The 72,089-nt window shown below is 33.0% G+C and overlaps 2 protein-coding genes across 3 annotated transcripts; both read left to right on the top strand.

Annotated features, from left to right (window-relative positions):
* Positions 1-15,211: 15,211 nt before the first annotated feature.
* On the top strand, positions 15,212-20,292 carry LOC132750491 (transcription intermediary factor 1-beta-like). The gene is made up of 4 exons (XM_060740485.1): positions 15,212-15,451; positions 17,826-18,581; positions 19,293-19,508; positions 19,996-20,292. The coding sequence occupies exons 2-4, from the start codon at positions 17,841-17,843 to the stop codon at positions 20,290-20,292; spliced, it is 1,254 nt and encodes a 417-aa protein (XP_060596468.1). The 5' UTR covers positions 15,212-15,451; positions 17,826-17,840.
* A 23,953-nt stretch (positions 20,293-44,245) lies between these two features.
* LOC132750492 (uncharacterized) lies at positions 44,246-67,950 on the top strand. 2 transcript variants are annotated; one of them, XM_060740487.1, is made up of 3 exons: positions 44,246-44,350; positions 65,170-65,925; positions 66,661-67,950. In XM_060740487.1, exons 2-3 carry the CDS (start codon positions 65,185-65,187, stop codon positions 67,669-67,671), a joined length of 1,752 nt encoding a protein of 583 aa, XP_060596470.1. In that variant the 5' UTR covers positions 44,246-44,350; positions 65,170-65,184; the 3' UTR covers positions 67,672-67,950. The 2 variants fall into 2 exon arrangements, with proteins under 2 accessions (XP_060596470.1, XP_060596469.1); XM_060740486.1 differs by lacking the exon at positions 44,246-44,350 and adding an exon at positions 44,359-44,444.
* The last annotated feature ends 4,139 nt before the right edge of the window (positions 67,951-72,089 follow it).

Genomic DNA, 72,089 nt, shown 5'->3' with positions numbered 1-72,089 from the left:
TTTCAAAACAACCTTGGCCAAATGAACTATAGCTTAGATTAATGAGAACAGAGAAAAATTCAACCATGAAAATGGAATTTACCATACATTAAAAAAATGTAATTCAATTTAAGGGCTCATGAGGTATTTTGTCATGATGGAACTGAAATATTTTTTCCAGATAAATGTAAACCATTTGATGAAATGTTTAGATACACTAATCTTGTGTTACAGAAGACCTTATAGCATACATATTAGGGCACTTCGGTTTTTTCCCCAGATATAATTATTTCAAATTGCTAAAAAAGATACCAAATGGGAAATGGCTTAGACTTTAAATAGAAATACTATAATATATAAAAGTCAAAATGAAAATTATTTCTGATTTCCAAGACATGTCTCCCACTTGTAGAGACTAACGGCCGTTAAAGGGCCAAAATTGCTTAGCAACCGAATCCTGGTTTTCCTGATAAAAGGCCAGAACCTGTGTTAATATCAATTTTTGTAAAATCTGTCGATTTGCAGTCTAAGTATGATCGAAATGTCTTGGGTACGAAAGACTCGAGATCTCCAAATTATCGAAATTATTTACGCGAAAGTTTAGTAGTCTCCTCAGGAAACAAATTGGCATCAATATATAAAACTTAATACTTATTATTATTCATCAATTCATAACATATTTTCCTTCTACTAACTTATCCTTAGTGAGCTAACAGGCTGATAATTATGCTCGTGAAAGTAGGTCAAAAAATATACCGGAAGTTGTCTCTGGATTCATTTAAACCAAATTATCGCGCTAATTCAGGTAGACGAATAGATTATCTAACATGCCTCTGGCTATAATTCTATTTCAATATCCGACTGTTTGCAATTAAATAACACTACAAATTTTATCCGATAATATAATGTATCTTTTTTTCAAAAAATTTCTGGCGAATATAATACAAAAAAATGTGATGATAACTGCGGATGAGCTGAAGTTAAACTAATGCAAAAGCCGTCAACGCAACTATTGACCCAAATTAATTTGGGAAGTGGGCTCCCGTACAAACAAGGCCGTACGGCCCAGCCATAAAGTTCTAGCGTACGTGAGTCACGTAAGACTAGCAACGGACACACTGTAATTGGCTAGCCGTACGGCCACTTCAAAATTATATGGAATGTCGAAAATCGCCATATGTTATTTGGTGTTATTAAACAACGATTTTAAAATCAAATCTCCGCATTTGTTCTAGTTGTGTTCACTTTTAAAGATCGCTCCGCAATTCTTGCACAAAAAATGAAATACGAGTAAGCGTTGTATAATTACTTAATGTAAGAATCTTAAGTGTCAAATGTTGCCAAGTTATCAACAACGTCCCTTATTTTCATGCTTTATGATTTGTATTAGAAAGATGACATTGTTTAAACTCTGTTTAATTAAGCACATGGATCGAATAAAATAATCGATCGGAGGGAATAAATCAAATAAATAATAACACAAATATTCAATAAAATGTTAAAAGGAAAAATTATAATGCAAACTTTTCTTAAATGATGGACTGAATGACACAAACTTCTAATAAACCGTTGGTCGATTATTGCTGCGCAATTTCCCGCAGCCCAACAACAAATTATTTCGGTTTTTTTTTTCAATTTAAAAATTAAACAATGAAACAAAAGAAGGATTATTATCAAATTTTGTAAACTATTTCAATTGAGTGTTATTCAACTGCAACCAAACGCTATTTTCTCGAAGTCTTGAGATGACAAAGTAATTTCTTAACTGTAGCCAAACACGTCGATTAATCTCTAAAAAGTAAACATTCTTGACTAAAAATACTCGCTTAAAGTCATAATTAACATATGCACTTTCGCCTTCCATATATTTTTGAAAAGTGCCGTACGGCTAGCCAGTACAGTGTGTCCTGGCTAGTCGTACGTGACTCACGTACGGCTAGAACTTTTGGCTAGCCGTACGGGCCCGTACGGCTAGCCACTTCCATTAATTTACTATCCCATTCATAGAATTATGTGACCTTTCAAATTATATCCGCTACGTTTCTAATACCGTAATTCAAGCTAAATTGCACATTATTTTCAAAAAATAAATTTCTTGTCTCCTCTTCTGTTCGCAATAAATCGAAGTTTTCAGAAATTCAGAGCACTATTTTTCACTCGCGGCGGTTATGCGTCGGTCATGGTCGGGTGATCACTATGAATTCAGCTTAGCTTGATATGTTAGAATACAATATAGCATATAGAGTGGCGATGAAACGTCACAGCAGTGGGCGTTACCCTGTATGGTTGGAAATTTCGGGTTTGTAAGTGCACTAGTTGGGACTACGTCCCAACTAAAAACTATGGAAAAAGTTATTTGGACTTTGACTTGTGCACCCGCAATAAACATATGAATGAGCATTATGTCGCTTTAATATTAAAGAAATTTTTGTGAAACTGTGCATTGTAAACAAAACACTTATCTAGAGATAAATATAGTTTGTTTTTATATACTTGACATCGTAATAGAATACTAGTATATTGGTGTCAAAGCTCTTGTACATTATATAAAGAAAAAAAATGCATATATATGAGCCGCGACATGACATTTCCAACATAGAGGTCACAAGACGTAATCATAAAGTTGAAGCTAATATTTCTTAAGGATATGACGCGTGCTTTTCCAATGAGCACTGTGCAGTTTTCAGGAAATTAATTATTCGATCTTTCATTTTTCAGACACTTGTCAGAATTAGCTTTAAATGGATGTAATATGAGCCGCGTCACAACAAAACCAACATAATGGGTTTGCGACCAGCATGGATCCAGACCAGTCTGCGCATCCGCACAGTCTGATCATGATCCATGCTGTTCGCTATCAGTTTCTCGACTTGTTATAGAGTTTGTAAGCGAACAGCATGGATCCTGATCAGACTGCGAGGATGCGCAGGCTGGTCTGAATCCATGCTGGTCGCAAACGCATTACTTTGGTTTTGTCGTGACGCGGCTCATATCTGTAGGCCCCTATTTCTAGACATATCAATTGTATACTGATAATATGGTCAGTGTACAGAATATGTGAAACATAGATTGATATTTAGCATGCAGCATGTTCAAACAACAATATACATTCAAATATCTCTATAAAGAAATACAGCGCAACACGGTCAAGTACGCTTAGTTCGTTTTTGGCTCATTCAGTTTTTTGACTATTCAAGTCTGTTTGACACTCGCAGACTTGTATTTACACCATGCCAGCATATTCCATGTCTGGTGTACACACATTTTGAGTAATACTGTTAAAAATAGCTTCTACCATAAATTTGGCTATACAGCGAATGATGAACAATTGCGATGGATGATTTGATCGCAAAGTTTTGTATTCTGCTTTTAAGGTTAATCCTGTTAATTTATATTCAACGATGTGGTTATCAATATCATTATGATATTTAAAAATAATAATCAAAAAGAGAGAATTGTATGAAAGATGTTAAATGATTTAAGAATCGAACGTGCTAACTGTTTTATACAACACCAACTTACATGACAAAGCAAACGTTTCAAACAATTACTATTGTTTAATGTTTAGATATGAAGCGTATATTCTAATTTGTAGATATTTTGCGTTCTAATTTGAAATATACTCTGTCAAATCGTTGTAATAGTGTATGCTTATTAGTGAATGTCTGGGTTTTGATTGCGTGACATAAGACCTGTACGTGTCGTTTGTAGTGTTGTTAACATAGCTTTCCCGACTTTTCTTTGTGGTCTTCGTATTAATTTATGTTTCCGTAAATTTCCTTAAATATATATTGTGTATCGTGTTCTTTGAAGCATATTTTTGATCACTAGAATGATAAGAATATTCCACTTTAGATATGATGACTTTATTCCGCAGTTAAACTCATTTTAAGTAACAACTCCGATGATAAACTTGTTAAGGTAACCTTGACCGCCTGACAAAACACTCGCTCAATCGTATTTAAGTACCATAAGAAAGAGAATTTCATGGCAAATTATGAGTTGACATAATTTCATCTATTCAAATGACATTTGATTTATTGTCATTGCAACACTTAACACTTTCATAAAACAATTAAACAATAGTCACATTATTGGAGTGGTCATTAGACACAAGTGTTGAGGATGATTGCAGGCGGCATCCATTTTTGCGTATCAAATTAGGTTTATTATCTTATCTATTTCATATCTAATATTTATTTTGGGTTGTAATGTTTTCTAAGTTAATCGGAGTGTTAAACTGAATGACAGATTTTTTTCACAATTTTCCGTTTCTTAGAAAGGACGGCAACCAAGATAAGCGGCGATGTCTATACGCCGTATTTCGGACATAGGTATTAAAGACGCTAATTAATGGCCCTCGAGTCCACGATGCCTTACGGGCCTTTATTAGTCGCCTAATAACAGGTCATGCAAACTTAAAGTACATGTACTATTTATATCCTTAGAGCATCTCCGATGCTGTTGATGTTATGAATGAAATTCCTTACTGCTTTATCTATCACATACAGATGACTTGGAAAGGGATTTTTTCAGTTTACTTTTCAGCTGTTAATAAGTTTAAAGAATTGTCAATCAAAAGTAAATGTATCAATCTTGTATAGCACAAACAGTACAAATATATTTACCATATGCAAGTACATGTTGCACTTAGTTGCATTATTGAAGAAATAGTTATGCTATTGAGTAATTTAGTACATTTATGTATTTTTGTACTTATGTTTGTATTGCACAACAGTCTGTATACCTGAACCACTTGTGCGCCATTTTGAACATTGTTAAGGCATGTCCGCACTTTAAATAGGTCGCGCAATGTTCATTCAGGTCGCTCAAGTGGGTTGCGCGCCAATCTACTCCTTTAACTTCGGAACACCTCGTCGAACACCTTTTTGCTTATTTTAGCATATCCGGAAACTGACGGAAAAAGCCGATATGTTGCTATTGTTCGCAGATGCAATTGAACCAATCAGAAGTTCTTCGATCGTATGAACAAGTAAGCATATCTTCAACAGATGCAAAAAGACTTCTCGCAAGCATATTTTTAAAGAAGCAAACTTGTTTATAGTGTCAAGATGTTTTCCAAGTAGTTGTCTGTATTCATTGTTACATGTCGTATAAATTAGAATGACCACTTTAATTTAATTAGGATAGGGAAGATATATATCACATCACGTGGATATCATTGTTTAATATAATGGACACTCAATACAAGAGGGTATAATTAAGAGGAAATTGTTTTGTGTTATGGGTGTGTGTGTGTGTGTGTGTGTGTGTTCGACGCTTGAAGTTGTTGACATGGTTGAAATCGCGCTCTGTTTTATATAAAATTAAGGAAGAAATGTTACGAAATATGTTTGTCTTGTTCAATAATTGCTGTTCACTGAAAATGCCAGTTTTGGGCACAGGTGGCTCTGAGTATATGGCATCTTAAATTGTTGAAAGAAGCGGGAATCGGGTGAAAATCGGGTAAACACTGAATGAAAATTGAGTGATTCTAAATGAGCTATTTTTAATTAAAGTAGTATACGTATATGTACATGTATATATGACTGCCATAATTTCCTTGAAATAACATCATTAAACATAATGACATGACATCGTTAAAGCAGCATGTTTTAATAATTATCCAGGTTTATTTTCATAATGATTTGGAACATGGACTTAAAATTAAAATTCTGACATGAACAAAGGAAGTACATTACACGTTGCATACGGCACTTACAATCCATTTAAATCACAAAAAACAAAAACAAAAAAAAACAACACGGAAGTCAAAATGTACAAAATAGCACCTGTTGCATTAGTTCTTTTAACTTGAATGTGCTATACATTTATATGATCATACCACGACGTGATAAAACATCAACATGTTCAAGTGTGCTACATTTTATGTAAACGTTTATGATTTTTTACATTAATGACGTTCATGAGCAATAATTCTCATAAAGAAGACGAATACTACCGACGCTTGACCGAACATTCAGATTAGTGCCAGTAATATCGTAAAATAATTATTTAATTATTTATTGTATATTTATTATTTCGTGAATGCAAACTGCATGCCTCCAGATGAGCCAAAATATTTCAAGAAAATCACATTTGAGAAAAATTTACTGAGATTTTAAAGTAATGATGCTCTTGCTATGTGAAACTAATGACCGATTATGCGGTATTTTTTCAACATAGTTCTACTTCGTTAGTAACACAACAATAGTGCTGCAAATTCATAGGGTAAAATGACACCGAAGTGGTCTATGTCAGCCAACAGCAAGTTTTATATACCAAATTGTTCGTCTTGGTCTGTAGTTTCCGGAATGAATATTCATTTGGTTCAATGCCGATGCGTAGCTTAAAAATCCAAGATGGCGTCAAAGATGGCCGCCAAATCCCTAAATATTCTAGAATATTAATATTTGCTCATATTTGTTTCTGCTTTTGTATTTCAAGTGAAATTTCTGCATGGAAGATATCATTTAAAGCGTTTTGTAAGAAGAGATTTAATTTTATTTGAGAAAACAGATTGCTTTTTGCTTTTTTTATACGTAATTAAGCAAAATAGTGCTAAACTTATGGGTTTTTTGCTATGATACTCTTGTCTTATGTAAACAGAGAAATATTTATTACTTATTTTGATATTCCACCATTGTAATGTATTCATGAGAGTAATGCTTTAATGCATTCATATCATATCTTAAGAAATCTTTCTTTGTAATTATGCAGTAAGACATATAAAATGAGAGGCGGTACATTAAAATAGTTTTTCAATGTAAGGTTGTAACTGGTACTTATTTGTTCTATCAATTATTTCCCCAAATTTTGTGTTTCTGACAAATTATAGCTTCTTTAGTGCAGTCCGTGTAACTGATTAACATAATAAACCAGGAATATGACAATTTTCTTCTGGTTATTTAATGAATTATTGTTCAAATCGTACCCCACCCACTATGAATAAAAATGACCCCTCGATTATACTGATTATATGGAATGACAATATTTACGTAAGTTAATGAATATAAGGTCATTTTCAAAGTGTGATACTATTACAAGTATCCTGTCAGATCTAAAAATCTGTTCAAAAATGTGTTACCAATTTAATAAGCATGATTTTGTTGTAAGAAATTCACCTAAGGATTTGAAAAGTACAATGTATGCAAAACAACCTCTGCTCATTTATTTATATGTTACGCACCTTTTTATGTCAAATGAAATGTAATTTATTTTTTAAAGTTTCTTAAATTGACAAAATAGTCATTTAAAAATTTTGATATTTTATCTACATAGATCATTACTCTGTTGACCTTCGGTTTCATTAAACATGCATAGTAGTCGGATAAAACATAATGTCGTTCTTGGCAGTATAATTGTGTTTGTGCTATTTTAATTCCTTCTATTTGACCTTTTCGAGTTGTGTGGTTCTAGAATTTCTTTTTGAATAGCGTATAATAACCCTTTGGATATATAGTGTATAATAAGCCTTTGGATATGTTACCTGCTTTTAAAGATTATATTTTGACCTTTGATCCCGTTATATAACAAGAGGGCCATGATGGCCCTGAGGTCGCTCACCTGTATATAGCCCCCCCCCCCCCCCCCCCGGGCCAATTTTTACCCAAGGGCTTTTATTTGAACAGACTTGGTAGACACCCATAAGAAGATGTTTCATGCTAAACATCTAAGTTCTAGCTCATTGGGTTTTTTAAAAGAAGATTTTTTAAGTTTTTACTATACACATATAGTTAAAAACAATGACACCCCTGGGGCAGGGCCAGTTTTGACCCCCGGGCTTTTATTTGAACAAACTTTGTAGATATTTACTTAAAGATGTTTCATGTATAATATCTAAACTCAAGCTATTTGGGTTTTTTCAAAGAAGATTTTTAAGTTTTTGCTATACACATATAAGGAAAATCAATGACCCCCGGGGCGGGGCCAGTTTTGACCCCAGGGCTTTTATTTGAACATACTTGGTAGACACCCATTAGAACATGTTTCATGCTAAATATCTTAGCTCTAGCTCTTTGAGTTCTTTAAAAGAAGATTTTTTAAGTTTTTACTATATGCATATAGGGAAAATCTATGACCCCCTGGGGCAGGGCCAATTTTGACCTCAGGGCTTTTATTTGAACAAACTTGGTAGACACTCATTAGAAGATGTTTCATGCTAAATATCTTAGCTCTAGCTCTTTGGGTTCTTTAAAAGAAGATTTTTTAAGTTTTTACTATATGCATATAGGGAAAATCAATGACCCCCTGGGGCGGGGCCAATTTTGACCCCAGGGCTTTTATTTGAACAAACTTGGTAGACATTCACTAGAAGATGATTCATGCCAAATATCTAAGCTCTAGCTTTTACAGTTCTTTAAAAGAAGATTTTTTAAGTTTTTACTATATGCATATAGGGAAAATCAATGACCCCCCGGGCCGGGGCCAATTTTGACCCCAGGGCTTTTATTTGAACAAACTTGGTAGACACTCACTAGAAGATGTTTCATGCCAAATATCTTAGCTCTAGCTCTTTGGGTTCTTTAAAAGAAGATTTTTTAAGTTTTTACTATATGCATATAGGGAAAATCAATGCCCCCCTGGGGCGGGGCCAATTTTGACCCTAGGGCTTTTATTTGAACAAACTTGGTAGACACTCATTAGAAGATGTTTCATGCCAAATATCTAAGCTCTAGCTCTTACGGTTCTTTAAAAGAAGATATTTAAAGATTTTTCTTTCGGTTGCCATGGCAACCAGAGTTCTGCATGAAATGGAATTCTTTGAACAATCTTGATAGAGCTTCATACAAAGAGTATTCCTGCCAAGTTTCATTAACATTGGCCTTGCGGTATCATAGAAGATGTCCTTAGAATATTTAAAATGTGGACGGACGACGGACGACGGACGCCATTTGGTTGGCCATCCTAAAAGCTCACCTGCACTTTGTGCAAGGTGAGCTAAAAATCCATTTAATTTAGTTTCGCCCATTGTTCTCTTATTTCTTGTGGTATGTCGTGAAATTGCACGAATATTTTACATTGAAGATACCATGATCACTTTCGTATGAATACATCTGTGGACGTGTCTTCACTTCAGTTAATGTAAAATTGAGAATTCTGCTAAAGCCACAGTCACATTAGAGCTTACGACCAGTGAAGACCAGTTCACGATCACCAGTGACTTCTGGTCGCGGACAATCTTTAAAACGTCTTACGACGGTCATCGGTGATCTTTGACAGTCGCAGTTTATCTTATATAGGTCCAACGACCAATTTCAGTCGTAGAGAGGTTTTTGAGCTTGCACAAAAACCTCCTTGCGATCAAACAGGTCGCTAGTGATCTTAAAAGGTCTTAAGGCTGTCGCACGATGGTCGTTCGGAAGTGCGACAATCTTACGACAGTCTTTACAAATTGCCACTAGTCACTGCTAATCTTAAGTAGTCTTTAGTAATCGTGTGATGCAAGATGGTCGTACGACAAGTTGTAGGTGATCGCATGTTATGTCACGGGTAGTCGTAAGTAATCCCAGGCATTCTTGAGACCATCGTACGTTTACTTATGACCTGTCGTGCGATTGTCAATGATGACTTGTCTTACGATACTCGCAAAAGTAAATTTATCTGTGCAAAAATGGTTTTGGTCGCAGACAATCGCTGATGATCGTCAGTTTTACAAGTCACCGGTGGTCGCAAGTAATCGTAAGCTCTAGTGTGACTGGGGTTTTAAGCCAGTGCTAGAGGGTGTGGATGGTAGGTAACTTGCAATTACCACTACCGGTATGTTCCTATATGATGACAGAGTGTAAATAAAAGAAATCCACGCCAAGTAAAATTCTAACAATTGTTATGGTTACATTAGACGAAATAAATAAAATGTTCATGAACGGCACTGTCAAGTGCAAACTACAGTACACGCCCCCTAGCACCGAATTAAGCAGAATTCAACATTTAATCATGGTTATGGTGAATTTTTGGATTTAGAAACAACCGCAAACTCGCTTATAATGTGGTTATCATGGAACACGTCAGTGTCATTCCATAAAAAGCGGCGTATGGTCCCCAAGTACAAGAATGTGTGTGCCCAAAACAAGAAAACAATGAACGGAACTAAATTACATGGAACTTTGAAAGGGGATCAGAGGTTATGAAGCCTGCATGCCACAGATAAGCTGTCATCTCCACATAAATCAGGCCTGCTTATAACAAGACATAAAGGAGTTTTTAAAGTACAATTAAATCTTAACTATATCTGAATTACGACGACAGGACTTTGTAAAATATTTACGTAATTTATGATAGCGATAGCCTTGTTAAAGAATTAAAAAATTCTGGAAACAAGTGATCCCTCGGAAGCATTAATCACAACAAAATTACAAGAGAATTGCAGACTCGGTTTGATTGAGTCTGTACATGAGGGATAATGAATACGTGCAACATCCCTCACGCCCCATAGCACCGGCTTGAAAGAAGTTTGCCAGTAATAAATAAATTGCGTTCATTAGAATCATCCACACGACAGCAGGGCCAGGCAAATCTAATTAACTTAAAACTATATATACCCAATATGATGTTGCATGAAGTACATGTGAACAGTTAAACAACGTTATTTAAAAAAAACCAATTATCATAGATTTTAGTTACTATCTTATTGTTAATGATAGAAATGTTTAAATTTGAAAATATTAAGTTTGTTTTATTCATTTTACGTTCACTATGATATTTTTAAGATTTCACTTGATCAAATATGAAAAACAAGATCAACAAGGAAAGGCGGCGTTCAATGAACGCAACCCCCATATGACCCAGCAACAAGAACCAATGGCAAGGAGCCCAGGTGGACCCCAAACATAAAAAGGACAGGGCAACGACACGTTAATCATTAAATGATAAATTTGATTATTCATGTTAAGGATATCATCCAGGTAGCGGTAAGTGCTATTTAATGCAACGTATAGCTTCCGGTTGTAAAATAGTAGAGAGACTTAACATAAATCCCTCTAGTAACAATATAAATGTAAATAAAGTAAACTAACATGTCATTGACATTATGATTGTAAAAATCAGGAAAAGAGAAGAGCCTTTGAGAGCAATTAAACATGGCAAAGTTGATAATTCAGACTCAGTTTGATGGGGTCTGTTCATGAGAGACCATATCTCACGTCTCTTAGTACCGACTAAGTAGTATCCCATCCTCAACTATATATATAAGTTCTGCTTAAGCCGGTGCTAGGGGGCGTGGACGGTAACTTGCACTTTCCAGTACCGTCCATGAACAGGCTCAATCAAACCGAGCCTGCAACATTTTCAATTTTGTCGTGTTGGTGTTTCTTTAGGGATTCTCTATTTATCTATTTTGCAGTCAATGATTCCGAAAGACCAAGTCGTCCGGTTAGCTCAATAGGTAGAGCGTTGGACTGTGAATTGGGCAACCCGTGTTTGATTCCCGGACGGGGCAGGTCATTTTCGTTGTGATTGATCATGAAATAGTTTCTACGGTTATTCGCACTGTACACTGCTCTGCTATGTACAGAAGTTTCAGTTCCTTGCGAAAGTGAGGGCAACTAGAACTGGCTGGTAAACTGCTTTACAGCCTGTCCAGGAACGATTCGGTGGCTGAACTGTGCTGTGGTAAATTTAATATGGTTACTGCCGTGATCCGGATTGAAAACTACCGACACAAAACACCACCATCCCGAAGGACCTATTAATATAACACTGCTAACCTGCTGTTGCAGACTCGGTTTGATTGAGCCTGTTCATGGACGGTACTGGAAAGTGCATGTTACTCTACGCCCCTAGCACATAGTATTACTATCAAGTACCCGACAGGGAAAAGATTAGCTATTTTCGTCCAAGCGAAAGCTCTTCTTAATTCCTCCCATGAAATAGAGAAAAGCAAGAATCCCTAGAGAAAGTCCAACACAACATAATTGAAAATGCTGCAGGCTCGGTTTGATTGAGCCTGTTCATGGATGGTACTGTAAAGTGCAAACTACCTTCCACGCCCCCTAGCACCGGCTTAAGCAGAATTCAACATTTATAATGAATTGGTACAATTTTGAATTTTGAAACATCCGCAGATGTGTTCATATGGCGGTTATCATGGTACCTTCAATGTGACACGTTAGTGCCATTCCATGATAAGCGGCATATGGTCCCAAGTAAGAAAATGCGTGTGCCCTAAACGAGAAAAAAATGGGCGTAACTAAATAAAATGGAATTTTGAAAGGGGATCAGAGGTTATGAAGCCTGCGTATCACAGATAATACGTCAAAAGACAAATTTAAAAAGCAGGCCACATATCCTATGGGTGATTCAACATTATTCAAGTGAGGAATACTGGAACCACCCAACAAGAAAAAAGCCAAATAGAAATAACTAAATTACCACAAGCACAACAATTATGTTTAAGGATCGGAAATATATCATCTCTGATTAAATGTACGGGGCTACTTTTTACAGCCTCCACACGGCACAAACAACGCTGATGTGACGATAAAATAGGGAAAGTTCAACACAACATAATTGAAAAATGTTGCAGAGTTAACAACAAACTTGAAACAAAATGCTCAAAATCATACACAGGAGCTGTCAGTAGTACAGCGTGCTCGACTATTCTCAGTGCTTGATAGTAAAAAAATATAATATAATATTGTAGAAAAGCTTGATACAGTGACCTCCTCGATCTGTACACAGGTTGAAATTATGGTGGTGAACAAGTGTGCAAGGTCTTAAAGCGATATGTCGGTGGGATTTTGAAATTATCTGAGGTGGTACTGTAAATTCAAAGTTGAAAAAAGGGGCATAATTCTGTCAAAATGCTTGATAGACCTCATAAAGTGTTCAAGTGGAGGGCATGATGGTAAACAAGCGTGCAAGTTCCAATATCATATGTCAATTGACTTTGAGATGGTACGCAAACTTTAACGCCGACGCTCGGGCGACTAGGATAGTTGTCCTTAATCGTCGAAAAGCTAAAAAGAAAATTATATATATTTTCAATTCGCTCAATATATATATATATATATATATATATATATATATATATATATATATATATATATATATATTTATATTTATATTTATATAATATTTTATTCATACTTCAGATCCAGTCTAGCAGAAAAGTCTCTTACTGTAAACTGAATAACCTACCCATTTTAAATGTTCTAGCAAATTACATTTTACATTTTAATGTATATATTATATCCGTCATCAAAAATGACAAAACTCCATATGTGGTTCAATGGTAGATTATCATATGTTAAGCCAATGCCTTAAAACAAGAGCTGCATGTCAGACAGCACGCTCGATTATTTAAAATCAACAGCCTGCATAATAAAGAAATTCTTATTCATAAAGTAGTATAACTCCTTGAAATAAAAACATGATAAAGGGAAGTAACCTACAATAATGATGGTTGTGGAGATTAATCTTGTCCGAAAAATTCTGTAAGTTAATAAATAGATATTATTATTTCCTTATAAATGCTTAGCTTATGGGTCTTGAACAGTGACCTGCAAGTATAATCAAAATCACATTTGAAGACTAACAATGAATGTTTATGGCTAAGGAGAAACAACCTTGCAAACAAATCCTTAACAAAAGGCAAGCACAAGGTCAACGCAAATACCGCAGGTCAGTAAATTAGTTCCTTATTGTGTGCATAAAACAAATAAAAGAGATATATCAACATTTAGACACACATGCAGGGCATTTTCTATGAAAGGTAAGATGTCTCATCACTAACCAATTAAATAAAATTGTTAATCTTTTTAATATCACTATTATAATATAAAACTAAAAAGTATTTAATTTAAAGTTGACTCCCCGTTCGTAATACCCCACCACTTTGTATATGAATTTAAATCAAAAAAAACCACATTTGTATATGAATTTAAAGCTCAATAAAACACATTACACTTATGGCGATATAGTTCGCTTAAGTTAAAAAAATTATAAACTATTTTGTTTTTAAAAAAACTAAAAAAAATTTAAAAAAAAGCCAATTTATACTAGTTTTTTGGGGTTTTGGCGGCCTTTCTTTTGACCCCATCTTGGATATCTTAGCTTGATATAGGGGTTTTGGACAAATGAATATCCATTCCAGAAACTACAGATCCAGACGAACATTTTGGTATATGAAACTTGCTGTTGGCTGACATAGATTACTTACCCCTCTAAATAGGCTAGTAAAATAGGCTGATTTGCAGCACTAAAGGGCTATATTTGCATATTTTGACTTCTTTTTGGTTATTTACATGGGTTGCTAGTGCCGTTTGCAATATGTAAATTTTTTTTTTTTTTTGTTAATTTCACAATATTTTACTTTTTAATATATTTTCAAGATTTTCATGAAATAAGTAAACACCAGCAGGTGCGTGCTGCTGTAGGAAAATGCTGTCATAATAACACAATATTTTAATTGTATGTTTATATATGTCTTGGAAATAAGATGATTCTTAAATATGCTCAAAGGGTGATATCTCTTTTGCTATTTATTACATAAATATGGATATTTTTGTGCACATTCATTACATGAGTATGTAAAGAAAGCCTGGCGATGTTCCCCAATCTTGATTCTTTTCGCGCGGTGATATTTATGACATAATCTTGTGTACTAGTCACGAGCTGTAATATATAATTATGGTATTCAATATTTTTAGGACAATTAGTTTATTTAAACTGCCAAAGACAGTGTATATATTTCTATTTTAGATCAGAAACATTATTTGCTAAACTTAAAAAAATAGCTGCATTTTCGGAAGTATCGCACTAAGAAAAGCTGAAGTATATTATTTTATTACTCATTCGTCGTTGTAAGAGAAACTCTTTAAAGCAAGAGAGTAATTAAAGGTCTGAGAGATTTCACTTTGTATTTGAAGATCTGATGAAGTATTTTTCTGAGAAAACCAACGATACTTGAAAATCGGAGAGTATTCATGAAAACAAAATTATGCTAATGATTTTTATTATTTAACATGTATATACTGTATAAGTATTTTGAAAGTCAAAGGGTAAAGTAAGACTTACAAAGCCACAATTGTGTTAAGAGGATGGATATATGTCACGAGTAATAATAAAATGAAATTTGGTTTAGTGACCCTTGAAATTTGCTTCCTGTAAATGACAGTCTCGATTAAAGCATACTTCCCGATATATGGATTTAACAAACTAAGGTTCAACAGTATTTAACCACAATATCTTGACGACAATGAAATGTAAATTATTTCTTAAAAAATGTATTTCTATGACGTATGCAAAAATAATTGTTCTTGATAGTCAATTTACTGGAAAGAAAACAATACATATAGTTTAAAATACTTGGCCCTCGAGCTCTTACAACACGGATATTATTACAAGCGCCAATAATTGCTGCGCATTATCTGAATGATTTCATTTTGTGATTCTACTGCCGGACGACCCGGATTGTTTGTGGATATTTCAGAAACAAATTCTTTTCAAGGCTGACAAATGCGTCTTTGATAAGGTAATACCGTTTTAAAAAAGTTGTAATGTTCAAGTCAAATTTTAAAAAAAATACTTGTATTATGTCTTTAAAAATATCAAAATAATAATTTATGCATACGGTATAATTTTTTATGGGAAGAGGATATCTAAATGGATTCTTTCCTTTTGTTACCTCCATTTTACTTTTGACTGAACGCTTTAAATAATTTCTAACTGGTCACCTTTATGTCAAAGAAATCATTAAGAAAAGTATCAACGAAAAAAGAAAAAAAAATGAAAATTGAGAAAAAATTCTTACTGATCATTTTGATTTGCAGATAGTATGACAACTTTATAACTTTATCAATGAAAGGTAACACCTGATAATATTTTAGAAACAGTGATCTGTTAATCAAAAAATTTCGAACCTACCGGTAAACACTGAAACGGAAACTTATTTGTATGTTTTTTAAACGGGCAATAGCAACTTGATACCGACTTCAAAATAAACCTTCAAACATAAAGCTATTTGATTTTTAGTCCTGTTCTATAAACTTGTGGCTCCATGTCATGCCAATTATTCGTGCAAGACTTCCTACACAGTGCAATTAGATAAAAGTCAAACTATCAAAAAAGGCCATTTTACATGTGTTAATAGCAGGTGTTATCTTATATTATCAATTGAAAATGTTTTATATGTCTAATAGCTAGTGTACAGATTTCTAATCTTTAACAGCAATATGATTTGAAACAATGTCGTAATTGAGAAGACAGACTGATTGAAATAAAAAACGGAGTGGCTATTAAACTAACGTAATTTTTACAGAGAGAATGTAGTAAAAATTCATTGCAATGTATAGGGCATAATTTGATTCAGATAGCAAACATTAAATCGCCTCACATTCTCGCCAGACATAATGTTTTTCTAATCAAGTACTCAATACAGATCAAATATATTTCCAATTGTGAGACAAACACCTTTTTTTGTGCTGCACGTGATTGAAATTCGCTTTTTTGGTATTTTAGTCACGCATCGTTGGTTTTAATCAGAAAACTCAGTTTTGATATGTGGATATAATAGACGTTACTTACAAAACAATATGTAATAAAATACAGTGTTTAACTGTTTACCTATCAAAGAAACATATAATAATTTCGACTTAAATACCCCTGTCAAGCCTATAGAAATATATCTTATCGTATTATCCTACCAAACAAGGTGTTGAAATCAATTTACCCCCTTGTACATCGTCTCGTCTGTTAATTTGAAGATAATTCCAAAAACAAACTCAATAAGTCGGTTTCAACAACTCCTTATTCCATTTGAACATGGATTAATAATATCTGTCATATTTTGCGGTTCGGATCGGAATATCCGTCCCGAAATGACCCGCCCATCGGGCGGTAACGAGCCTTTATTTTATTTTGTTTAACTTGTCATAATTTTGTATAGATTTATTCATTATCATATAAAACAAAACAACACTTGTGACCAAAAGAATAGGCTGAATAATTTAGATATGACATTGACCTTTAAATGACATTGGGTATTAATGTTACATGATTGAATTTTGTTGATATTTTCTAAACTTTGTCATTTATTTATGGAAATGATTCAAACCTGGAAAAACAACAAGTGTGAGCAATTAAAATAACGAAAAATGAAACCATATTTTTTTTCTTTAATTTGTCTTTTTAAAGATTTTTTAAACTGTTTATATGTTTGCTTTTAGAAAAAGTCAAAAGCTCTTGTTTTACTTAAACTGGAACGATGTTAAGATTTTTTGCAATAATTGCTAAAAGGGATGATTTATCTATTTATTTTATTTAGTTCAAGTCTATTCTTGTTCTATTGACAACATCTCTTACAAACTCCAAAGTCTTAAGTTATCATTAATTTATATTATGCATGCTGGTATAAACAAGAAAAAAAATATATTCATGGCCGATGGACTGAAGTTTCAAGCTGTGTCCTAATTTTATTTTCATATACGGACAAAACTTTTAATTATAAGCTGTCTAGATATACCGACAACCTCCATGCATTGATTTTCCCATCATTTTTCAACGTTTTTGGAAGTAACTGCTTATTATTCGGCATTAAGGAGTATATCCTATCTGACGAATTTGCTTTACCGGAATGAATATTTGTCATAAACAAAATATATAACGCTTGCATTATTTACATCATGTTTATCAGACAGTTGCTGTGTCACATGTCATGATTGTCTGAATAATCCTTGAAAGTGCAAAGAATGATGGTCGAAACAAAAACATAATTAGATACGAACGAACATGTATTGAGAGTTTTAAATACAAGATCAAAATTAAACAATATTCTACCTTAAAATAAAACAAACTGCAACAAACTTTAAATTACAATTGTAATTACATAATGTTTTTAACTTTTAAAGGTTAAAACATTTGATATGGAGGTGCCAGGACGTAAGGAGAGCAGTGATGATAAGGTCAAGCGAAAATGCCAACCCTGCCAAGACGAAAATGTTCTTCATGAAGCTTACGGCTATTGCATAACATGTGGAAAATACTTGTGTGATGCTTGCTTCAAATATCATCGTCGACCAAAACCTTCCAAAGATCACGTTCTTGTTGAATGCAAGACCATTTTGTCAAAAGAAAGAGCCCCCACGCCTCCAGACCCAGATAAACATAAGGTTTCAGATGACCAGGATCTGCAGCAAGGTGAAAATAATGATAAATGCAAGACAAAGAAATCTCCCCCACCAGTTCCAAGCAGAAAGGGGATATTCAATACAAAATGTTCTGTTCACCCTTCAGAAGATCTTAAATATCAATGCAAAAGTCATGAAATAATTGTATGTAGCGAATGCGCTTTAAAACAGCATAGACAATGTGATGAGCTGTACAACATTCATGATATTTATGATTCTGAAAGTAAACGCATTTTTTCAAAAATCCAATATGTAGAAGATAAAGCAGCGTATATACTAAAGCAAGAAACAAATGCCAACGAAGATTCTGACGTATCCTATGAGGAGGTTTTGTCACAAATCCGTTTAGATAGAGAGCAAGTTAACAAATATTTTGACGAAACCGAAAAACGCTTAAACAATGAGGTTTATAGATTCCGAGAGGGAAGCAAGAAGAGGCAGACGGAGGTGCTCGATATATGTCAGAAACTTAAAACGGTATGATAAATATGTAATTATATATAGAATCTTTCAATTTTTGTTGTTTTCAGGTTTAAACCTAGATGTTACATGACAAACAATCTCCAATGAGCCAATGAGCGTGATACGGTCCCAATATTACTTAGATATGACTTGGGTAGTTTTGCTACGAGATCAGTGGTTGTTATGTATTCAACCAATGAATTAATAAAATGCTGACTGTGTATACATTTGTCGCACTTCATCCAAACAGGCAATTTATTCTTTAAACTTTCCGTGAATTGGTTTCATATTTATTGACTTTTGTATGGACATATTTTTGACAGATACCAAACTTTTTTTTCTATTAATAAAGGATTTATTTTCATTGAGTGGTATGAAAAATAAATTCATATGTGGCGGTATTCAATGGTAAAATATGATAAGTTTCAAACCACATTATGAAAATAAATCATGTATGTATAGAAAAACTTGAATTTTCTGTATATTATATACATTTTTTTGAAAGACTTTCCTAAATTTTTTTGCTTTGGCTGAATTTAGATGAAAGTAGTCCGGCAAGATATCCGTAAAAATACGGAAAATATGTGCAGTGGACTGTGTTAAAAAAAGAATAATGTAAAAATATGGAAATTGAATCATCAATATTTCTAAATAAGTAAGTATGTAATGAATTTGTCTATTTTTATTATGATTTTGAGTACTTACATAATATTTTTACGGTTTCAGAAAAAAGACTTAATACGTGATACCAATTTATCAGAAATTGAGAGATACATATCAATGACCGAAGGAGAGGGCGAAGTAGACAACATAAAGAGAGATCTCAAGGGAGTTTTCGGTCTGAGTTTACGTGTTTCTTATAAATCACAGTACCAAATGCTTGATTCGGAAAACTTTGTTGTCGAGAAACATCAAAGACGTAAACTTAAGCTTCAAAAAAAGGTAAATATAGCAGGTGGAAAGCAGTCGTGCTCTATAACTGATATAGCAACACCCTCAAATGAAACATTTTCCGTGATACTTGTAGATAATATAAACAAAAAAGACTGATTATTTATTTCCGTTGAATACTCACTGATGTATCACCAGCTTGAATGGTTACCTTGGGGAATCACATTTATCAGCTATGATAGGCCAAATGGTGAAATAGCAAATTTCTTGTCCATATGATGACAGGATATTATTTTTTACTATCGATGAAATTATTACTGTAAGTAAGCGTACATCTATAAAAGTGGACAGTCCCGGAGGAATCAGATATCATAAGTCTGAAAATGTGATGATAGTTGCCACAGATTATGAAAATGCTAGCATTCAGTGTTGGTCGCTTAATGGACATTTTGTGAGAACCGTTGCTTCTTTCGGTTACCGCATTGACAGAATAAACCTGACAAATGATGATCAAATCATTTTTGCTTCTCCTTCAAAGCACTGCATACAGTCGTGTGATATGTCTGGCAATATCTTAAGAGATTTTCCATATATAGATGACAAAATGCGTGGACCATTTGGTATTACCGCTGACCAATTTCAGTCAATCTATGTATGCGGATTTAACTGTTTAAGTGTGGTTTCAATTGAAGGGGAATGGAATGAACTTCTGACAAGTGATGGCGGATTTGCACCACAGTCACTCCTTGTCAGTAATAGGTCAGACAGACTTTACGTTGGACAAACAAGAAAACAATCGAGTGCTGATTTTGATTTTCTTATTTTTGAATTATGAAAACAATATGACAAACTAAGACATTGAAAAACCTATCAAAATGTAACAGCTTTCGCTTTCTAATTATAAACCTGCTGACATTTCAATATTAAAGGAGCCATAAGCAAGTGATTTTTTTTATTCTTTACGTAAGGAATGCAGAGATGTTAAGGCTATGATGATATATTTATAACATTTCGTGTTATTATCAAAAACTTGCTTAATGTAAAATATTGTAAATCAATAAAAGTATTCAGGACTTTTAATTTAAAGAAATTTTAACTGTTAACGGTTAAGTATTTAATGAAAGGGATATAGACATAGACATTTATGTTTTTATGTTATGATTGATTAATGGGAAAGAAAAAACTGGTTAGCAAATGCATGATTATGGTTTTGCATATGTGTGAGATTCGTCTGAAACCGATTGAGAAAAGACTTTTATATTATGTTTAAATCAACGGACCATCGACAGCCATGTTTAAGGGGGCATGTGAATAAGGAAAACAGTCTATAAGAAGTATCTAACCATGTTAAAAGTGATTTTAAGTATGCAAAGTAATTGGATGGTATGCCTTGTAATTTAAGATTTTATTTTAGGTTGTCTTTCACAACCTTCGAAAATTTAAACAGGTCGAAACGGTACGAAGAGAATCGTGTGAAATCAACGTCATTGTATATATACTTAGATAAGCACGACATTAAATAGAGGATATTGAATGAGTGTAGGTTTAATACTAAATTTATTGAACGAGTTGAATAAAATCATATTATGCGAGCCTCTGGCGAGCATTAATATTGTTTTATTCAACGAGTTCAATAAATTAAGTATTGAATCTACACGAATATAATGTTCTATTTATCACATATATAAAATAAGAACGGTAAACTGTTAACAAGAGTCATTTTTTTTGACACGCCGATAGTGTAACGCTAACATTAGCGCGCTTTAACGCTATGTTTATAGCGCAAATTACGTGACGTCAAAGTGTTATTACACTAGTGTAATATTGACTAGTGTAATATCGTTTATATTAAATGGCTTCATTACACCTTTGCACCGCGGTTTATGTGATAAAGACGAATATCATTTAATTTTGATTTGCCCATGTTATATTGATTTATGAAAATTGTACATAAAATGTATTATTGTGTTAAACCATGCATGTCTAAATTTATAGAACTTTTAAAAATGATAAAATAAGAATCTCACTAATTTAGCTATTAAACTTGCAATGTCTTAAAGATCAATCGAGGTGTTAAAATATTTTTTTTGTAACTTCACTGAAAAATAGAAAATTGCATTAAAATACAATACTATCACGGCCGTAGGCATTTAACTAACAGTTCTAACAATGTGATTGATAATATGTGAAGGACTTCTTAAAAGAAAATGGATTTGACGGAGTCAAAATGTTTCCACACCCTGTTAAAATTGATACCCGTATGACAAAAACATTTAGACTCGTTTATAGCGTACTAGAGAAGAAATATTGAATCTCTCTGTTTTTACAAGGAATTGAAAAATAAATTTGAAATTTCAAGATTTTCGATTATTTTTAATAATTTAAAGTACAGATGCGCTGTTACAGAAGTAATGCGTTTAATTTACTTAAAAATTAGAGGAAAATAGATAACTAGTCTATCAATTTCCGAGAAATAAAAGGAAATGTATATATGTCTATATTTATATGTGTGTGTGTGTGTGTGTGTGTGTGTGTGTGTGTGTGTGTGTGCGCGCGCGCGCGCGTGTGTGTGTGTGTGTGTGTGACGTCATTGACATAGAAGACAAATTCCAGTTATCCGTACAATTTTCATATTCTAGCTTTTTTTTCCATTTCCATTTATTCTGATTTGTTTATGTTCTAACATTTGTTTATCTAATTTCATGATGAATATGTATATCTAGTAAGTTGTCATGTATGAATAACGTTTATAATTGATATATAATGATCTGTTTATGTCTGTTAGCTTTTGATGCTTAAGACAAAATAAATTCCATGTTATGTTATGTTATGCTATGTTATGTTATGTATTGGTTTGGTTTGTTATCAAATTATTATTTTGTATATTTCGTAAGAGAGGATATGACTGGATGAGAGTTAATCATTTTCTTATCCAAATAGAATATACATTTTACCCACGGCTACATGTATATCAGTTGATTCAAATTCTTGTTCTTCATATATTTTCATAGTTGAGTTTTGAACCAAATATAATTAACATTTTCAATAAATCATTTGAAAGTGGTTTATGTTTTGTTTAATGTTTATTATTGTTTAACAAAACCTTGTCACGAATTTGCTTTAACTAGTCTTTCGATATGAAATGCTGAATTCAAATTTTAGTTTGTGCTGTATGTACTTATTACTGTGTGTAATTTACTTTCTAAGTTTTTATTTCATCAATACAAGTTGGAAACTGGTTTAAAGTCATTTGTATCATTAACATCATATATGTATGTAAACTTAAAACGACAAAAACTTGTTTTTGAAAGTAAACATAAAATATATTAGTCACTGCTATTTCTTATTTTTTTCAAACGCAATTGTTTGTAAGAACGCTTTGGTATATGTAACATTTTCTACAAACATGTTAACTTGTTATACTACACAAATGTATCTGATTTATGAATAGCATACACTTTAGACATATACTGAACAAGCATAGTACATAATCTTGATAGTAATTCATAATATAACCATTCAAAATTTACTACTCATAGGAACGAATATTACTTTGATATCGTTTCATAGTATCGTTTCTATCCGGACTAACCACTTCTTTGATATTGCGAACATCATTGGTAGTAGCTTTTGTAATTGTTTTTGAAATTGTCGCAATTACTGTCCTGGAAACATTCAGCTTTATCTCATAAAGAACTTAAGGCTTTTACTTCCTCTTATCATGACGACGCTATTTCTTTAAGATTGTTATGTACGAGATCTAACAAATTAGGGCAGATGTCAAATATTTTTAAACGGTTTTTAAATATATGTTACGACCGATAATCACCATACCAAAAGTTTATAAAGAGTTGTTTGCTTTTCACTTGCCAAAGATCTTAATATCTAGATGTATCACTCATTACTGGTGGACTAAGATAGCAGTGCCTTTTCGTACATTTTTTCAAAGGCGAGCCTGTACCTGAGGATAACCACCGAACGAGCATATCTTTTTTAAACTAGGGATTAAAGTCTCTGCCGAGATTCGGACCCTTATTGATAAAAGACGCAATGACGCAAAGAGGAGAGAAGCAGAAATTTACTGAAACATTTGGCACCAGCGTTCACTTGTTTGTTACAAACCACGCCATCATTGTATCATTTATGATGATTGATACACGATAAACACTTAGATGAAATTGGTTTACGTAAGCTTGAATTTCTAATTTCACCATTTTGATGTTAATTATAGAATGTTGATAAAGCCGTTCATTGCAAGCCACAAGGGGGCGTGGACGCTAGCTTGCGGCTTGCAATTACCACTCCCGTCCATGAACAGACTAAATCGTACTGGGCTTATACTATTTACATACGACAAGAGGTTAACAACCGTGCTACATAACTGATTTTTCAATGGTCAAACATATGAAACATTTCCAATGATACTTTCAGGTACATTTAATGATTCTAAATTTTCCGGTAAATATTTTATGATATTTCATCAGCTTGAATGACAGCATTAGGGAATCAAATTGATAAGCAACGATATGTAAGAGATGGCATAGTTTCGTTTGTTTGATTATTTTAATGCACGTTATGGCTTAGAAACGAATAAAAGTTTACACCTTTAGGAAGGGCAAACATGAATTTTATAGCGCTTGAAGAATTGTTTTAGAGCATGTTAGATGCTTGTTACCTAAAGAAAGAGGCATAAATGTGAGAAAATTTAGCAAAATGTAAACAAATTTGTATTTTGAGTTTACGATTTCACTATAATTGTACAACAATGTGCACAACGGAAAAAAAGATGTTTAAGGTTATTTTCCAATGAATACTTTATAGAATAAATATTTAAAGATGATAAAGAACTCAAAATTAATTTGAAATTGATTTAGTACGATTCCTAGCCTTATTGAGTGAAAACCATATGAAAAATGTTTTTTGTTACGTCATTAGCACATTCTGTAAAACAAAACAGAGTTAGTCCTGATCTGATATTTTGCGCACAAGATATTGGTCTAGACCTGCTTAGTAAGGCATTTAATATAATTTTAATGATTGAAATTCCAGGGAGTGAAATATTTTTCTAAGTATCAAATCATATTTATGGAATCCATTTAAAAGCCTTAATTTGGTCTCTTGTTAAAGTATTTTGACAAAAAGACAAAAGAGAATCCCATAACAAGTAAAACACTTCGGACCACTTCAGAAAATTTATTTATGACGTTTGCGAATATTGAGAACTTCGGATCAAAATATTCTTTTGAAAATGTTTAAACATATCTAAGCATATGCCCATATGAGAAAGCATTTCGTAAACAGATCCGTATTAAGTTTAGAGCATGTTACAGAAACAAGTTACTATCTGATTTAAATTCGATGCTGCAAACAAACAACAACAATTTTTTATTTAAAAAGGTCTAGTTATCTTCTTTTTCGACTGTACGGTGTACATGTAAGGACGTAAAAGTACCTTTTCTGCAAGTCAATCAACCGTTTTAACCGATTTCACAAAAAAAGAAATCAACTCATTTTCATTTGTACATAGAATCCGTTTATTACGTTGTCGATTAAAGATAATTTTTCTTATGGATATACATATCTATGGTGGATGATTTGTGCCCAAGCGATCCCGACTAGCAAAAAATCAATCGATAATTAACAAGTACAAATGGCGGGTGCACGATATGAGGCGTGGGTCAATATAAATAAAATAACGTCGCCCCGAGCCGCCGCTTATAAGCGTGTTTTTGGCGCTCGAACCCGCCAGGACAAAAGTCGGTCGAGAATTAACAAGCTAAAATGGCGGGGTGCGGAGTGAAAATCGGGGCGAATTTGCTACTTGGCGTGTTTTAGCTCCGTCGTTTACTTTCTTTAATCTCGCTCCGCGCCCCCGCGGGGCGAAGTTTTGCTTATTCAAATTGTACTTATACCAGTGCCAATGAAATCTGATTTCTATTTACTTGTCCGTTTTATTTGAATCATTTATTTACTTGTCCCATATGATCTTTGTAAAGTAAGGTCTGGAAAACATCACTTGACATCATCATCAGACCAAACAATTAACGGTAGCGAAAATTCAGACCCTGATGTTCTTATTTGCAAATACCGAAAGTAGTCCAAACTCCTCGAAGCGGTTATTTCCCTTTAACTGTACATTTACGCCGAAAACTTAAGGGGAGATCACTGGGTAAAGATTGTCAAATGACAGTCGCATTAATTTTCGTAACAAAAACTAGTTCCCGATTGGTCGAATATTTCTAATATTGTGTTATTCTTATAGATATACATGCTTATATTTAGCTCAATAATTATTAACTTAAGTGTTGAACAACAGGTTTACCGTGAACAAAATCTATCGAAATTAATTAGGGTTACAAACTCTAATTTAAATTAATGTGGTATTCTTCAGGTTGTTATCTTATAACTCCCCATGGTCGAGGATTTACACGCTCGATTTGGAAGCGAGAGGTCTGGAGTTCAAACCCCAGTTCAAACAACTCATTTTTTAAGCCAAATAATCATTGAATTGAATATCAGTGCAGTGTTGCAATTAGTCTTATAGCCAATGTACTATAGTTATAACACTGGAAACAGCATTGGTGACACTATACAAACAAATTGGTTTATAATCGCACAACCTTCACCTTTCTGAGTTCTAAGACCCAAACAAATTCAGCGCCTTCTGTACTTTGATTAAATGTTTTCAAGTGTTTTATTAGTTAAGGGTAAACAGATAAAATCGAACCTTACAGTGCGCTCAGCACTGCAAAATTGACAATACTGCAGAACCTGTCAACGATGTGTGGATTTAGATAATCCGGTATTACTGAGAGGGTTCAAAGTTAAAACAACACTTTAAGGTGTGATCAAAATGCAAAATAATGATGTTGCATTAGGTATGCGAGGCCGTTTACCATGTTTCTTCTACAGTATGTAATAAAGTCTTCGTTCTATTATCGCAAGAAAGGTACAAGTTCAAATGTATAGCATCTAAAAAAGGAATATAATCGGAAGTGAAAGGTAATTGTAAGACAGGTACACATTGAATTTTATAGGGTACAGTGAGTTCGATTATTTACTGATTTTGACTTGGCTATTTGGTTTGTATACTAATGTTGTAAATGGTTGAGAAACTGTTTACTGATGTTCCGAGACTTAGATGATGTTTGAAGATAAACTTTGGTTCTATAAACTATGTTGAAGTTTGTTTTCGGGAGTTTCAGACTTATTTTAAAGGGATTCCACTGAGATTTAAAAGCCTAAAAACATAACGTTTGAATTTCATACATAAATGAGCTGGGACACTTTAAACAGAAATATATGCAAAGATAGTTAAGAAATTTACTTTGAAATAAATTGAAAATAGTATTTTTATGCATTTCTTAGCCCGATTGGAGTGAAAAGCGTTTAAACGCTTTTCATTTTGGGTCATTTTTTTACATTGTGAATAATTATTCTGGAAAACGAAGAGCGCGAATTGTCTGAATTTTTGCACAAAGATAAGTCGTCTTAACCTACATCAAATGGTACATTTATCTGGAAAAAATATTTTTAGTCCCATTATGTCAAAAAAAGCTCAGTGGAGCCCCTTGAAGGTTTCCATTCCATCTGCCACATAAACATTGTTTGTGCCATTCTGAGGCTATAACAAATCAGTTTGTACATTCAAACAAAATTGTTACACCTCATGATCTGTATTGCCTATCGTATAATAAGATTAAGATTTATTTTCCGTCAATCAAAGCATTTTGTAATTGTATTAGTTAAACTTCACAGAATGTTCAAGCATTTTAAATACACTATATTATATAGTATATATGCATGCAATGTCCTACGAAAGCCTAATAGTGTCAAATGAAATAAAAATAAAAATGCAAAGGCGTTATAACGCGAATAAAGGCGTTATTACGCGAATCAAAAGGCGTAATAATGCGATTAAAGGCGTTGAAACGCGAATCAAAAGGCGTTATTACGCAAATCAAAAGGCGTTATAACGCAAAAAAGGCGTAGCAACGCAAATAAAGGCAAAGTAACTCAAATAAAGGCGTTATAATGCGAATCAAAGGCGTAATAACGCGAATAAAGGCGTAATAACGCGAATCAAAAGGCGTAATAACGCGAATAAAGGCGTTATAACGCGAATTAAAAGGCGTAATAACGCCTTTATTTGCGTTATAACGCAAATTAAAAGGTGTTTTAACGCAAATCAAAAGGCGTAGTAACGCGAATAAAGGCGTAGTAACGCGAACCAAAAGGCGTAATAACGCAAATTAAAAGGCATAGTAACGCGAATAAAGGCGTAGTAACGCGAAAAACAAGGCCTAATAACGCGAATCAAAAGGCGTAGTAACGTGAATAAAGGCGTTGTATCGCAAACCACGTAATAACGCAAATTCAAACGCATTATAATGCCAATTCTACTGCACTGGACCACCTAGGGTAAATGAGATGAACATATGATCTTATCAGATGACCAAGCAGAACGCTAAAAGTATCCTATCAGAGTGGCCGCAGTTAATTTCTCTTAATCTATGTGTTTATGTGTTATTATTAGAATTAGGATTTATTCAATTATTCTTGTTAAATGGATTAATACAATTACGTAATCACTTTTGTAAAATGTTTTAAATACCGGACTTGTTTGTTATTTGATTTAAAGTTACAATGTTTGGATATAACAATATTATTGCCTTCTGCTTTTGATTTGATTATCCATTTATATTTTCCACATGGATTGCTACAAAATTCTGGAAACAAAGTGATCCCTCGGAAGCATTAATCACAACAAAATAACATAAGAATTGCAGACTCGGTTTGATTGAGTCTGTACATGAGTGATAATGAATAAGTGCAACATCCCTCACGCCCTCTAGCACCGGCTTAGCGGTACTCAATTCTCAACACTTTATAGTGTTGGCATCAATGATCCCGAAGGACCAGAAAATATAACAACACTGAAGTAAAGTACGGGGCAACTTTTTACGGCTGCCACACGGCACTGGACACCTGCTGTTGTGAAGTACAAAATTCTGGAAACAAAGTGATCCCTCGGAAGATTTAATCACAACAAAATAACATAAGAATTGCAGACTCGGTTTGATTGAGTCTGTACATGAGGGATAATGAATAAGTGCAACATCCCTCACGCCCCCTAGCACCGGCTTAGCGATACTCAATTCTCAACACTTTATGAGCAAAGTGTTTCAGTTCCAGTAGGGAATTTCACTTTTCAAGAAGCCCGACAGTCGCTATAACCAGTACAGTAGGTACTGAGGCGTACTGCGACGACCCCAGAGTTTGCGGACAGTAGGTCCAATATAACTCTGCAACAAAAATCTGAAAGTCTAGAGTTTGCGGACAGTAGGTCCAATATTAACTCTGCAACAGATAAGGAAAATCTGTTTCGTCATTATGGAATGATGGACAACACTATGAAGCCTTGGTCATCTGCAACACAGATGATTGACCTTCCAAGTTTTATGCTACAACTACTACTACAACAACAAAGACAATATTGTTTTAACTTGAAGTTATCAAGACATAAAATTAATAATATACTATTTAACAATTTAATTTCTTGAGCCGCGAACATACCAAATTCATGTTTCTTAGGCCAACGAAATACACATGTCACAGTTTATAATTTATAAGACTCATATTCTATTGGTGAAAAAAAATCTGCAGTATCTCACTGTTTTAAATCTTACTTGATATAAGAAAATATCAGCTCTTGCTCACAAAATATAATTTTATATGATACCAATTGTGTTTAGTTGGGTGACTGTATGATAAGTTAAAATAACAATTATTTGATTTAAAGATATAATATGCTCAAATTTTGTATTTTTTAATGTTGATAATTGCTACACAGTCTCTTTTTAAATATAAAATAAACATGTTTTAAGATATCTTATGTCTCTTAAACTATACACAATTTAGAGGCAAATAAGATGTATAGTGTCAATAAAAAATAAAAATAAAAAAAACTGGCAGTTTTTTTTCTTTTAAGAAAGGGTCAATTTACTTGATATGCAGCTTCCCACACACAGTTCTGTACATTATTTTATTAAAATTAGACATATTAAGAAAGAAATACATAGATTTAAATAATTTCTGGGATAAAAATAGTTATCTCAGATGAGTATAGTATATCTTTAACATGCTTTGGCGGATGAACATTTACTTGCATTTTACAGTATCATCCTTGAACAGGCTCATTCAAACCAAGCCTTGGAACATTTTCAGTTTTGCTGTTTTGGGCGTATTGTAGAGATTTTATTTGCACACAAAAACTTGTTTTATATAAGAGGAATATTCTGGAGTAAGTTTTGCCTAGAAATGTCAAGAACTGTGTACTCCAAATTTATTACATAAGAGGGGATATTTTGGAGTCTAGTTTTGCATAGAAATGTCAAGAACTGTGTACTCCAATTTGTTATATAAGATTGGAATATGCTGGAGCTAGTTTTTGCATAGAATGTCAAGAACTGTGTACTCCAAATTGTTATATAAGAGGGAATTTTGCTTGGGGGCTAGTTTTGCATAGAAATGTCAAGAACCGTGTACTCCAATTTGTTATATAAGAGGGAATATGCTGGAGCTAGTTTTTGCATAGAAATGTCAAGAACTGTGTACTCCAAATTTGTTATATGAGAGGGAATTTTGGCTTGGGGCTAGTTTTGCATAGAATGTCAAGAACTGTGTACTCCAATATTTGTTATATAAGATGGAATATGCTGGAGGCTAGTTTTGCATAGAAAATGTCAAGAACTTTGTACTCCACATTTGTTATATAGATGGAATGTGCTGGAGCTAGTTTTGCATAAATGTCAAAACCGTGTACTACAAATTAGTTATCTATATAAAAGTAATATGCTAGAGAAATTTTTGCAATAAATATCCAAACCTGAGTTCTCAAAATTTGTTTATATAAGATGGAATATTTTGGAGCAAGTTTTGCATAAAAATGTCAAAACCCGCGTACTCCAAATTTGTCATACAAGAAGGATATGTTGAAAGCAAATTTTGCATAGATTGTTAAAACCTGAATTCTCCAAATTTGTTATATAGGAAGATCAAATATGCTGGAGAAAGTTTTTGCATAGTAATGTCAAAAACTGGGACTCCAAATTTGCTCTCGGGAAAACGCACCGTTTGGAGCTGATCTTATGAAGGAATTGTTACTTTCCTTACAGAAAGTAAACATGTGCACATATTAAATAACATTGGTTGTATAACGTGTGAGGTAAGAATAGCAGGGAGTGAGTACATATACAAGAAAGAAAACAGAATGTGAGTATGCACTGTTTTTACAATACTCTAGAAACACTTCGAAATACCCTGAACATTGTAAGTTGATAACTTTCAATATTGGTACCTGCTTGAGACAGTTCAATAATGAAATTTATATTGAATAATTCTTTACCTGTATATCTCACTGACAATGTCGATTGTAAAGAACTTGCTTTTATTTCTAAGAAATGACATGTCATTCGAAATCGAAGAACAGGAAATAAGATATGAAAAGTTTTTAGTAAAGAAAATAAACATTTAATCACTCAAATATTTTTCTATCCAGAATTTTCTTCGACTGAAAGGTGTATATAGACATAGCTAAATGCATAATTAAATACATGTTTGATGTAGTTCATATGCATCGAAATTTTTGCTCAAGCTTACTACAGTTAAACATAGAAAATAAATAAATAAATTAATGAATAAAATAAAATAAACTAATAAGATGGGGGGAAAAATCTTAGTAATCATTTGCACTTGTCTTTCACTTTTGGACAAACCTACGAAACCAATGTTTAACCATTCATTACAATAATGATAGTTTATACAAAGCTGTAATGTGCAGTATTTTAGATGGTTTAGATAAGGTTGATATTTTAAGATTGACAGTATACATGTAGTACATCATCAGATAAATATCTCACTGGACCCTCTCAGTGAATTTGTTTTTGTTAGGGTTTATCATCAGACTTATCCCTGGGAAAACAGCAGGTACTAATAGCCGTGCCTGGTTTGTAGGTCAAACATATGTCTTAATTTGATTTGTTTGTTTGCAAAGAGGGTTGCTAATTAACCTTCACTGTGTTATAATCCATGGCACTATAAATCACTCAGAGAGGGATTTGTGTAGGACCTATCAACAAAATCTTGATTGTGCTAGGGCTGTCAAAGTGTCATTAAAATTTTGATTTAAAAAAAAAATGAAAATATTAATTATATCATGAAAACTGCTATTTAGACTATAAAACGGTTGATGAGCTCATGTTTGTAGTCTGCATGTTAATTAGTCAACTAAAAATGTTATAAAATTTGAAAAAGAAATGGCAGATAAGTTAATAATATGCCATTATATGTAGATGTGGTACAGTACTCGTCATTGCCCGGGGAAAGGAAAACACTTAGCAGATTATTCTACCAAATGGCATGGTCATAGAATTACTTGTGTTTGGGGTTTTGTTTTCAAACAACTGAATAAGTAAGTGGTGATAAGAGATGCAGCCATTTGTTTTGGTAGTTTTCGTTATCATTTTTGAAATAAATAAATAAATCATTTGATGACTTAATTAACCAATTAATTGACTGATTGATTCCGAACAAAAATAATAATAAAAATGATTCAGGAAATATGAACAAATTCATTTGTTTGTTTCATTATATTCTATCCTGTATCGAGTGGAATCGAAAACGTGAACCATAGAAACATATACTGTAAACTGCAATACAGAGCTGATTTTTGAAAATAATATACATGTGTTTATTGAAGAAAAACATGTAATGTGAGTTCTTCACATATATACGTCTTTCGCATTATATAATTGCGAGAAAAAAAATATGTGGTTTTTATGGTATTCTAATCTTTATTAGATATTTGTGATGGAAACCCGTGATACTTCTTTCTTTTAAAGGAAAGAAACAGATTAGCCTTAGAAATAATTACAATTTCCATTAAAAAAAGGGGGAAAATGCATTTTATACTGTTGTCATAATGCATTAAAAACATGTGATTTACTTATAATCTAACTTTAATCTGAAGTAAAATCCTAGTACAGAATATGAAAAGGAATGTAAATAATATAAACGAATAATGGCAGGTTTAGGCTTAATGGGCAGATCAGTAATTTTGAAAACACTGATTTTGCAAAATATCAGAAATCATGCCTAAAAGAAATTATAATTAAAAGCATAAATGTGTTGCTTTTAAACCATAGAAAACTTCCAATATCAACTACATGTGAAAGAATTTATACGTATATGTGCATACTATTTAATGTCAAACTTGTTTGCAATTAAGCAATATACCCAGCAGGCCTAATCAACGTTGTTTCAACGTTGAATTATGGTCAGATTTCAACGTTGAAATAAGGTTGGATTTATATTCGGATTTGGGAAAGTTGAAACAACGTTGAAATTTCAACGTTGATACAAACGTTGCAGCTTCAACGTTGGCACAACGTTGAAGTTTCAATGTCATTTCAACGTTGAAATCCCACCATACTTTAATTTTTGGATATAAGTAACCAAGTTTTAACAAAATATCAAGACAATATTAAATACTTCAGATATTTTATTTAAAAAATACAGTTCAAGTGCAGCTTAAATTCACTTTAATAGTTTTAAAACAATTAAGCAACAATCTGTTCCAATCTTTTCTTCTAGATCTTTCTGGGTATGTCAAGATGTTTGAAGTACTTCTTGGCTGTCTCTTACTGCTTCTGCAAATAAAAATAAGTTTGTAGTTAAAAGTGACTTGGTCAATCTCAAATTATATATAAAATTACTCAACTTAGTGATTTGTTTTTATTTTAAAATGATTATCTCTAATATTAACATCATAAAACAGCATAGCCATAGAAATTGGAAACATAGCTAAGTTTCATATTCACAGCAAATACTGTACATAAGAAAACAAAATCTTTTAAAAAGAAGCTATTTAAAAAGTCTCACCTATGATTGGGGTAAGAAAAACTGCTCCCGTCAGTTCCTTGCAGCAAATTCCCAAGAAATTAATTTAACATTCTAGGTTCTAGCTAAGACCATTTTTATGCAGGCATCCTGAAATCAACAAAACATGTAAATTTTATATATAATAATGTTACAGGAATATTCCGAAAATAATATTATAAGACAAGATAAATATCCAGTAGTTGAAAAATTTATTCTTTGTATTGTAAAGAAATTCAAATATAAATTAATAAGAATTAAATTTCAATTTAACAAACCTGACAGTCCTTTTTCATGTTAAATGTATGGTATACAGGCTACAGCTGCAATACTCTAAATTTCAGCCAGGACCAGGATCTAAGAATTTAAAATTAAAATAATATTTAATAAAATTGAAAAATAGATTTAGTATTCCCCATAAATTTACGACTATTAAACTTTAAAGTTTAACACTCAAATTCGTTATTTAACTTAATAATAATGCATTTTTACAAACTAATTAACACTGTATTACTATCACTAAAATATAAACATAGTTGTATATATTGACGAATCGTCTTGGGACGTAAATTATGTGGGCCGAACTACTTTATAGGTTTCAATTTTATAATTGATTAAATTTCTATTTAGTATATAGTACAGACAAATGTTTAATAATATGAAAAATAAATTAAAGAAAGACAAAATTTGTAAAATCATAAATTGTCAAGGACATCAATAACATCTTCATGCTTACAAGGCCTACCGAACCCAAATCATTCAATTAGGTCGCGAAAACGTGTCAAATCAACTCAATCTTGTTTTTTCATCTCTCATTTATTTCATAAAGTAAAATTAAAGTAGAATTTAAGAATAAATAATAATATTTTAGAAAATAATCAGTAAACTAAAGTAAAACATTACGGTAATACCTTCGAAATCCAAATAAATTGCCAATGTTGTTGTTTTCAAATTTTCCAAACAGCGCCACCATTTTGCACGAACGATAATCATAGACAAATAACAAAATCATAAACCGCAACAATTACTTCCCTGATCAGCGTTATTTTATAAACGGGGTTTTGACTAATATCAATTTATTAATTAATATTATTCGTAAAGAACTAAAAAATAAAACAACAAACAAAAAAAACATATTAACTAATGTTATAAAGCATTAATAGAAAGTGAAAATTATTTCTAACTTTATTTGTTTAAGCCGCTAATTTTGAATATTACGGAAAAAAGATTGTAAAACAAATTTTCCGGAAAAAAATCACATACAGACCAATTCAATAAAGGATTAATAACACAAAATTAGAGGTATAAAAGTTTATATAATGATTTAACTAAATGTATTACTTCGACCATAAACAACGTTGAATCAACGTTGTATACCCGTATGGTTGTCCATAGTTGAATTTTGGTTGAACAACGTCACGACCATATTTCAACGTTGTTTCAACGTTGAAACAACGTCGTGTGCCTGCTGGGTAAATTATGCAATGTAACATTGCAGCAGGGGTCAAGACTAATGACCTTTTCCGCACAGTAGAAATAGGGAATAGTATTCTTTTATAATGATTGTTACTTTTACAGCATTTTATGTATATGGCTATTGCATGCTTTATTTTGTGCATTATATTTTCAGTTTTTGAAAAGTTATATAGTATAGTCGTAGATTGAATACGTAATCATTCTACTTGGTTATGAATTTAACGACTTGTCAAAAATGCGAGCATGGTCTCTAAAATCTCATTAACCCTAGGTGGTCCAGTGCAGTAGAATTAATAAATTAAACGAGACTTACCTGGAAGTTGAAGTTCAATTATTATTCCACTGCTACTGGACCACAGGGTTTAATGCCCACCCGGTTACCCCTCCCATATGTATTAGCCATTGTCGCATTTTGCATAATTATGTATGCTCTGAAAGTCTGCTTGGTCATCTGATAAGATCATATGTTCATCTCATTAAACCCTGTGGTCCAGTAGCAGTAGAATAATAATTGAACTTCAACTTCCAGGTAAGTCTCGTTTAATTTATTAATTTTATACCATATTTATATTTATCAAATGGCCTAGTAAACGTGAGAAAGGAAAAACAATATTGATCTGAATTTAATGCTCAAGATATAAACTCGTATAAGAATAATAAATATACATTTTACAATAACTATCATTCCATTTGCGCAGTAATACTTAGTATTGCAAACCATTTGTAATAAACTAATGAAGACTATTTGATATTTGTGACTTGGAGACTTTAAGGTCCATTGGGTTATATGCCAATACAGTTACTATGAATTCACAACATTGATTTTACACATGTCACTATAGTAAATTTCTATTTTTTCTTATATCTTATCTTATTTTATATGTGCGTCATATGTTCATTTATCTACGGATATACTATATAATTACTTAATAACCTGTAGTATCTTTTAATTATGTGAATGTCGTTCCTAATTACGCTATAGGTAATTGGGTATAGGTAACAAGATTTGGAAAAACGTAAGGCATACGTAAGTCACATTAGTAATTATTGATAGGTATATTTAGAGGGGTAAAAGTGTTTCTGTTAAGTTACAATTATAGGAGACATTGTCTTCTTTGTCTTTATCGAAAAGTATCTATAGTTGGGTGATAGTAACCTCTTATCTCACGAAAGCATTTCCTTATAAAAGATATAAAAAATCAGACTGTGGCCTTAGGACGTATCCGTACAGAATTGAAAATAAAACGTACATCTTGATCAATTCATTCTAATCAACATTGTTCTTCCTATCTTACATCATAAGGCCACGGTTTGGAATTTATATGGTATTAAATTAGTGTTATAACGCCTTTCGTTTCGCGTTATTATGCCTTTTGGTTCGCCTAATTACGCTTTTATGTTCGCGTTATAACGCCTTTTGATTCGCGTTATTACGCCTTTTGATTCGCGTTATAACGCGAAAAAAGGCGTTGTAACGCGAATCAAAAGGCTTAGTAACGCCTTTATTCGCGTTATAACGCGAAACAAAGTCGTAATTATGCGAATCAAAAGGCGTTATAACGCCTTTTTAAGCGTTATAACGCAAAACAAAAGGCGTTATAACGCGAATAAAGGCGTAATAACCCAAATCAAAAGGCGTGATACCGCCTTTATTCGCGTTATAACACGAATTCAAAGGCGTTATAACGCGAATCAAAAGGCGTAATAACGAACGCGAATAAAGGCGTTATAACGCGAAACAAAATGCGTAGTTACGCCTTTTTTCGAGTTATAATGCGAATCAAACGGCGTAATAACGCGAATAAAGGCGTTATAACGCGAATCAAAAGGCGTAATAACGCGAAAAAAGGCGTACCAACACGAAACAAAAGGCGTAGTAACGCCTTTATTCGCGTTATAACGCGAATCAAAAGGCGTAATAACGCGAATCAAAAGGCGTTATAGCGCGAACATAAAAGCGTAATTACGCGAACCAAAAGGCATAATAACGCAAAACAAAAGGCGTTATAACGCTAATTTAATACCATATAAATTCCAAACTGTGGCCTAGTAATGTAAGATAGGAAGAACAATTTGATCTAAATAAATCGATCAAGACGTACTTTTTATTTCCAATTCTGTACGGATACGTCCTTAGGCCACAGTCTGATTTTTTAAATCTTTTATTAGGAAATGCATAGTCAGATTAGAGGTTAACTATCACCCAACTATATATACTTTTCTTATAGACAAAGAAGGGAATGTCTCCTATAATTGTGACCTAACTGAAACACTATCCCCCATTTAAACATACTTATCAATAATCACCCTAATGTGACTAACTTATACCTTACGTTTTCCCAAATTTTGTTACCTATAGCCTATTACCTATAGCTTAATTAGGAATGGCATTCACATAATTAGAAGATACTAGATGTTATAAGGTAATCAAATAGGATATATCCGAAGATAATTGAACATATGACGCACATATAAGATAAGATAAGATATTAGATAAGATATAAGAAAAGATAAGAAAAGAAAAGAAATTCATTTACTATAGTGACATGTGTAAAATCAATATGTGATACATGTGAATTCAGATTAACTGTATTTATGTTCAGTTCAATGGACCTATAAGGCACCAAGACACCTTAAATTGGTAAATATTAAAAAGTCTTCATTAGTTTATGACAAATAGTTTGCATTATTACTGCGCAAATGGAATGTTAGTTATTGTAAATGTATATCATATTATTCTATACGAGTTTATATCTTGAGCAATAAATTCTTATCAATATTGGTCTTGCTTACTCATGTTACTAGGCCATTTGATTAGTATAAATATGGTATTAAATTGGCCTTATAATGCGTTTTAATTGGCGTTATTACGCCTTTTGGTTCGCGTTACAACGCTTTTATTTGCGTTACTACGCCTCTTGATTTGCGTTATTACGCCTTTCATTTTGCGTCATAACGCCTTTATTCTCGTAATTACGCCTTTTGATTCGCGTTATTACGCCTTTATTCGCGTTATTACGACTTTTGCTGCGCATTATTACGCCTCTTGATTCGCGTTATAACGTCTTTATTTGCGTTACTTCGCCTTTATTTGCGTTGCTACGCCTTTTTTCGCGTTATTACGCCTTTTGATTTGCGTAATTACGCCTTTTGATTCGCGTTATAACGCCTTTATTCGCGTTATTACGCCTTTTGATTCGCGTAATAACGCCTTTATTCGCGTTATAACGCCTTTGTATTTTTATTTTTTATTTCATTTGACACTATTAGGCTTTCGTAATGTCCAATTTAGGAAGACTAGTTATTTGTTATAATTAACCGTCTTCTCGGGTCCATCATAACAATTTGGCTACACATGGAAGAATAGTTTGGAATGCATAAGAATTTCGTCTTGTTTAAATTGTTTAAACACATTCCTTTAAAAAAGAAGTAAAGACAAACATGTTACCCCATATTCCAACTTTAAAAGGGATATTAAAACCATGAGATCTAAATGCCAGAGTAATCACCTTTGTCATAAGTGGTTTAGCTAATGGAATGAACAACTACCTAGTTAGAATTTATTTCATAAGGTAGATAAGAATAGTTCGGAAGACTAAATATGAAAATCTCCAAGTCAAAAGAAGAGAATAAACCTTATGAATAATGTGGTGGGTTCATCATGGTGATAAGGACTAACTATTTTGTATTATCAAATAATTCTCTTCAGTAATTTTCTTCAATAATGAAGATTATAGTGTAAAAATGATATCTTATTTTTAAGAAATCTAATTTCAAAGTGATAGTTCTTGAAATTATGTTTTAGAGCTATAAACCTCTTTGTACACGATTTAAGTGATTTCGAGACGATATTATGTTCAGTTTGAAGCAAATCCCTTTTTGTGACAAATAGGATAGAGTTGGAGTAACCATTCTTAAACAGAATTCTATGTTCAAATGAGAAGAGATAATTTTTGAAATATGGATACTGTTTATAAACCTTGTCAAACATATACTAGAGAACATATTTATATTTGAAATTAATTCCTTGAGGAATAAAGAAGTCACTGCACAGTGACGGTCATCAGGAATCTGGATATATATGTCTGATTAAGTAAATTATCACTTGCAATATACTTAGTTTTTAGGTACGATTCAATTAATGGCCTGTATTGAGTTATTCAAAACTGGATGCAGTGAAGACAAAACTGAAAAAAATCCGTTTCAGAAATGATATTCCTTTATCAAGAGAAAAGCAACTCAAATATCCAACGTTTTTGAACTAGTAAAACATAAATATCTAATACATGTCTATGTTGTAATGTTTTTTAAATAAGCTATATAAAAAACATATAATTTTCTACGCATTTGAAGTTTAATGAAAATGATTTAAGAAATACCTATTAAAACGAAAAAAAAATGAAAAGAAAAATATTCTAGAACAAAGATAATTCTTGAAATATTGGCGAGTAACAGTTGTATTACTGTAACTATATCATTTGGGTGTTTGAAAAGGATATTAGCATATTTAAACTTTGAAAAGAAAAGAGCAAATAAATAATATAAAAATGTAATACTTTTTTTATGAAATTTAAAGTTTAAAGGGGAGAATTTTCTTGAAATATTCGTGTTAACTTTTTATTTCATATCGACGTGTTTTGTTGGCTTTTCATCCCCCCTTGTGGATTCAAATAGTAAAGAAATGCCCTGTTTAGGCCCAAAACACTGTTTTTCGTTTGAGAAATGTTGTTGAAAAATGATCACTTGTTCGGTGCCGCCACCTGTCAAAAAAGACATATCAAAGAGGGGGGCAGAGGGGGGATGTGCTCCTTTCTGTTTGGGAGTTTGAATGGGGCAGTGGCCAAGGAAACTTTGGACTTTTCAGAGCTTCAAAATTGCGTCAGGCTGATCTTACGGTAACGTCTAATCAACGCTGAAACCTTTCACTCTATCTCACTCCATTGAGAAGTTGCAGCACTTTGTAATCAGTTTTGATGAGAGAAAAAAACAGTTTTGGCATACGTATACTTCTGGTGCCTTTTGGCATTTACAATGTAGTGCAATTATAGTAATTAAGTATTTTGTATGGAAATCAAAATACCATTTTGTTTACATTTTGCTTTTTTGCGACTGCTTCAAATGATAAACAGAATGCTGTTAAAAAATTATAAAAGTAATAAAAACTCATATTTCCCTTTCTAAAAATGAAAATAATTATTCTTTTCTGATGAATAAGTTGTCTTTAAAGAAAAAAAAATTTAATACATTGTGTTTTGATTCAACAGTACATTACATCTAAAATTAAATGTATTTTTTAGAAAATGGAGGTAACTGGGTACATTAAGTTATATTTTCAATAATATTTATTTACACTCAAAATTGTACCTACACAATAGTTCTATATTTTCAATATTGCAACGGTTCCTTGTACTAAATTTATAAATGAAAAAGATATATTCAGTTTTGTTAATGCATTGTTTATATCAAATTCTGCTGATGTGATATTCAACCAATACAGTTAATATCTACTGATAAAGTGCATTAATTATATCACAGCAAAATAACTCAGAAAGTGTAACAACTAAAATTCTGTTGAACCTTGTCTGACTCAATAACACAGCCTCTCGGACTTTTCACCACACATATATACTTTGGTACAGAAATTAAACACATAAATCTTAGCGCTTAAGTAAATTCTGGCATAAATGAGATAAAAAAGTACTATAAACTAGGATTTGCTGTAGGAAAATTTATTCTATAAATTAACTTCAAAATTGACCTTAAACTTATAAAAGTTTTAATAAATAAGATATTTAGAAATAACTGTAAATCTGATTTACATACTCATCTATTAATATGTTCTAAGATGAGCTGCTCGTAAGGCAAAGAGGCTCGACTATTATCAGTGCTTGACAGTACCAAAGGGTGCATAACTGTGGTAATTAAATGGTTATTAAGAGTAATGGCAGAAATTCAGCTTTACTTGAAAAGGAAGATTCAAGTGCCTTATTAATTCTTAGTTAACAATATTTCAGGCAAAAACAGGCATGTGAGTAGAACCACAGACCTTATATAAGCTAGCCGGAAAAAGACCTGACTTAAAAGAATTCATAGTCCTCCATAGAATTTAAACCTACAGCAGAGGAGGGGCAAGAATAAACTAGAAATGTGTTCAAAAGACACAGATTCCCCAACATTCCCATTAGCTGTCAGTCTACTGACTAACAATAGGACAGTATAACAGACAGCCAGAAAAAGGCACCTACCCCTAATTAAATGGTTGGGGCATTAAAATGAAATCCAATATTTTGGATGATGACATCTTGATTTTCCCAATACTGAGCTGCAAATATTTTAGATCTCAAGTTTATATCCTAAAGTATTCCTAACAGAAAATAAAACCAAGCAAATCACCTCATGCACAACTACCCATACCCATTCTGAAAATCATTCATGTAAAGTTTCATGACTCTCGGTCAAATTCTTTCTGTGCTACACACGACACAAGTTAAAAGTTGCATTTTTTTACTCTACAAATACTGAATAAACACGCAAGCAAATTTCCCTGGTGCACAACTATGCATGCAGACCAACATTCTTTTACTAAATAGAGAACAATATCTCTAATAGAACTGAATTAATCCACACGCAAAACCCTAGGTGCTAAATTATACATGCTAATAAATATTTCTGTTAAGTTGGTTGACTCTAGTTCCAGCATATTTAGAGGTATACGTGACAATATGATGGAACAGAAGCACGCACGGACAGACAGACAAGGGCAAATCTAAATTCCCCTTCTAAGAGTGAGGGCAAAAAGATGGAGTTCAAAGAATCATAGCACATTACACGGTGGTCCTTCTCCTTAATACTGTACTTCATCTTCGTGTTATATCAAACCTGAAATTATTACTTTTAAACAAAGAAAACTTCATGAATACACATAATAATTGATAAGTAAAATAGCTTAATTTTCATCATTGTTCTATCAAAAGATATTATCAAGTATTAGTCATAATCATCAACATCGTCATTATCATTTCATTTCTTATTTCACATCTACAATAATATTACAGTGGTTTTCATTATAAAATTAAAAGAAACAACATTAGCATCACCTGTCCTTATTTATATGAGAGTCATTTCACTATCATTATCATAAATTCGTCATAACTCATAATCATCATCACTATCATAATTATATATCGCATGTTGAATAACATTACCATGATTTATATGATAATCACCATCAAAATAATATATAAAAACATTATCACTTATTCAAGTATCACTATTTCTATAATATCAGTCTTTTTTTTTAACATCATCATCATCATTTTCTTATACAAAATAGAATAATAGATAATAATAATAAACCCCATTTCAATTATGTACTGTTATTATATTCAACATTATTATCATTTCTCATAATATCATTTCAACTATCTTTTTTATTAAATAAAAACCACTGTACTTTCATTTCGTGTTTATTATAATTATCATATAGCCATCATTATCATCATTCATCAATTCAGGATAATTTACCATTTTTCCATAATATTCATTTTTACTATAATTATTATAAAACAATATCACCACATTAAATATCATTTCAATGATCAATTATTCGTCATCGTAATCATCATCAGCAGCAGCAGCAGCATCAATTCATCATCAAGTCATCTACATTATCATTACCATTTCAATGACATTGATTTTAATATAATATAAAAATGTATTATCACATATAGTATCTTTTCAATGATTAATGTTAATCATCATCATCATTACCATATTAATCATCATCATCTTCATCATCATCGTTGTTGTCGTCGTCGTCGTCATCGTCGTCATCATCATCACCATCATCATCATCATCATCATTATCATCATTTATCTCATTTCCAATAATATAACAATGATTTATATGATAAACATTACCCTTTTTAATGATAAATATTATCATCATTTCTAATGACACCAATTAACTATTCCTATTTCTATCAGAGACATTTTCATATCATCATCATCCTAGTCATCATCACTTTTATAATCACCAATTCATCATAATCATCTTAAAGAAATCTACCATTATTTCTATGATTATCATTTCTGTATAATATGAAACATTCTTATCACATATAATATCATTTCAATGATCAATTATTCATCGTCATCAATAGCAACAGTAGCAGCAGCAGCATCATCGTCATCATTTATCTCATATTCAACAATACAACCATCATTTATAAGGTAATCATTTCTTTTATACTGATTTATTTAATTTTACCCATGAAATATGGTGCTATATCAATCAAATATATTTCATATTAATTTTGTAAAAAAACAAATATGAAATAAATAAATATGAATGTGGGCGAAGTCAAACCTCATATTTATTTTAAGGGACTTCTTTCGCCATTTTGTTTACAAATTCTGATAAATAATTAACAACTTTTGTTGAATTTTGATTTGAAAACTATATAGAATAATAGAAAATAGTCTAAGAAAATAAATCCGAACACCAATATCTTTAATTCAGTCATACAGACGTTTAAAGAGTTGTTTACGTGACGTCACAATGTAGCGCTAAATATCGCGTGCAAAACAAGACAATAATTATATTACTGCGCGCTGTACAATTGCAGTTGCGTAGCAATCAAGGGGGTTCGTAACCATTTTTCTTTGCTAATGAAATTAAATAAAAAAGGTTATTTTTTCGTTTTTTTTTGTTGTTTTTTTGTGTGGCATTTTATCATGTTTCGAGAAAATATGTTCCATATTTCACTCAAACGAAAAAATATCCTGATAATATTATTATCTACTTGCTTTAGTAGTCAAACTACAGTATCCGAAATTAAAGCAATATCATCAGCTAATATCAAAGTAAACATTTCAACAATTTCAATCAAACCTGTTATGTTGTTGTTATCTTGTGAAAGAAAAAAAGCAATTCATTAATAAACATTGCAAATGATATCAAACTTAGACTACGTGCAGCCCTTTTTGTTGAAGTTCAACAGAACACGTAAATACGTCATATATCCCATTATTTTATCTTATACATGCTTTTACTTATGGATTAAGTTTTTGTAAAGCCTCATATAAATGACATAATTTCTTTTAAAATGTAAAACAATAAGCATCGGTCTACTTAGTCAAAGCCTTTCTGTCTTTTTTTCAAGTTTAAATGTTTTTTAACAATATAATGTAGAACTAAGTAGAATGTAGAACCACAGTTATACCCTGTGGTGTTCCCATGCCCAGTTTAATTTTCTCTATTCCAATTAGAGTGCAAATGTAATAACTGAATAACTTGCACAACCTATTATGTCATAATGGTATGGCCGATTTATGTAAACGTTAACACTGAATGTTTTTTCCCCAATCTGATTGATTACGGTACGACCCTGGCTAATATTCGGATATGGTTATGTATTGTAATCATTTTAATGTTGCAAATCTAAGGTAAACACGGTTACTACGTCGCCGTTTAAACGGTAATCATTTTTTCTAACCATGGCATCCCAATACATTTGTGTGGATTAATAAGTTTATCATATTGTGTAAAAGGGCTAAAGATCCTACATATCAGTAAGTTGATATTTCATTATCTATGATATTAATGTTTTGTATATGATGCAATTTCATGAATTATTCGCTGAATCATAATATTGCTTTTGTATTGTAATAAATGTTAGCAGATCACTTAGCCCAGCAAATTGTGCGCTTTAGGGCTTTTATTATATAGACGATGGTCTTTTTTAATATCGGTTCAAGTTTAAAGGTTATTATGTACGTTTAAATGTGTTCTGAGCTTATATATTACTAATGGCCGTTGTCTATTAAACTTACGGAACAAGCAAACAATACTGAAAATTAAACATAAAAAAAATATAACAATAAAACTTTTCAGCAAAAGGCCATCTGAGAAAGTGTTAATGAAGGACTGGATGAAAGAAGAATTGTCATTGGTCATTTTAAAACTGCAACTTAATCTGTAGAAAACTTGCATTCATTAGTAAGATAATATAAAGGAATTTTCTGAAACGCATACACGTCTAAAAAAAGGTTTCATATACAATCTTTCAAGTTAAGGTTATCTGGTATTTGAGGTCTGATTATCTTGCTTCCTACCATAATATATCTTTCTCTGCCGTTAAACTTTGATTTTCTTTCAAATAGTTTATTCTAAATCGTATTTAATTATGAATTACATTACATATTATAATTGTTTTCAAAATAACGAGATCACCAATATTGGTCGTGAACCTGGAAATTCATGTGAATGACAATACCGACAACCTCCCCACCCTCGACTTTTTCAAAGTAGAAATACTTTTCTTGTACCCTACGTGAAATAGTTTGGTAAGATCTACCCTCAATATGTTATGTTAAGTGTCTCTCCCGTAGTTTTATTGATCGACAAAACGATATCAATTTTGTATACTGCTTGTTGAGGTAAATTTGACACTAAATCAGTATCAATAAATCTTATTGTTTTATTGTTAACAGTGTAAATTACACGGGTAACCAACCTAAACAAACTTCAGTCTGTCGACACAAAATAAACTACTTAGGTACTTCTATGAGGCTCTGAGTGGGGGTACCAAAAACGTGTTATTTTGCACCGCGACAGTTAATAACGTCGCCTCCTTACGGTGTAAGTCGGAAATTTCTGAAAATCAAGAAACAAACTTTTATATCGATATTTTATATACATGTATATTTTCATACCTTATACTAACATAACACCATACTTTCTAAAATACTTAACAAATGATGTCTCATATTCTTAACCATGTTAAACAAATACTATCAAAAGTATGCGACCCGCTTTTAATTACCGTAAAGTATGTAAAATATTATGCTATGAAATTAAATATACATAGCTGATAACAACAAGGTTCAAAATAATAAGTCACCTGTAAAATAAAGGAACAAACTTATGTTTAAAACGTTACATGAACAACTTTATTTATAAAGATTTAACGATTGTGAAACAGCAACCAGTGTAAAGATTAACATAAAACAATTGGTTCTTAAACACTTGAACAGTATAGGATATTCAATGTTAGATTTTATCCACAACCTTTTGATGATCAGTTTTAATATATATCTACAAAGATGTACACATAATTTGTATTTAAATTTGGCAATAGCAAGATATTACTTTATTCGTTGGTTTACAGCCAAAGCTAATATTCTTTGCAAAACGAACAACTACCTTCAGACGAACTCTTTATCTCCATTACTTAAACATTTAAAATGGCACTATGTCAAACACATGCCCTCATTACACCATTCTATGCCCTGTGCCTCGTAAACAACCCTTTCTTGCACAATGCATGGAACACACGTATAAATCGGGCTGGCAAGCCTGGTTTTTCGTCAGTTGTGACTCGCTTCTTCCGAACATTTTCTTTTGTTTTCTGTCTGTTCAGTCCATGCAATTTTCCTCACTCTCTCCTTTTTTCTCCTTAGTTTCTCTTTTACTTTATTTAACTTTTCTTCTGTCTTTCTGAATCCTATCATTTTTTCTTTCCTTTTGTCTCTCCTTTTACTCTTCTAATGCATTTTTTTCTCCTGAAGTGAATGAAATCATGCCGATTAATTTATATAATAGTTATTATACCCCCCAAAACGAAGTTTGGTGGGTAAATAGGAGTCACCCGGTGGTCAGTAGGTCGGTCGGTCGGTCCAGACGTCCGTTGCATTTTCCTTGTCCGGAGCATAACTTGAAGACTAATGGTTGGAATTCAATACAATTTCATACAATGGTCAAACACATTGAGAGGAGGTGCAGTGCAGAAGAACCATAACTCTATCTTCACTAATTATAGAGTTATTGCCCTTTGTTACTTTTCCTTGTCCGGACCATAACTTGAAAACTACTGGTTTGAATTCGAAACAACTTCATACAATGGTCAAGCACAATAAAGGGAAGTGCAGTGCATAAAAATCATAACTATTAATAAAGTACATTCAGAGTTCTTGCCCTTTGTTACTTTTCCATTGCTTTCTTTTGTCCGGACCATAACTTAAAGACTAATGGTTGGAATTCAATATAACTTCATACAATGGTCAAAAACATTGAGAGGAAGCGCAGAGCACAAGAACCTTAACTCCATCATGACTCATTATAGAGTTATTACCCTTTGTTACTTTTCCTTGTCCGGGGCATAACTTGAAAACTACTGGTTGAAATTCAAAACAACTTCATACAATGATCAAGCACAATTAGAGGAAGTGCAGATCACAAGAACCATAACTCTACCTAAAGTAATTACAGAGTTACTGTGCTTTGTTACTTTTCCTTGTCCGGAGCAAAACTTTAAGACTAATGGTTGGAATTCAATACAACTTAATACAATGATCAAGCACATTGAGAGGAAGGGCAGTGCTTAAGAACCATAACTCAATCTTGACTAATTACAGAGTTATTGCCCTTTGTTACTTTTTCTTGTCCGGAGCATAACTTGAAAACTACTAGTTGCAATTCAATACAACTTCATACAATGGTCAAACACATTGAGAGGAAGCGCAGAGCACAAGAACCTTAACTTCATCATGACTCATTATAGAGTTATTGCCCTTTGTTACTTTTCCTTGTCCGGGGCATAACTTGAATACTACTGGTTGGAATTCAAAACAACTTCATACAATGATCAAGCACAATTAGAGGAAGTGCAGAACACAAGAACCATAACTCTACCTAAAGAAATTACAGAGTTATTGTGCTTTGTTACTTTTCCTTGTCCGGAGCAAAACTTTAAGACTAATGGTTGGAATTCAATACAACTTAATACAATGATCAAGCACATTGAGAGAAAGTACAGTGCAAAAGAACCATAACTCAATCTTGACTAATTACAGAGTTATTGCCCTTTTTAACTTTTCCTTGTCCGGAGCATAACTTGAAAACTACTAGTTGCAATTCAATACAACTTCATACACTTATCAAGCACATTAAGAGGAAGTACAGTGCACAAGAAGCATAACTCTGTTGAGAGCAATTTTTGAGTAACTGCCCTTTGTTACTTTTCAATTGCTTTTGTCTTGTTCAGAGCATAACTTAAAAAGTATTATTTGGAATTCAATACAATTTCATATAATGGTCAAGTATATTGAGAGGAAGCGCAGTGCACAGAAACCATAACTCTTTCTTGACTCATTAAAGAGTTTTTGCCCTTTGTTACTTTTTAATGTCAAGTGCATAACTTGAAATTTAATGTTTGGAATTCAATGAAACTTCATACAATGGGCAAGGGCAGTGAGATGAAGTGCAGTGCAGAAGAAGCAAAACTCTATTTTGATTCATTACAGTTATTGCCCTTTGTTACTTTTTTTGTCCAGTGCATAACTTGAAAACTAGTAGTTGGAATTCAATACAACTTCATACAATGGTCAAGCGAAATGAGAGGAAGTGCAGTATACAATAACCATAACTCCATCTTCAGTATTTGTAGAGTTATTGTCGTTTTTTCCTTTTCCTTGTCTTGTGCATAAATTAAAACTTATGTTTAGAATTCAATGCAACTTCATACACTGGTCAAGCGCAATGAGAGGAAGTGCAGTGCTCAAGAAGAGTAAGTCTTTCTGGATTTATTACAGAGTATTTCAATAAAACATCATCAATGGTCAACCATATTGTTCGGAAATGCAACATTCAAAAACCACAACTACATTTAATTGCCCACAACCATAACTCTATTTCATTTCTTTAACAAGGTATTCTGTTACTTGTAACTTCCTAATTTCTGAAGCAGTCCTGCGAGGGTTGGGGGTATTAATCACCTTTAGTGATTGTTTTAGTTAATATTAAATTTAGATTAATGCCAAAGATATTTTATGCCCCTCGGGCCTATATTAATTGATCCATCTGTACGCGTGGCCGTCTGTCCGTACGAGGTTTGCCTCAAACGGCAAGTTGGATTTAAATAATTAATTTCTACCTGTACCATCATAATTCACACACTTATCAATACAAAATACATAATCTGGACAAGTTGCATAACAATTGCATCCATTTTTTTCAAGTCTTTGCCCTTTCAGCTCTTGAAATGAATACGGTTAAACTTACCTGGCAAGTTGGATTTATCTGAAGTTCTATCTATACTAATAGTTCCATAATTTCCACACATACGAACCAAAACAAAGTGCATGATATTGTCAAGTTATATAACTGTGCTATCCATTTTCCCAGGTTATTTCCCTTTTCATCACTTTGTAAATAGGGCCTTGTATGGTTATAGCCTATTCCAGCATTTGGATCTATCTTAAAGTTCTCGTAATTACTTTATTCACAGAATGATGTCCTCCATATTTGGAAAGTGGATACCTTTAATGGTCCTCTTATTTTTGTGGAGTAAGGGATCACTAAGGTCAAGGTCAAGGTCACTGGTGTAAAAAGAAATTTAATAATTTATTTTCTCATACAGGCTTTATTACTAAGTTGACGTCTTTCATCTTTAATATGGACATGCTAAAGGAGTTTCTCTTCCTTTGGGTTTAGTTAGGGGTCATTTGGGTCAAAATCAAGATTCCAAAATTCTAAAACAATTTTTTACATTTTTACAGGTGAAAAAAAACGTATGTTTTTACAAGTTTGCTGATACAGTCTTTAGTTATTAATAGATGTATTTTATATTTGGTAGAAACATATTATTGAGAAGCCTTTGGATGGAGAAACGTAAGGTAAAGGTCATCAGTGCTAAAATAGATTTTTACACGTTTGTCCATGCAGCTTCTATGTATTGACAGGTGTATTTCATATTTGGTAGGGAGAAATAACTTGCATAGTATTCTTTCTTTTGCTTGAGGTTTGGGTCAGTGGAACAACGTCACCAGTTCTGAAACTAGATTTTTTTATTTTTGTACATACAGCCTTTCATGGTCTTCTTCTTTTGGATTGAGTTAGAGGTCATATGGTCAAGGTCACCAGTGCTTGAAAAAGGTTTTAACACAAATGCCTTTATTTATGAACTGTCTTTTATATTTGGTAGGAAGATAACTTGCACGGTATTTATCCTTTGAATTGAATAAGGGGTCAACGGGTCAAGCTCAAGGGTGCCAATGATTTATACACATTTGCTTAGACATCCTTTAGTTTTTGACTGATGTCTTTCATATTTGAAAGGATGATAGCTTGCATCATTGAGATGAAGTAAAGGATCAGTTGGGCCAAGGTGCTTAAAGTAGATCTTTACACTTTTACTCATACAACCTATATTTATGGACAAAAGTCTTTTACATTTAGTAGGAAGATATGTTGCATGGTATTCTTCTTTGTATTGAGTTAGGGGTCATAGGGTCAAGATCAGGGGTGCCAAAATAGAGTTGTACACATTTTCTTATACAGCCTTGATTTATAGACTGTTATATTTGGAAGGAACATACCTTGGATAGTCCAGTGCTGGTAGTCACAAGGTCAATGTTACTTGTGCTTACAATAGATTTTTTACCCTGTTTTACACCCTTTGTATTATTTTTACCAATGACTTATATTTACAAGGAACATACCAAGGTAGCCCTTTAAGTTTGGATGGAGATTGAGGTCACTTGATTCAATGTAAAGTCTTGCAGTTATATATATTTGATAACGTGTTATGGTAAGTTGAATATTTTTCAGCTTCATCACAAGTCATAGCAACGACTTGCCAACCTATATTTTTCACAATTACAAAACGCCATGACTGTCAAGTGATATCACTGTTTTGGCATTTTGTCTGTCTATAACTGAGTGGATTGGTTAACATTTTTTTTTTATAAATTAAGTGACAAAAATCTGAGCGTGGGGCCTTTGTGTTTAACAAACACGTCCTCTTTTCTGCTATTTTCAAAAGCCTGATACATTAAAACACGTTCCGTAATCTGTAATAATAACATAAGATGATTCGTTTAACTTTAAAGAAATCGATGTTTTATTTTTTTGAGTATATATGTATATATATAGGCTTTAATTATTCGCTGAATGAAGAATGAATTAACGAACTTACTACTCTTAGTTTATCATCATGTCTTTAACCCGCTTATCACCCGACCTTCCAGTACAACTCGTGAGTTTTCCTTTTCGGTCTGTGCCTTTAATGGTTAAGTACGAAAGCCTAATAGTGTCAAATAAAATAAAAAAATAAAAATGCAATGGCGTTATAACGCGAATAAAGGCGTTAATACGAGAATCAAAAGGCGTAGTAACGCCTTTATTCGCGTTATAACGCGAATCAAAAGGCGTAATAACGCGAATAAAGGCGTTATAACGCGAATCAAAAGGCGTAGTAACGCCTTTATACGCGTTATAACGCGAATCAAAATGCGTAATAACGCGAATAAAGACGTTATAACGCGAATCAAAAGGCGTAATAACGCGAATAAAGGCGTTATAACGCGAATCAAAAGGCGTAATAACACGCATAAAGGCGTAATAACGCGAATCAAAAGGCGTAATAAAGCGTATAAAGGCGTAATAACGCAAATCAAAAGGCGTAGTGACGCGAATAAATGCGTAGTAACTCGAACCAAAAGGCGTAATAACGCAAATTAAAACGCATTATAATGCCAATTTAATACCGTATTTATACTAATCAAATTGCCTAGTAACGCGAGAAAGAAAGACCAATATTGATCTGAATTTATTGCTCAAGATATAAACTCGTATAGAATTATACAATATACATTTACAATAACTATCATTCCATTTGCACAGTAATAATGCAAACTATTTGTCATAAACTAATGAAGACTCTTTAATATTTGCCAATATAAGATGACTTTGTGTCTTATAGGTCCATTGGACTGGACTTACCGGTATATAAAGTTACTCTGAATTCACATGTATCACATCATTGACTTTAAACACGTCACTATAGTAAATGAATTTCTTTTCTTATCTTTTCTTTTCTTTTCTTATATCTTATCTTATCTTATATGTGCGTCATATGTTCAATTATCTACGGATATGTCCTGTATAATTACTTAATAACCTGTAGTATCTTCTATTTATGTGAATGTCGTTCCCAATTACGCCATAGATAATAGGCTATAGGTAACAAGATTTTGAAAAAACGTAAGGTATAAGTTAATCACATTAGGGTGAAAGTTTATCTTAATTATTAATAGGTATGCTTAGAAGGGGGAAAGTGTTTCTGTTAAGTTACAATTATAGGAGACATTGTCTTCTTTGTCCTTGTAGAAAAGTATCTAAAGTTAGGTGATAGTAACCTTTAATCCGACGAAAGCATTTCCTAATAAAAGATTTAAAAAAATCAAACTGTGGTCTTAGGACGTATCCGTACAAAATTGAAAATAAAACGTACATCTTGATCAATTCATTTAGATCAACATTGTTCTTCCTTTCTTACATGACTAGGCCATTGTTTGGAATTTATATGGTATAAAATTAGCGTTATAACGCCTTTTGTTTTGCGTTATTACGCCTTTTGGTTCGCGTTATTACGCCTTTTTTTATTCGTTTTATAACGCATTTATTCGCGTTATTACGCCTTTTGATTCGCGTTATTACGCCATTTGTTTCGCGTTATAACACGAAAATAAAGGCGTTGAAACACGAATTGAAAGGCGTTATAACGCGAATTAAAAGGCGTAAAACTCGAATAAAGGCGTTATAACGCGAATCAAAAGGCGTAGTAACGCCTTTAATCGAGTAATAACGCGAATCAAAAGGCGTTATAACGCGAATCAAAGGCGTTATAACGCAAATAAAGGCGTTATAACGCGAATTGAAAGGCGTTATAACGCGAATTGAAAGGCGTAATAACGCCTTTATTAGCGTAATAACGCGAAACAATAGGCGTAAGTACACGAATCAAAGGCGTTATAACGCGAATAAAGGCGTTATAACGCGAATTGAAATGCGTAATAACGCGAATAAAGGCGTTATTACGCGAATTAAAAGGCGAAATAACGCCTTTATTCGCGTAATAAAGCAAAACATTAGGCGTAATTACGCAAATCAAAAATCGTAATAACGTGAATAAAGGCGTTATAACGCGAATCAAAAGGCGTTATAACGCGAACCAAAAGGCGTAATAACGCAAAAGAAAAGGCGTTATAACGCTAATTTAATGCCATATAAATTCCAGACAGTGGCCAAGTAATATATGGAAGGAAGAACAATGTTGATTTAAATGAATTGATCTAGATGTGCGTTTTATTATATGCCCACAAATAATTTCGGACATATTATGTTATACCCCCTGGCGTCCGTCCGTCCGAGCAAACATTTTGGGTTTAGGGGCTATATAACAGTAAAGAGAACAAAAGAGAACAATAGGTTCATTCCGTGATCAAAGGGTTTATGGGCTAGTAGCCTTAAGAAAACAAAGAAAATAACAAAGAAAATAGCCCCTAAACCCAAAATGTCCGTCTGTCCGTCCGTCCGTTAGCAATTTGGTTTCCGGAGCATAACTTAAGTTCCATTTGGCCCACAATATTCAAACTTCATAGGGTATTTTTTATTTGAAGGATGTAATACTTAATGACCTATAAGTCACAAAGTCATCTTATACTGGCAAATATTAAAGAGTCTTCATTAGTTTATGACAAATAGTTTGCATTATTACTGTGCAAATGGAATGATAGTTATTGTAAATGTATTTTGTATTATTCTATAGGAGTTTCAATCTTGAGCAATAAATTCAGATCAATATTGGTCTTCCTTTCTCGCGTTACTAGGCAATTTGATTAATATAAATATGGTATTAAATTGGCATTATAATGCGTTTTAATTTGCGTTATAACGCCTTTCGGTTCACGTTACTACGCCTTTATTCGCGTTACTACGCCTTTTGATTTGCGTTATTACGCCTTTATTCGCGTTATTACACCTTTTGATTCGCTTTATTACGCCTTTATGTGCGTTATTATGCCTTTTGATTCGCGTTATAACGCCTTTATTCGCGTTATTACGCCTTTTGATTCGCGTTATAACGCCTTTATTTGCGTTGCTACGCCTTTTTTCGCGTTATTACGCCTTTTGATTCGCGTTATAACGCCTTTATTCGCGTTATTACGCCTTTTGATTCGCGTTATAATGCCTTTATTCGCGTTATTACGACTTTTGATTCGCGTAATTACGCCTATTGTTTTGTGTTATTACGCGAATAAAGGCGTTATTTCGCTTTTTTATTTTTTTATTTTATTTGACACTATTAGGCTTTCGTAGTTAAGGCATCAAAACAAAATCGATCAAAATTTAAAATCGAAGTTTAAAATCACAAGAAATCTGGCTTTGCTGATTGTGATTTTCATTCAGAAACCAACGTCCATCAGCAAGTTTGGAGACCCTACCTTTAACAATCCAATAACCTAAACATTACGAGTTTTCAATCAATATAGTGTTAATAAAATGCTCATTGTTTTCATTTATGAAAATACCCAACACATAAGAATGGGAATGTAGCAATTAGCAGCAGTGAAATAGTTTTGCGAAATTGATTTATTTCCTGAAATGTAGCAATGACACATACAATGACTCGCCTTCAATCTAACGGCTGAAGTATGTGCATGGTGTGGGCTTGTAGTCAAATAAGTACAACTTTGTGTTTTATAGCCATTTCAACGAGTGTTAGAGTCAGATGGCTACTTTGGTTGTCCAATATATGAAAGACGGACCGGTTACGTTCACAACCTGAAAGCAAACTCGGCTTTAACCTCTCGGTTAACAGTTTTCCATCCATATAGCCTGATTTATTGTCCGTGTAATATAAAGAAGATCGGATTTTATCTTGTAATTCCTGTGTGGTCAACAACCCTGAAAAAGTTTTTGTCACACGTAAATGTATGTACATACAATTTGTAAAAATAACACATATTTATCAATCTGAACTATCTAGTTATATTGAATAAGTTGCCTAGTTGGAATGACTCTCCCATCTGCATAAATGCAAAGGTGTGCAATCACGTTGCTACGAACAGAAAAAATGTAATCCTACATTTAAGATGGTCCATCACGGTGGTTCTCGGAACTCCGTATCGTATTCTTTGGCGGCCTGTAAGATACTCACCTGTTTCTACTTTACTACAGAAAATGCACTACCATAGTATTCAAAGTACATAATGTGCTGAATTATTTTTGGTCTCAGAAAGGTGAAGGTTGTGAGATTATTTACAAATTTGCTTTTGTATAGTGTCACCAATCTTTTTCAGTGTTATAACCTAATCAATTTCGAGATATTTTGTTCACGGTAGACATGTTGTTTAACACTGATGTAAATAATCTAAGCATGTATATCTAAACAGAAAATTAGAAATCTTCGACCAATCGGGAACATTTTTTTCTTCCCCAAGTAGGCTTGAAAATTAATGCGCCTGTCATTTTACAATCTTTACACAGTGATTTCCCCTTTATTTTCCGGCGTTAGTTTACTTATAAAGGGTAATATCCGCTTCGAAGAGTTTGGACTACTTCCGGATTTTGCAAATAAGCATATCAGGTCTGAAATTTCGCTACTATTATTTGTTTGGTTTGACGACCCAAACAAATAAACATGCAATTTTAAAAGAACCTGTGACACACCTCTACATAGATATCGCATTGCGCATGCGCAGCATAATCGGATTTAAGGATATTTTGTAAACAGCAAGTAAAATTGATAAAACTGTTGTGCCTATCCTGTTCTAATGTTGCAAGTTGACGGTGTGTTTGATTGTTGGCAAAAAGTAAAATAAATGATTGAAACAGTAAAATTATCATCTTGATAATTTCACTGCCCCTTACGTTGTTTCAGTGAAATACCTGCGTGTAAAGTACTGGAAATCAACTTATTGACCTGACGCCATAAATGACGTCAGGTTGAATTATTATTTGGCGCGCTTTTCATTTAGTATTAGGTTAAATGTATTTTCAAACTTTTCTTGCATATAATAAAAAGAAAATTTGTTTAGTTCAGTGTAAGATCGAAATATATTTAACCTCGTGAACACAAAAAAATTCATATTTCACTCGTGGCTGCTACACTCGTGAAACATTTTTGGTGCTCACTCGGTGAAATATATTTTGATCTTACACTGAACAAAACATTTTTCCTCTATTTGATAAAACGATATTACACTAGTGTAATAATACTTTGATGTGATGTCATTTGTGCTATATATTAGCATAGCGTTAAAGTGCGCTTATATAAGCGTTACACTAAAGGCGTGTCAATGAAAAATGGCTCTTTTTAACAGTTTACGGTTCTTATTTTATATATATGATAAATAGAACATAATATTCGTATATATTTATTACTTAAGTCAAATTTACCGAGAAAAAATGGCATTATGTTTTCTACTGTAGATACGATGGTAAATCTGAAGTATAATGTTTACCGAATCAAAGAAAGATACAATCATACAATCAATACGCTCGTCAAGCTTATTAAAATTCTAGCATAGTATTCTACGAAAAAAGGGGATGATATCACCCCCCCCCCCCCGCGGGACTTGTCTCTTCCATTCCATAAAACAATATAAAAAGGCCGGCTTCAACAACTCCTTATTTAATTTGTGCATGGATAGCATAAAATGACAATCATTTGGCGTTATTCCGCTTTTTTCGCGTTACGGTGCCCTTTGAGTCGTTACTTCACCTTTTTCGCGCTAATTTTTGCATTGCTTATTACTACGATTGTTTGCCCTATTACTGCTTTTTCGTGTAACTATTCTCTTGTCGCATTATTATGCTTTTTGAGTTCATACGCCTGTATTCGCATTACCAAGCCTTTTGTATCGCGTCACTACACCTTTTATATTGCGTTATTGCTCTAAAGCAAAACAGAGGTACTGTAACAGTCATGGTGGCGGTCAGGTATCCGTTGCCGTACCTAAAACCATAAAGTCGATCATAATTCGTTTAGTTCTTGGTGTATTGTCTTTATTAATAGCCACCACAACTCTTAGGACAATACTTTCAAGTAAACCAGAACAAACTTGACTTTTATTCATAAATGACCTTTACCTTCAAGATCAAATGTAATGTCTAAATTGTGCTTGATTTTTCCTGATTGTTGCTATATAAACAATCTTTTAGGATAGGCCTTGAAGCAAACTTGACGGAACCTTGACCGTCACTCGACACTTTGTAGGTCAAATTATTGAAATGTTCTCTCTTTTTTGCTGTAACTGGTCATAATTTTATTATTAATGAATGGTTTGACTTCATATTAAGACACAACATACTTTAGGAGAAGACCTTTATGAATATTAAATTCAAGTTGACCTTGGCACATTGATAAATGTATTGGATTTTCACTGTTTTTTTTTTTGTATAATTGACTATAACTTGGTAATTAATGGATTATCTTTAAGCAGTCGTTTGGATAAGACCTATTAAAAGTTAAAACTGACATTGAACTTGAGCTTTAAATCACCTTGACCGTCAAGGACACATTACATAATTATACTCCCACAAACGAAGTAAAGGTGGGTCTATAATGGCAAGCTTGTCGGTCGGTCTCCTTCGTGGTTTCCAGACAAGAACTAGAGTTTGGAACGAACGAGGTATTTTAATCAAAGTTTGTATATAGCAACCTTGCGTGGAAACCCCGATTGATATTGCATTTAGATCCCCTGGGGTCAAGGGCGAATGCGATTTTACTAAAATTAGAAAAAATGGTTTCCGGACAATAACTAGAGTTAGGAATGAAATATTGCAATCAAACTTGGTTTATAGCAAACTTATATGAGGACCCCGTTTGGTATTGCATTTGGAACCACCTGGTGTCAAGGTCACCATTATAAAAAATAGAAAAATGGTTTCCGGACAATAATTAGAGTTAATAATGAGAAATTGTAAACAAACTTGGTTTATAGCAAGCTTATATGAAAACTCCGGTTGGTTTTGCATTTGGACTCCTGGGGTAATGTTAAGGTCACCGTTACAAAAAAAAGTTTCCGGATAAAACCTTGAGTTAGGAATGAGGAATTGTAATCAAACTTGGTATATAGCAACCTTACGTGAAAACCCCGGTTGGTATTTCATTTACATCCTCTGGGATCAAGGGCAAAGTCAATTTTACTCAAATTAGAAAAAATGGTTTCCGGACAATAACTTGAGCTATGAATTAAATATTGTAATCAAACTTGGTTTATAGCAAACTTATATGAAGACCTCGGTTGGTATTGCATTTGGAACCACCTGGGGTCAAGGTCACCATTATAAAAAATAGAAAAATGGTTTCCGGACAGTAATGAGATCTACTAATGAGATATTGTAAAGAAACATGGTTGATATCAAGCTTATATGAAAACTCCGGTTGGTTTTGCTTTTGTACTCTTGGAGTCATGTCAAGGTCACCGCTATATAAAATAGAAAAAATAGTTTCCAGACAATACCTAGATTAGGGATTGAGGAATTGTAATCAAACTTGGTATATAGCAACCTTACGTGGAAACCCCGGTTGGTATTGCATTTTGATACCCTGGGGTTAAGGGCAAGAGCACTTTTACTAAAATTAGAAAAATGCTTTCCGGACGATATTTAACTAGAGTGAGGAAAGATATAGCGTCATCAAACTTGGTTTATAGCAAGCTTATATGAAGAACCCGGTTGGTATTCCTGGGTTCAAGGTCACCATTATTAAATATAGAAAAATGGTCTCCGGACAATAATAAGAGTTACTAAAGAGATTTTGTAAAAAAAAAACTTGGTTTATAGCTAGCTTAAATGAAAAACTCGGTTGGTTTTGCATTTGGACTCATGCAGTCATGTTAAGGTCCCATTACAAAAAAATAGAAAAATAGTTTCCGGACAGTTAGGAATGAGGAATTGTAATCAAACTTGGTATACAGCATCTTATGTGAAAACCCCGATTGGTATTGCATTTGAACCCCTTGGGTGAAGGTCAAGGGTAAGTATTACTAAAAATAATATGAAAATGGTTCTTGGACTGCTTGTGGGGATATTAAACACCTTTAGTGATACCTTAGTTTAGGAAAATTGTCATAATTTTTTATTTATGTAGTTATTTGATTCAAACTTGGACTAAGTATGACTTGCTACAAAACATATTGAATTATTTGATGTGAAATTGACCTTTAAAGACCTTCAAGGTAAAATAAATGAAATTCTCTTTTTTTCCCTAAAAAGTACATTAACTTTGTTAGCTATAAATGGATTAACCTTATAATATATAGACACAACATCTTTTAGGTCAGGACATTCATGAATATCAAACCCAAATCAACCTTGACTCACGTATGACCTTGCCCTTGATGGTCAAGTTATTAAATTTTCACTGATTTTTTGCATAATTGGATGTAACTTGGTAATTTATGGATTATCTTCATTCTTGGACAAAAAACCTATAGGACAAGACCTTCTAAAAGGTTGAGCTGACTCTCACTTTGAGCTTTAAATGACCTTGACCATAAGGTTCAAATTATTAAATGGTTTAATCGTCATAATTTTGTTATTTAAGCCTGGATTACATTTATGCTTGGACAAAACAATACTTACTACAAATTAAACAAATTATAGATGTAACATTGACCTTTAATTGATCTTGACCGTCTTAATTGATCTTGTTTTTTCTATAACTGGCTATAACATTGTTATTCATAAATGGATTAACTTCATACTTAATATTATATATATTTTTTAAGTCAGGGCCTTCATGCATATCAAACTCAAAATTGACCTTGACTCATGTATGACCTTGGCCTTTGACTTTGTTGGTCAAATTATCGAATTTTGATGATTATTGCTATTATGGGCTGTAACTAGAAAATTTATCCATAAATAGTCTTCATACAAAATAACCTTTTGAACAAGACCTTCTAAATGTTGAATTGCTTTGAGCTTCAAATGGCGCCATCAATGTCCATAAAAGTCAAAATTATTGAATTTGGTTAAGTGGTCATAATTTTGATATTAATTGTTGGATTTGATTAATACTGGATAAAACAACACTTGTGACCATACGGACATTGAATAATTAAGATAATTTATGACGTTAACCTTAAATGGACATGACCGTTAAATGAATGAATTTTGCTAGTATTTTTTCTTAACTTTCACATTTTTATGGACCGTAATGTTTCATACTTGGACAAAACAACAAGTGTGACCAGACAGACCTATTTAAATCTAAACAAGAGCACCGCATAGGCGTAGCTATATACGCCCGAATGCAAATTTCTTTCAAGAAAATAAAATCTACAATAATCAAAAATAATTTTAGGGATTCCTATTTATATCATTTGTTCGCAATATGTATTTCAATTATCATTATCAAGGCCGTCGTCGATTTGGCCAAAAATGAGTAAAAAAAAAAAAAAAAAAAAAAAAAAAAAACACGCATCGCTGATTAGCTATTTGGCACTTAACTTGCCCCTTATGCAATGCGCGGTAATATACAAACATGACGCGAAGAAACAACTGGACATCCTAGTATTGACAGACAACCTCAGCAAATCTCCTCAACAAGTTTCATTTTCAGCATCCGAGGGCCAGCGGCTAGCAAACCGGCCTCTAGATAGTTTGATAGACATGAGATCAGACGACAGTTTTGATTCTTTATGGATTAAACTTCAAAGTGAGAGTGATCGCGTCGGTGTTAACGATCCAAATGTTCCTCGAATGAGAAAGGAGCCCACACGATTCGAGATGGGGCACGATGTTGGCTACCACCCCGTTACAGTGCAGGACGTGTTCCTGCCTAAGTACTTTGAAAAGCAATCGATATTGCCACCGCCAGTGTTAAAGAGAGATTTGACCAACCGGGATATCGCATACTTCAAACGTACGTGGAGAATTTACTTATAAAGGCCGCACAACCTTTGAAGACCGAGTACACTAGAGAACTTGGTTTTGTTTGTGATTTCTATGGTAACGATATTAACCAAGACATCTTAGAGGTGCAACTTCAGCTGCTACGTTCACATTTTGACAAATAAGAAAATAGTACTATTACTCTACCCGACATTTTGAAATTTGCGTCCGTCAGAACAGTCAGTGCTCGAACGAGCACTGTTCTCTGACGTCGTAGTGTTGTTAAGGATTTTGTTAGTAATGCCTGCTACTAATGCTACCAGAGAAAGGACATTCTCGCCGTTCAGAAGAATTAAGACATACCTTAGATCGATAATGTCTCAAGTACGTTTGAACAATCTCATGGTGTTAACTGGACAAATCTACTCGACTTACGTGTAATTGCCGATGAGTTCATTACTACCAGAGAACGACGGCGATGTGTTTTTGGAAAATTTACATAAAATGAGACTCTGTGTTGTGTAAGATTATTGTTAACAAAACACAAGTTACTGCTAAACAAAAAGTGGTTATTGTTGACTCGTTATGTACTATTCTTCCATCATGTCATCGATTGTTATTTAAGCTTATACAATTGTGTGATTTATGCTAAACAATAATCCACGTACTGTAATATTTCTGTACATATGTTTATATATAATCATCAGATAAAAATGTATCTAAAGAATTACAATAACGTCAGTTATTGTTTATTTTTCATTTGCCAAATATCAATTACATATGTACACCTGTCCGTCCGTCATGCGAAACTTAAATTTCACCCTTAAAACTTACGACGCACTTAAATCTGTAAAAAATCGTTGACATATTACTATAACATGTACTAGCGGCAGGCTGTAAACTGTGCCAAATATACGAGAAAACGCCCCTGAGAGCATCCTAGTATAAAAAATTTTCTGGGGGAGCATGCCCCCGTACCCCCCTAGGTTCTACCTAAAACCAATCAAATTGGCCTCACCAATCACAAAATCGTGACGACGGGCCTGATTTTTAATATCTATATCGATACATCCAAAAGAGCTATGTTATTGTCACATAAATACTTAGTGACAGTAATATGTGGCTATGCCACAGCTATCGCTGTGGAGTACAGACCCAGGACATGTCACCAGCAACGCCCTTAGAAAGCTAATTTCGAAACTCACAATGGTGATTTTGTACCTCGATGCAATTGACACGGAGTATATATGCTGACTGAAAACAACAATAATGTTGGGTTATTATTGGGTTTTAAATGAAAAAAATCAAATAAAAGTATATATACGAGTATACAAGAAGTTCAAATGCAAAAAAATATCAGCTTAAAAAATAATCAAATGCTTTGCTTCCAAATAATGTTCTTCTTTTCTATTAACCATCCTTTACATTTATAACAACAACACTCGCACAAACATCCATCTTATGTTCGTTATTTGTACAAACCTGATAATTCTACTTTTACAAAGTGATGTTAAATGCAAAGAATCAATGATCTGCATGTTGCAGATTGGAGGAGTAGACTTTGAAACATGTATTCGATTTAAATTTGTAAACATGTAAACTGTGCGAACGAACACATCCGCACACCAACCCACTGGGCACAGCCATTTAATATCAGTGAATTTTGGAACAATTGTCGGCTCTTCTTTGTCATACAACATGCCAAATAACTATGATCTGGGATTTGTAACTTTACATAAGAATACATACATGAAAATAAGTTTTTCTATCTATGTGACCCCTGGAGAAGGACCAATATTGACCCTTGAGCATGATTTATATATAAAAAAATTAGATGTCAAAAGGCATGCTTCATGCAAAATATCAAAGCTTACACATAAATATAATATTTTTGGGCAAATGAAAATGTGTTCTTTATTACCTCCCTTGATTTAAAGCTTTTAAAATTCGGCAATTCAAAAATGAAGTGGTAGTCATGGGCTAAACTTTCTGCAACTTATTATAATTATTGATATGTCTTCATTTCAACATATTTATTGTTTTAAACGTATAATAAAACATGTACAACCCATATCAGTATTTCAATTAGAGAAAGCCTGTCAATTTTGAAATTAGGAGGTCATAATTTATAATATGCACACCGTCTCAATATAAAAATATTTCTGCCAAAATAGTTTTAATTTCTTTCTATCGGTTCAAAAGATAAAGAGCGGACACAAAATTATGAAACTGATACGAAATCACAAAGAGTGACCTTGACCTGAGAAAGGCCAAACCTGCACTCTGCACATTGTATCATTATGGTTAACATTGCTTCCAAGTAGTTGCAATTTCATTCAAAGAGTTGAAAAGATACAGACCGGACATTAAAACTCCTATATAAGTCTTAATAAATCAATTAATCCCCGGGTCTAGGCCAATTTTGATCTAAGGAAGTCCGAATTGCGTTCTGCACATCGTCTCAATATAATATATATTTCTGCCTTCTTTCTATCGATTCAGAAGATACAGAGCGGACACAAAATTTGTACTAATACAAAATGATTTATTGTGACCTGGACCTTAGGAAAGTCGAACCTGCGCTCTACAAATCGTCTCATTATGGTTAACATTTCTGCTAAGTTGTTTTAATTTCCTTCAGCGGTTCAAAAGATACAGATACGGACACGAAAGCCTGTTAAGAAACTGACGGACAGACGGACGAACAACCAGGTGCAAAACAATATACGCCGCAAGTCTTTCGAACGTATTAAAAGAATAACTTTTTTCTTTAATTTTCTTTTCAAAGAATTGTTTGAACCGTTTATTTGTTTGCTTTTAGAAAAGTAAAAGGTCGAGCGTTGTTTCCGCCCGGCGGTGGCTCTTGTTTATTCCATTTTTCTAAGAAATGTTAATCCGAATTGCTGCTCCTTCATTCTCATTATTACGCATGTATTCTCGTTACAAAATACTTTTTTCAAGTTCTAAGTAGTTATTTTGTGTAACTTTTACTTTATCTGCGTTACTATATATCCTTCTTTTGCTATATGTTAAAACGGGGTATAAAGACTTGATGTGCTAAAGACGTTATAACGCATTTTGACGCATAACTAGACCCCTTAACGCTTTTCTACGCCTTGTTCGTGGTATTTATTCTTGTTTTGTTTTACGTCTGTCTTGGACGTTACAACGCCTTATTTCGCGTTATAATGTCTTTCAGATATTTTACTTAACCTAATACAGTAAGGATTTCGCAAATATGCATGAAATTAGTACAGGCATGTTTTACTTAGATATTTAAATAAATATTTCAAGCAAATTCGCTTTGTTAAGTTAAACAGCTTCCCGGCTTGTACTCACTTCTGGAACCAGTAATCAAGACCAAGTTATCTAATAGGTTTTTCTTTTCCAGAAATAAACGAAATTAGATTTACATTTATTTTAACTCGAACATGTCTGTGTTGATTTTCTGATAAGGTAATGTTCTTTGACATTTAGATATTGCTTTTTATAGATAACGAAAATGTGAGCTTTCTTACTACTTTATAAAATATATAAATATCGGTATAAACCTATTTCACATCGCTTTTATTGTAGTTAAACTGAAATGATGTAGATATTTTGCTTTAATTGCTAAAAAGGGATAATTTATCTATTTATTTTATTAAACTCAATTTAAAGACTATTCTTATTTATTCTCTCCTCAGCGTCAAAATTCCTCAGATATCATTAACTTTCAATAAATATTGAAACATGTTAGCATAAACAGGAAAATCCATGATTTTATTCACGGCTTATTGTCTGAAGTGTCAAGCTGTGTCCTTACTTTTTTCTTGCATAGCAGACTGGCCTTTCCGTGAGTTTTACCCATGCCGGAAAAATATCATCTGGCATGGGGGGGTGCCAGATGAGTCGCGTGCCAAACAACAACGTCATTTTAGCGCACTTTATGAATGAACCGCGTTAAAATGACATCGTTTAAGAAGGGAAATAAATGCTTAGGATGGCGTCATTTGCCGTTGTTATCTAAGTTGTAAGTTTATACGCTATTGTAAGAAAATAATGGATGACATTACTTTAATTTCCATGAACATGTTTCATATTGAGGTAAACCATTTTAAATATGAAATAATATGGCAGAATATACAAGAAAAAATATCTGACATATGTTTGCGGTGCGGATTGGAATATCCGTCCCTCAGAAACCCGCCCATTGTCGGTAACTCGGCAAGCCTCGTTACCACGCAATGGGCGGGTCCCCTCGGGACGGATATTTCGGTCCGAACTGCAACATATGACATATATTATTATTCGTTTGCATCCAGAGAAGTAATGTGAGGAGTTTGATATACAGGAATGAATAATTGTCATAATCAAATAATTCAACGCTTGCATTATTTACATCATGTTTATCAGACAGTTGTTATGAGTTAGGACGCTGGTTAAGGTTGTCTGAAAAAAACATTTAAAGTGCAAAGAATGATGGTCGAAACAAAAATATCATGAGATACGAACGAACATGTATTGAGAATTTTATATACAAGATCAAACTTAAACAATATTCTAGATCAAAATAAAACAAGCTACAGACTTTAAATTGTAATTACATTATGTTTTAAACTTTTTAAGGTTAAAAAAATTGATATGGAGGTGCCAGGACGTAAGGAGAGCAGTGATGATAAGGTCAAGCGAAAATGCCAACCCTGCCAAGACGAAAATGTTCTTCATGAAGCTTACGGATATTGCACAACATGTGGAGAATACTTGTGTGATGCTTGCTACAAATATCATCTTCGACCAAAGCCTTTTAAAGACCACGTTCTTATTGAGTACAAGACCATTACGTCAAAAGACAGAGCACCAACCCCTCCAGGTTCATATAAACATAATGTTTTTGATGACCAGGTTTTGCAGCAAGGTGAAAATGGTGATAAATGTATGACAGAGGAACCTCCCCCACCTGTTCCAAGGAGAACGAGGGTATACAGTACAAAATGTTCTTTACACCCTTTAGATGATCTAAAATATCGTTGCAAAACTCATAAAGTGATCGTTTGTAGCGAATGTGCTTTAAAAAAACATAGACATTGTGATAATTTGGATAACATTCATGATATTTATGATTCTGAAAGTGAACGGATTGTTTCAAAAATCCAATATGTAGAAGATAAAGCAGCGTATATACTAAAGCAAGAAACAAATGCCAACGAAGGAGCTGATGTATCGTATGAGGAGGTTTTGTCACAAATCCGTTTAGATAGAGAGCAAGTTAACACATATTTATACGAAACAGAAAAACGCTTAAACAATGAGGTTTATAGATTTCGAGAGGAAAGCAAGAATAGGCAGACGGAGATGCTCGATATATGTCAGAAACTTAAAAAGGTATGATAAATATGTAATTATATAGAGAATCTTTCAATTTTTGTTGCTTTCAGGTTTTAACCTAGATATTACATGACAGACAATCTCCAATTGAGCGTGATACGGTCCCGATATTACTTAAATATGACTTGTGTAGTTTTGCTACGAGATCAGTGATTGTTATGTATTCAACCATTGATTTAGTATAATGCTGACTGTGTATACATTTGTCGCACTTCATCCAAACAGGCAAATTATTCTTTGAACTTTCCTTGAATTGGTTTCATACATTGACTTTTGTATGGACATATTTTTGACAGATAGCAAATATTTCTTTTTTATTAATAAAGGCTTTATTTTTATTGAGTGAAAATAAATATTTCATATGTGGGGGTAGTCAATGGTGAAATATGATAATTTTCATACCACAGGATAAAAATAAATTATTTATTTATAGAAAAAACTTGAATTTTCTGTATATTATTTACATTTTTTTGACATTATGATTTGAAAGACTTTCCCTAATTTTTTTTTATTTCGGCTGAATTTAGATGAAAGTGGTCCCGCAAGATATCTGTAAAAATACGGAAAATATGTGCGGTGGACTGTGTTGAAAAAATAACATTTTAAGGTAAAAATATGGAAATTAAAATACGCATTTTATTTCATCAATATTTCTAAATAAGTATGTATGTAATAAATTGGTCTACTTTTTATTATGATTTTGAGTACTTATATAATATTTTACGGTTTCAGAAAAAAGACTTAATAAAGGATACCAATTTATCAGAAATTGAGAGATACATATCAATGACCGAAGGAGAGTGCGAAATAGACAACATCAACAGAGATCTCAAGGGAGTTTTCGGTCTGCCGCGTTTACGTGTTTCTTATAAATCACAGTACCCATTGCTTGATTCGAAAAACTTGGTTGTCGAGAAACATAAAAGGGAAATAGGTAGACGTGAACTTAAGCTTCTTAAAAAGGTAAATATAGCACGGGGAAATCAAACGTGCTCCATAACTGATATAGCAACACCATCAAATGAAACATTTCCAGTGATACTTGTAGATTTTCGAAACCAAAAACTGATTATGATTTCCGTTGAATATTCACTGATATATCACCAGCTTGAATGGATACCTTGGGGAATCACATTTATCAGTTATGATAGGCCAAATGGTGAAATAGCAATAACTTGTTCATATGATGACAGGATATTATTTTTTACTATCGGTCAAAAGATTGCTAAGATTGCTGAAAGTAAGCGTACATCTATAAAAGTGGAGAGTCCCAGAGGAATCAGATATCATAAGTCTGAAAATGTGATGATAGTGGCTGTCAATAATTTTCAAAATGCTAGCATTCAGTGTTGGTCGCTAAATGGGGATTTAGTGCGAACCATTGCTTCTTTCGGTTACTGCATTGAGAGTATAAACCTTACACATGATAATCAAATCATTTTTGGTTCTCTTTCAAAGCACTGCATACAGTCGTGTGATATGTCTGGCAAAGTTTTAAGATATTTTCCATATATAGATGACAGTATGTGTGGACCATATGGTATAGCGTCTGATCAAAGTCAGTCAATCTATGTATGTGGATTCAAATGCTTGCGTGTGGTTTCAAGAGAAGGGGAATGGAATGAACTTCTGACAAGAGATGACGGATTTAAGCCACAATCACTTCTTGTCAGTAATAGGTCAGATAGGCTTTACGTCGCACAGGAAAAAGGGTGTACTGATTTACTTATTTTTGAATTATGAAAGATGATAAACTAAGACCTTGAAAAAGCAATCAAAGTGTAATTGTGGCTATTTTTTTGCTGTCTAATCATAGACCTATTGACAGTTTCATATTAAAGGAGCAATAAGCAAATGAATATTCTATTCTTCTATAAGAAATGCAGATAGGTTAAAGCTGTATTAATTTATTTAGAACATTTTTTCAGGTTCTCGTATAAGAAGTATCTTATCATGTTAAACGTGATTTTGAGTATGCAAAGTACTTGGATATTTTGCCTTTTAATTTAAGATGTTATCTAACACAAGGTTGTCTTCACATTCTTTGAAAAAATTCAAACACGCCAATACGGCACATATAAAATCGGATGAAATCAACGTCATTGTATAGACTGTGATAAGCACGACATTGAAGACGAATATCATTTTATTTAGATTTGCCCATGTTATGTTGATTTAAGGAAAATGTACATGAAAAGTATTATTATGTTAAACGAAGTGATAAAAGAACAATTCCAACAAATTTAGCACTTGTTCTTGCTAAGACGCTACATATATTTATGTCCATTCTCTTAGAATAGAAAATGATGAATATTATATGTTTACAATATCGTGTAAGTGTATTAAATGTAAATGTGTTAATGTATGTGTTATTGCAAATATATATTAAAGATCGATTTCTCCAGGTGTACTGTTTATATAATGCTACAGTGAAATACAATAATAGTAATCACTAAAGTCAATAATTATAATTGCTAGGTTATGCATTCATTCTTTCAGTTATTCATTTATTGGTCAGAATTAAATGACATCATCATGGACGCGGAATTTAAAAGTACAACACCATACACTAATAGTTAGGTCGTCACTTTGGATGAAAATTATTAAACATGGAGTCTACGGCTTGCTAAAACAAATATTACGTTCCATGAATAAAATTGTGAAATCTTGTGTGCAAAGAAAATTCTTGACTTTTTACTCAATAAGCAACTTACGTCTGCATGGGGAAAATGAGATCGATTTCCACTGATAAATAAATTTGAATCGTAGTGATAAAATACATGTATTTTCTGATACTGTGCCGAAAAATAGAAAATTGCATTTTAAATACAATACTATCACGGCCGTTGGCATTTAACTAACAGTTCTAACAATGGAATTGATAACATGTGATAGACTTGTTAAACGAAAGTGGATGTAACGGAGTCTTGATGATTCCATATTCTGTTAAAATTGATACTCGGACTCGTTTGTAGTATACAGAAGGAGTCTATAAGAAATGTTTGAAATGTCAATATATGTATCATTTTGAATAACTTTAAGTAGAGATGGGTTATCATAAGAATAATACGTTCATACGAGTGAACGGAAGGCAATTCCAAGAAATAAAAGGAAATGTATATAATTATATTGTGACATCATTGACATAGAAGAAAAGTTCTTGTTGTCCTTATGTTATGTTATGTTATGTTATTCAATAATTATCTCGTATATTTCGTTAAAGAGAGAATATGACTGGATTCGACTCAATCATCTTTTTTACAAATTAAGATACATTTTAGCCAGGGCTATATAAGTTTTAGATTCTTGTTCTTCGTATATTTTCTTGTGTTTTGTACCCAAGGGGGAGAATCACGCCGTTCGTTACCCAAACAAACAAAATGGCGGATGCAGCCAAAAAGTAGGGTTTTCCCTTTTTTTCTCTGAAATTAGGGATGTTCTAGTGTAAAGATACATATAATAACCTTCAACACAATTTTCCTGGCACACATGATTTTATTTCATGATGTTTCGTCCCGTACTTCATCTGAAATGCGCGTCACCAGATTCGAAGCGAGAGAATTTTCCACCGGTTTGATCGTGATAACGCACGGCTTCTTCTCTCAAATTCACTGTTTCATTTACATATATGCATATTAACTGAAACCACTGACTTTTAAAATTATAATATGTTGTCAAGTAGGCATCCATGTCAATTCTGGCTGAATTTACCGCTGTAAATATTTATATCGGGGCATTTTCCGGAAATGATAACGTATGGCGCACAAAAAATCAATGATAACGTACGGCGCATTTTTCTATTGGTGGATTTCCATTTGTCCAGTCAGCTGATAATGAATTATTTGTAGGTAGGAAATGATAGATATTTGAAATTATGTTTGTATAAAATGCAGAATGGAAAGGAAAGCCTTCATTTTCAGTTAACATTTGTGTATTGTTGTCTTCAAATTAAATTTCGCCAGTGTTATGCAATAATTATGGTCTTATCCCTTTATCAGAAAGAAGAAACGCATTCAGCAGAGCAGAAATGTTAAAAAGGTACGGACGGCTTGATATATTTTCTTTTCCAAAGAATAAGTCTAAAATCATTCCTAACAAATTTCTGTTAAGGAAATCTTTGAAACATAAAAAAGTGATTGCGACTAGCTTACACCCAGATGAGATGAGCTGATCTCTCATTGAAAGAAAAATACAAAGCAGAGATAAATTAATGAGTGTAGGTTCTATATTGAATTTATTGAATGAGTTAAAAAATAATGTCAAAATTGAGTAAATAAGAAATTTCCTGTTTATTGGACGGGCGGTTAATATTGAAACGCTACCATTTAGCGTGACGTTGTGCCACACGTCAGATATATTTGCGCGTCATAGCCTTACAGTTTTTTTTATTATAGTAGACAGTAGACATTTTATTTTATTCCAATAGGTTTTAAAACCGATGAGGACATGAAACTTGCACAATAACGAACAGTGTATGACATAAACATATATACATAATATCAAAAATCATGAAAAGTTTGGAGAAGATCAATTTTGATTGTTAACCTTTTACCCCATGAGCATATTGTGAAAAAATGGCCCTTTTCATTTAAAAGCCTCCTGTTACAAGTTCTGAATAGTTTTGAAACTATGAAAAAATGATTCAATACTGATGAAATTTGGCACAAATGTTAGCCTCTGTAACAGCATGCACAATCGTAAATTTCCTGTTACCATGGCAACGGGGAGACGTCTCAAAATTGCCAAAATTCACTATTTTGCATACATTTTTGTAGTTTTTTTTCCATCAAAACTGATTTCAATGTGCTGCAACTTCTCAATGAATTGAGATAGAGTAAAAGGCTTTTCAGCGTAGGTTACTAGATACTAGTTACCGTCGGAGGCCATTTTTAGCATGTCACATGTGCACAATTTTCTTTGCGATGAGGGGGACTACCGCCCCCTTCAAGCCCCCCAAACAGAAGGGGGCACATCCCCCTTCTGGCAACCCCCTGATGTACCATTTTGATGGGGGCGGCGCCGAAAAAGTTGTCACTTTTTTAACAACATTTCTAAAAAAACTGTGTTTGGGGCCTAAATAGGGCATTTTTCACTGTTTGAGGCCTCAAAAAAAGGGGGGGGGCAAAAAGCCCTCAAAACACGTCTATATGAGGGAAAAAGGTTAAAATCAATACCAGCCGAAATTTTCTTAAGTAGTTACATAATGAACATTTTCATATCAAAATTGATCTTAAAACCACTAACTTTTAGGTCTCTTGTATATACATATACACATACATAATGTATATTCATACAAAAACATATGTTACATGAACCATTAATGCAAAATTGTTTTATATTGATTGATTTTTAATACATAAACGTAATTACCATATGTTCATACACATATCCTAATAAATTGAAGTTCCCTTCGTATCAATTGCGCATTTCATAATTGTAAATGAAAGGAACGTCATGATTTGATCAAAACATTTAGATGCAATAATTTGCCTATCATATTCTGGCGTTTTTTCCACAAACGCCCAAACAAAAACAATAATTTCTTTAAAAAAGTATTGCAGGTATCAGCAATAAAATAGTGACATTGGAATTTGCTTATTAATTTCTAGTGGTAAACATTTTACCGACTATGAAATATAAAGTTTCAAATCGGATTTAGATGTAGATGTTTTTATCGAGGCCGGAAAACCCGTCTGAAACCTTTAATGGCAGACCGCTCATGCGCTCAGATGACGTCATTATCTTTATGAAAGAACGGTTGTAAAAATTATTACGCTACAATTAAAATGGTATTTACGAAGTATATGTTAGTGTTCAACCATGCTGTTCTACAGAAATTAGAAACTTCGACGGGGAGAATATTTCTTATTTCTGTAGAACAGCTACGGATGAATACAAACATACTTAGTGTCAAGCTTTATTTGGCTTCATTAATAATTTCGACACAATACAGGTATGTCCATTTTTACGAACGCTCTATGAAGCACTATAAAAAATAGAAGGCTGATATGAACAGACTTTTGATATATCATCGACTTTTGTTCTTCTTTGAAACTCTACACAAAGAATTTTTAAGAAATACAGCGTTAACATTGGATGACAAATAGAGCTGGACACTAATATTACTTATTTGGTTCTACACATCCTCTTATGTCTGGTAT

This window comes from Ruditapes philippinarum, unplaced genomic scaffold, assembly GCF_026571515.1.
Source record: "Ruditapes philippinarum isolate M1 unplaced genomic scaffold, ASM2657151v2 ctg2188_1_1_1_1, whole genome shotgun sequence".
Lineage (NCBI taxonomy): Eukaryota > Metazoa > Mollusca > Bivalvia > Venerida > Veneridae > Ruditapes > Ruditapes philippinarum.
The sequence above is the reverse complement of the archived record's forward strand: the minus strand, read 5'-3'. Positions and strand labels throughout refer to the sequence as shown.

Bases quoted from the DNA above. Each gene is read 5' to 3' on its own strand.
- LOC132750491 (XM_060740485.1), top strand. From the start codon at position 17,841: ATGGAGGTGCCAGGACGTAAGGAGAGCAGTGATGATAAGGTCAAGCGA. The intron at 18,582-19,292 runs GTATGATAAATA...TTACGGTTTCAG, and splicing joins TATGTCAGAAACTTAAAACG to AAAAAAGACTTAATACGTGA. The intron at 19,509-19,995 runs GTAAATATAGCA...TCTCCTTCAAAG, and splicing joins AACTTAAGCTTCAAAAAAAG to CACTGCATACAGTCGTGTGA.
- LOC132750492 (XM_060740487.1), top strand. From the start codon at position 65,185: ATGGAGGTGCCAGGACGTAAGGAGAGCAGTGATGATAAGGTCAAGCGA. The intron at 65,926-66,660 runs GTATGATAAATA...TTACGGTTTCAG, and splicing joins TATGTCAGAAACTTAAAAAG to AAAAAAGACTTAATAAAGGA.